Source organism: Thalassophryne amazonica, chromosome 15, assembly GCF_902500255.1.
Source record: "Thalassophryne amazonica chromosome 15, fThaAma1.1, whole genome shotgun sequence".
In the NCBI taxonomy this organism is placed as follows: Eukaryota; Metazoa; Chordata; class Actinopteri; order Batrachoidiformes; family Batrachoididae; genus Thalassophryne; species Thalassophryne amazonica.
In genome coordinates, this window is record NC_047117.1 from 31,813,218 (window position 1) to 31,885,306 (window position 72,089).

The 72,089-nt window shown below is 39.4% G+C and overlaps 3 protein-coding genes and 1 long non-coding RNA gene across 4 annotated transcripts; 3 read left to right on the plus strand and 1 right to left on the minus strand.

Moving 5' to 3' along the window:
* Positions 1–2,249: 2,249 nt before the first annotated feature.
* On the plus strand, positions 2,250–19,127 carry sparcl1 (SPARC-like 1). The gene is made up of 11 exons (XM_034188133.1): positions 2,250–2,350; positions 7,236–7,291; positions 7,398–7,463; positions 7,552–8,523; positions 8,614–8,722; positions 12,749–12,870; positions 12,943–13,063; positions 13,160–13,296; positions 15,680–15,828; positions 15,951–16,099; positions 18,588–19,127. Exons 2-11 carry the CDS (start codon positions 7,238–7,240, stop codon positions 18,614–18,616), a joined length of 1,908 nt encoding a protein of 635 aa, XP_034044024.1. The 5' UTR covers positions 2,250–2,350; positions 7,236–7,237; the 3' UTR covers positions 18,617–19,127.
* Positions 19,128–20,753: 1,626 nt separating this feature from the next.
* On the minus strand, positions 20,754–33,345 carry LOC117526136. The gene is made up of 3 exons (XR_004565217.1): positions 33,334–33,345; positions 32,213–32,216; positions 20,754–20,954 (listed from the first exon to the last, which is right to left on the minus strand). It is a non-coding gene; the product is annotated as an uncharacterized LOC117526136 (long non-coding RNA).
* Positions 33,346–39,057: 5,712 nt separating this feature from the next.
* Positions 39,058–47,283, plus strand: odam (odontogenic, ameloblast associated). The gene is made up of 6 exons (XM_034188633.1): positions 39,058–39,167; positions 39,259–39,294; positions 39,844–39,891; positions 40,375–40,623; positions 41,168–41,299; positions 47,230–47,283. The coding sequence occupies exons 1-6, from the start codon at positions 39,108–39,110 to the stop codon at positions 47,281–47,283; spliced, it is 579 nt and encodes a 192-aa protein (XP_034044524.1). The 5' UTR covers positions 39,058–39,107.
* A 13,125-nt stretch (positions 47,284–60,408) lies between these two features.
* LOC117526131 (putative uncharacterized protein DDB_G0268590) lies at positions 60,409–61,620 on the plus strand. The gene is made up of 4 exons (XM_034188160.1): positions 60,409–60,528; positions 60,676–60,749; positions 60,849–60,905; positions 61,197–61,620. The coding sequence occupies exons 2-4, from the start codon at positions 60,693–60,695 to the stop codon at positions 61,389–61,391; spliced, it is 309 nt and encodes a 102-aa protein (XP_034044051.1). The 5' UTR covers positions 60,409–60,528; positions 60,676–60,692; the 3' UTR covers positions 61,392–61,620.
* The last annotated feature ends 10,469 nt before the right edge of the window (positions 61,621–72,089 follow it).

A 72,089-nucleotide genomic window follows, 5' to 3' on the forward strand; every position in this document is an offset into this window, starting at 1 on the left:
TGATTTTTAAAATAATTTATTTGTATGTTACTGCTGCAAATAAGTATTTGATCACCTACCAACCAGCACAAATTCTGGCTCACACAGACCTGTTAATTTTTCTTTAAGAAGCCCTCTTATTCTGCACTCTACCTGTATTAATTGCACCTGTTTGAACTTGTTACTTGTATAAAAGACACCTGTTCACACACTCAATCAATCACACTCCAATCTGTCCACCATAGCCAAGCCCAAAGAGCTGTCTAAGGACACCAGGGACAAAACTGTAGACCTGCACAAGGCTGGGATGGACTACAGGACAACAGGCAAGCAGCTTGGTAGAAGACAACAACTGTTATGATTATTTATTATAAAGTGGAAGAAACACAAGATTACTGTCAGTCTCCCTTAGTCTGGGATTCCATGCAAGATCTCACTTTGTGGCGTAAGGATGATTCTGAGAAAGCTCAGAACTACACAGGAGGACCTGGTCAATGACCTGAAGAGAGCTGGGACCACAGTCACAAACATTACATTAGTAACACATGATGCTTTCGTGGTTTAAAATCCTGCAGGGCAGCAAGGTCCCCCTGCTCAAGCCAGCACATGTCCAGGCCCATTTGAACTTCACCAGTGACCATCTGGATGATCCAGAGGAGGCATGGGAGACGGTCATGTGGTCGGATGAGACCAGAATAGAGCTTTTTGGAATCAACTCCACTTACCATGTTTAGAGGATGAGAACAACCCCAAGAAAATCATTCGCAGGTGTTGAAATACTTATTTGCAGCAGTAACATACAAATAAATTATTTTAAAAAATCATACATTGTGATTTCTGGGGTTTTTTTTAGATCATGTCTCTCACAGTGGACATGCAGCTATGATGAAAATTTCAGACCCCTCCATGATTTCTAAGTGGGAGAACTTGCAAAATCGCAGGGTGTTCAAATACTTATTTTCCTCACTGTACATACCATCTCTGGTTCTCAAGACCAGGCACCTAGGTGGCTCTACTCTGCTCTTCTTTTTTTTTTTTTTTTTTAGATATTTAGATATACTTTAGTATACACTAGTAGAGTTCTACCTTAGAATTACTGAATTTTCATGTAAAAATATTGTACGGTGTAATCTAAGATGTAAAAAAAGGACCACATTTAACAAGTTGTTATTATCCGATGTCTGAAACGAAAAGAGCTGCTTTCCAATACATTTTTGAAAAGACTGAAACATTAATTGTAGAGGGGGTGTAGAAGTGACAGAGCGACATCTGGTGGAGAAAGTGTGTATTTTCGGTACTGCAGCCACACTTGATGATATGACCAAACCAAAATCAGCTGCTACTGGTCACACAAGAAAATGACAAATTCACACAAAAACAATCAAATGTACAGAAGTCGCAATGAACTTATTCACAGCAGCACGGTGGCTTAGTGGTTAGCACTGTTGCCTCACAGCAACGAGGTCATGGGATTGATTCCCACCTGTGGCTTTTCTGTGTGACCTTTGCATGTTTGTGTGGGTTTTCTCCCATGTTGCAAAAGAGATCTCAATGGGACTAACCTGGTTACATTAAATAAAAAAAATATGTGATTCTCATCAAAGACTCATCACAACTCACTCACACATTTTGTTTAAACACTGCCAGCCACATGATAGAGTGTGTGTGTGTGTGTGAGAGACAGAGAGAGAGAGAGAGAGAGCACAACAGAAAGACTTTAGATCTGATTTAGCACCAAATTTGGTGAAATAGTACAACTGAACATCAGCCAAGGACAAAATAATTTACTTTTGAGAAAAATCAAAGTTTCATATATGTGGTATCCATATTTAGAATGATTATTTTGAGGAACTGGTTAACGACACACCTCTGATTACCATTAAACACTAATATGAAGTCATATATCACTTTTATATTGGTCACCTTACCTTTGACTATTGGTGACCTTGAAAAGTCAATGCCATAACTGTTTCAGACAGTGGATTAAACATGGTGTGAGGAGTGTGTGTCAGTCAAGGATAAAGTGGTTCATCTTTGGACACAGATGATCAAATGTAAAGGCCATACAGAACACTGACTCACAAAGAATGAATTGTCATGAATCTGTGTCAAACATGTAAGTGCTGCATTCTGAGAGCAACTTCTGCTTTTTGAACTGTCTCTTAACAGTCTCTCCCTGTTACTTTAGAAGAGAAGTGTTGGCATCACAGACAGAAAAAAGTGTGTGTGTGCATGTGTATGCCGCGTGCATATGTATGTGTGGAGAGCGCGGACGCTGTCTTGAATCCAAAAGGACATTGTCACTGGTTCAGCACAGGCGTATTCTGGCATTTTGTGAGATTCATCTTTGTGTTGCAACTTCTAGCCTCAGGTAATACTTCATACTGCAATATTTCCACAATTTTTTAAAGATAATCATTAATAATCATTTAAAGATAATCAAACCGATGTACACCTGTGTGTGACATTTTGCAATCAAACCTAAAATACAGTGCTTATGTCAAATACTAACCCCATCATTGTGACAGTTATTATGTGGTGAACAAAACTTTCCTTTAATGCTCTTTACTGTCATTGTTTTTTTTTTTTTTTTTTTTTGCACTAATTGAGAGATTATTCACTTATTATCTAAAACTTTAACGTACATAGTACAGATAAATTGAAATGTCTGTTTACGCATGTCTGTGCACTATGAATGAGAGTATATTGCAGAACTGCAAAAATACCTTCACAGAATCAATTCATGAAATAGAAATATTCAACCCTGTCAGGTAATATCTGATTATAAATTATTTACAAATCAGAATATTCTAACAGGATATTTGTAATAATTTCAATTTTGTTATGAACAAGAATTGGTTAAAATGATCATTTATGGCTTTTATGGAATTCCATCTGGTTACCACCATTCATTTGGTTTTACTGGGTTTATCCGCAGAGCTATTGTTCTATTGGACAGCTCCAGTAATGTCTCTTTTGTTTCTGTGAACACAGACAAAAAAAACGTTGTGGACTTAGTCAACGTTTTCCAGTCTAGTAGCTTCTGATGTTTACTTTGGTCTTTCAATGTGACTTTGGAGAGAAAGGAACATCTCAGAGGCCTGTTGTCAAGGTTACAACCTTGACAACGGCAATGGTGAATCCTGCAGCTCAGTCAGTGCCAAATGTGTTGGTGACACACTCAGATCCACTTTTTAAAGTCTGGAATATCTGCCAAAATAAGATCATTTCGAAGTGAAGATTTTTAGGCACATTTTAAAGATGTTTCTCAACTTCTGATGAGTGTGAATTTGTATAAAATGTGGTGATTCACAATAATACAATACACAATAATAAGTAGAGGCTTAACAATACATGATGCTGAAATTGAAATTGTAAATGAAATAAAATCATCACACATCATTTATGATAAAACCAAAATGTCAAAATCCATTGCAATTCTGTACAATGCTCAAGATTTCCGCTCTCATTATTAATTAATTACTTTATATTTTGCATTAATAGCTTCATATATGACATATTGTATTGAGGTTTGGGGAAACACATATAAAACAAATATTAATTCGATGTTTCTATTGCAAAATAAAGCCATAAGAATTATCAGTAAAAAAGCTTACCGTGAGCCAACCAACCCATTATTTATTTGCTTAAATATTCTGAAATTCATGGACTTAGACATTACTTGTTACATAACAATACAAACTATTTACAAAGCAAAATAAATAAATAAATAAATAAATAAAAACAACTTTTTCCTCAACATGTCCTACCTGTTTAAAATGAACTCCAGTTATAATTTACACCACGTCACCACAACGCAAAGCTGGGGAACACATATTGTCACACGCGCTCCAATCACCCATGTGCAAGGCATGGTGGTGCACGTGTGTCTGCAAATGATGACAACATGGGGAAAAATAAAAAAACAAACTACATCACCTTTGGATTGCCCCCAACCATGTCTCAGCATGCACAGCGATGACCATGCAGTCAGAGCTGCACCTGACTGCTGTGTCATCGTTTCTCACAGCTGGAGAACACATAATGTGCCATGAAGAACATCATCTCTCAACATGCCACCGCAATGCACATGTGTGGGCGGGCTGTCATGACATGGCAAAAAAATAAAAACACATAAAATGTCATGTCCACCCTGTGAGTTATAGTCCACATGATGCAGTGTCCTTCGGGGCGCTGAGCACCGATTGGGGAGTGACAGCAGGATGCGCAGAGCCGGCCGATGTGTTCATGAAATGAACACATCAATTCATTCATGTCAGTTCATTAATTTCTTGTTTACGTCCATGGCCATGGTTCATGAACATAAAGGAACAGAAACACAATAATTCTTGTATTGTATGTTCTTTATAACAGGAATTCAATATTCTAACAGACAAAACGAAATCCATTTGTTTCCTCCATTCCACCACAGACCATCAAGTCATCAGGCATCATTACCAGTAACATGATTGTCTTACATTTCAACAGTATATTCATAACTATTAGAGAAAAAATTACTCATAACCATCCCAAAGACGTATCGTTATCTTTGGCTGCTTTCAGTGATGCCGGTATTTGGTTAGACTCTTTCTCTCCGATTGTTCTGTCTGAGTTATTTTCATTAGTTACTTCATCCAAACCATCAACATGTTTATTAGACCCCATTCCTACCAGGCTGCTCAAGGAAGCCCTACCATTATTTAATGCTTCGATCTTAAATATGATCAATCTATCTTTGTTAGTTGGCTATGTACCACAGGCTTTTAAGGTGGCAGTAATTAAACCATTACTTAAAAAGCCATCACTTGACCCAGCTATCTTAGCTAATTATAGGCCAATCTCCAACCTTCCTTTTCTCTCAAAAATTCTTGAAAGGGTAGTTGTAAAACAGCTAACTGATCATCTGCAGAGGAATGGTCTATTTGAAGAGTTTCAGTCAGGTTTTAGAATTCATCATAGTACAGAAACAGCATTAGTGAAGGTTACAAATGATCTTCTTATGGCCTCGGACAGTGGACTCATCTCTGTGCTTGTTCTGTTAGACCTCAGTGCTGCTTTTGATACTGTTGACCATAAAATTTTATTACAGAGATTAGAGCATGCCATAGGTATTAAAGGCACTGCGCTGCGGTGGTTTGAATCATATTTGTCTAATAGATTACAATTTGTTCATGTAAATGGGGAATCTTCTTCACAGACTAAAGTTAATTATGGAGTTCCACAAGGTTCTGTGCTAGGACCAATTTTATTCACTTTATACATGCTTCCCTTAGGCAGTATTATTAGATGGTATTGCTTAAATTTTCATTGTTACGCAGATGATACCCAGCTTTATCTATCCATGAAGCCAGAGGACACACACCAATTAGCTAAACTGCAGGATTGTCTTACAGACATAAAGACATGGATGACCTCTAATTTCCTGCTTTTAAACTCAGATAAAACTGAAGTTATTGTACTTGGCCCCACAAATCTTAGAAACATGGTGTCTAACCACATCCTTACTCTGGATGGCATTACCCTGACCTCTAGTAATACTGTGAGAAATCTTGGAGTCATTTTTGATCAGGATATGTCATTCAAAGCGCATATTAAACAAATATGTAGGACTGCTTTTTTGCATTTACGCAATATCTCTAAAATCAGAAAGGTCTTGTCTCAGAGTGATGCTGAAAAACTAATTCATGCATTTATTTCCTCTAGGCTGGACTATTGTAATTCATTATTATCAGGTTGTCCTAAAAGTTCCCTAAAAAGCCTTCAGTTAATTCAAAATGCTGCAGCTAGAGTACTGACGGGGACTAGAAGGAGAGAGCATATCTCACCCATATTGGCCTCTCTTCATTGGCTTCCTGTTAATTCTAGAATAGAATTTAAAATTCTTCTTCTTACTTATAAGGTTTTGAATAATCAGGTCCCATCTTATCTTAGGGACCTCGTAGTACCATATCACCCCAATAGAGCGCTTCGCTTTCAGACTGCAGGCTTACTTGTAGTTCCTAGGGTTTGTAAGAGTAGAATGGGAGGCAGAGCCTTCAGCTTTCAGGCTCCTCTCCTGTGGAACCAGCTCCCAATTCAGATCAGGGAGACAGACACCCTCTCTACTTTTAAGATTAGGCTTAAAACTTTCCTTTTTGCTAAAGCTTATAGTTAGGGCTGGATCAGGTGACCCTGAACCATCCCTTAGTTATGCTGCTATAGACGTAGACTGCTGGGGGGTTCCCATGATGCACTGTTTCTTTCTCTTTTTGCTCTGTATGCGCCACTCTGCATTTAATCATTAGTGATCGATCTCTGCTCCCCTCCACAGCATGTCTTTTTCCTGGTTCTCTCCCTCAGCCCCAACCAGTCCCAGCAGAAGACTGCCCCTCCCTGAGCCTGGTTCTGCTGGAGGTTTCTTCCTGTTAAAAGGGAGTTTTTCCTTCCCACTGTAGCCAAGTGCTTGCTCACAGGGGGTCGTTTTGACCGTTGGGGTTTTACATAATTATTGTATGGCCTTGCCTTACAATATAAAGCGCCTTGGGGCAACTGTTTGTTGTGATTTGGCGCTATATAAAAAAATTGATTGATTGATTGATTGATTGTTGTTATAATGTTCTGTGCTCTCTCATATTTGGTCCTTACACATTTCCTTTGATTTACACAACATTTAATTGCACCCACTGCTGTGTGAGTGCGATGTGGTATCACACCTCCCGCGTGGTTGGACTGTGTTCGTGCATGTGCACACGACCGTGCATGAAACCATTGCTGCGGGATCTTATGACATCTGTACACAGCTGTCTGACTGTCTGTCCCTCCTGACAGCGGCTGGAACTTTTTGAGGTTCACCAATTCGGCCCTTTATGGGGAGGTGATTGTCTAGTGGTTAAGGCATTGGGCTTGAGACTAGAAGATCCTCGGTTCAAATGCAGGCCTGACTGGTAAATCACTAAGGGTCCTTGGGCAAGGTCTTTAATGCCCTATTGCTCCCGGTGTGTAGTGAGCGCCTTGTATGGGAGCACCCTCACATTGAGGTGAATGTGAGGCATTATTTGTAAAGCGCTTTGAGCGTCTGATGCAGATAGAAAACCACTGTATAAATACAATCCATTTACCATTTACAATTTTTTGGCTTTTTTCGTCCGGTTTTGGTCTCATTCCCCCAACTTCATGTTATTTGTGAGGGGGCAATACATATGTCCCTCAAGCTAATGCTTAGCATGTGTGACTTTGACATTTGCCAAATATTGAAACTTCTCATTTCCTTTTCCCAGGCATGAAGATCTGCTTGGTGTTTATTTGTTTGTTTGCTGTCACATTTTCTCTCTCTGTGAGTAACACAACTATGACTGCTTTCCCATGCATTACACATTGCTGACTTCTTTTTTAAATTCTCTGAATGGATAATCATTAATAATTATTTTTGTTGTGCTCAGGTAAAAAGTAAACATGGTGGAAAACATCATGCATCACCGAAGAATTTACACCCAGTCAAAGAGAAGGTAAAGCAGGTTCCATCCATTCCTTTTCTAAACCATCTTATTGCAGTAGTCACTCACTGTCTGGTCCTTTTTGTATTTCCTGGTGAAGGACATCATCACAGAGGAGGCTGATGATGCCCAGGTCATACCATCTATATTCCCATTTGAAGCCAGCAGCCTGGAAAACAAAGATGAGGAAATGCAGCAAGAGGACAATGCCAACGCCAACAAGGAGGACAGAAAGGTGATGGTGGTGGAAAAGAGTGACACAAACACTGCAATCTTGCTGAGTGAGGAGGAGCTGATGGACCTCCTGAAGAAAGAGCAAGAGGACGAGGTCAAGCTGGATAAAGGCAAGGATGAGGAAGATGAGATGGACAATGTGTTTGAAACGGCGGAAAATATCGAAGAGACGACAGACAAGGATCAAGAGAGCAAGGAAGATGCTCAAGTGATGAAGAAAGAGGATGAGGAAAAGGCAAGAAAATCTGTCGGTACTGTGATGGAGGAGCTGGAGGGCAGCACAGGGACCGAGAACCTGGTTGATCTTGACTACGCTGCCGATAGCGGCGTTTTACAATATCTTCAGATCAGAACCACCACCACAAAGCCAAAAACTGACACAAACCTGCTTCTGTCAAAAGTCTCACATGAGGAAATCCAGGAGAAAGAAAATCTGGATGACAATAAAGGAGAAAAACAAAACACAAAGACAGAGGAGAGTGATGAGGACATGGATAAGAAGGAGCTTCAAGAAGATGACAAAGACTCTGAAGATTCCCATGATAGCGAAATAAGTGCCAGCAGAGAAGAACCAAAGGACTCCCAAGATCCTGATATAAGTGTAGAGACTGAGATGTGGTCAAGGCTAAAGGTAAATAGAGGAGAAGAGGAGAAAAACAAGAATGACAGTGGAAGGGTCACAAAGGGGAAGACAAAGAAACACAAGAAGAAGCAGAGATTGAGGAAACACTCTCCTCAAAGGGACGAGACACTTCTGGAACTGAGTCCTCAGGAATCAGATGACAGCAGCACTGACAGCACAGGCAACAAAATTAAGAGAAGAAGAGCTGGAAAATGGGTACTGCACACAACCTACACATTAACTACACCTTCTATCATAATGATTTTATTACCTTGTAACTTGTATTTACATTTTTCACATTTCTAGGGTCCTTTAGTTGGTATGAACCCAGTGCAGATAAGAGCCGCGGTGGATCTTTACCTCAGCTCCTGGCCCTCTCGTTTTGGCAATGTGCCTCACCCAGAATCCTCTGCTGGTTGGTGTCCTATTCAACATTTTCATCACCATAGCGATTAACTCCCTATCTCAACAGTCTCGGGGTGAATTTGCTGACTGTCTAAATCTATTGAAACCTGCGCCTAACGAGGAGCACTCCAACCAAAACACGACTTCACAGGCTTAAGGAGTCAATGTGCGCGATCATGTTGAATTAAAGTGCTATGTAATCTCAGAGGGTGTTGGAATGCAGGTGGTGATGTGTGCTGGCTTCCATTTTCACCGTCTACCACATGAAAACGAATTATTGAAATCACCACAAAAATGTAGCATGTTGTAGGTACGGTGTAGCCAGAAAATCCTGTTCCTCAAATTTCCTCAAAATTCTACACACAATACCCCATAACGACAATGTGAAAAAAGTTTTTTTTTATTTTTGCAAATTTATTAAAAAAAAAGAAGAAATCACGCATACATACAGCAGTGTTCAGAATAATAGAAGTGCTATGTGACTAAAAAGATTAATCCAGGTTTTGAGTATATTTCTCATTGTTACATGGGAAACAAGGTACCAGTAGATTCAGCAGATTCTCACACATCCAACAAGACCAAGCATTCATGATATGCACACTCTTAAGGCTATGAAATTGGGCTATTAGTAAAAAAAAGTAGAAAAGGGGGTGTTAATAATAATAGTAGCATCTGCTGTTGACGCTACAAACTCAAAACTATTATGTTCAAACTACTTTTTTAGCAATCCTGTGAATCACTAAACTAGTATTTAGTTGTATAACCACAGTTTTTCATGATTTCTTCACATCTGCGAGGCATTAATTTTGTTGGTTTGGAACCAAGATTTTGCTCGTTTACTAGTGTGCTTGGGGTCACTGTCTTGTTGAAACACCCATTTCAAGGGCATGTCCTCTTCAGCATAAGGCAACATGACCTCTTTAAGTATTTTGACATATCCACAATGATCCATGATACCTGGTATGCGATATATAGGCCCAACACCATAGTAGGAGAAACATGCCCATATCATGATGCTTGCACCACCATGCTTCACTGTCTTCACTGTGAACTGTGGCTTGAATTCATAGTTTGGGGGTCGTCTCACAAACTGTCTGCGGCCCTTAGACCCAAAAAGAACAATTATACTCTCCTTAGTCCACAAAATATTCCTCCATTTCTCTTTAGGCCAGTTGATGTTTTCTTTGGCATATTGTAACCTCTTCTGCACATGTCTTAATAGGGGGACTTTGTGGGGGATTCTTGCAAATAAATTAGCTTCACCCAGGCGTCTTCTAACTGTCACAGCACTTACAGATAACTCCAGACTGTCTTTGATCATCCTGGAGCTTCATCCTTAAACAATCAATCAATCAATTTTATTTATATAGCGCCAAATCACAACAAACAGTTGCCCCAAGGCACTTTATATTGTAAGGCAAGGCCATACAATAATTACGTAAAAACCCCAACGGTCAAAACGACCCCCTGTGAGCCAGCACTTGGCGACAGTGGGAAGGAAAACCCCCCTTTTAACAGGAAAAAACCTCCAGCAGAACCAGGCTCAGGGAGGGGCAGTCTTCTGCTAGGACTGGTTGGGGCTGAGGGAGAGAACCAGGAAAAAGACATGCTGTGGAGGGGAGCAGAGATCAATCACTAATGATTAAATGCAGAGTGGTGCATACAGAGCAAAAAGAGAAAGAAACACTCAGTGCATCATGGGAACCCCCCAGCAGTCTAAGTCTATAGCAACATAACTAAGGGATGGTTCAGGATCACCTGATCCAGCCCTAACTATAAGCTTTAGCAAAAAGGAAAGTTTTAAGCCTAATCTTAAAAGTAGAGAGGGTGTCTGTCTCCCTGATCTGAATTGGGAGCTGGTTCCACAGGAGAGGAGCCTGAAAGCTGAAGGCTCTGCCTCCCATTCTACTCTTACAAACCCTAGGAACTACAAGTAAGCCTGCAGTCTGAGAGCGAAGCGCTCTATTGGGGTGACATGTTACTATGAGGTCCCTAAGATAAGATGGGACCTGATTATTCAAAACCTTATAAGTAAGAAGAAGAATTTTAAATTATATTCTACAATTAACAGGAAGCCAATGAAGAGAGGCCAATATGGGTGAGATATGCTCTCTCCTTCTAGTCCCTGTTAGTACTCTAGCTGCAGCATTTTGAATTAACTGAAGGCTTTTCAGGGAACTTTTAGGACAACCTGATAATAATGAATTACAATAGTCCAGCCTAGAGGAAATAAATGCATGAATTAGTTTTTCAGCATCACTCTGAGACAAGACCTTTCTAATTTTAGAGATATTGCATAAATGCAAAAAAGCAGTCCTACATATTTGTTTAATATGCGCATTGAATGACATATCCTGATCAAAAATGACTCCAAGATTTCTCACAGTATTACTAGAGGTCAGGGTAATGCCATCCAGAGTAAGGATCTGGTTAGACACCATGTTTCTAAGATTTGTGGGGCCAAGTACAATAACTTCAGTTTTATTTGAGTTTAAAAGCAGGAAATTAGAGGTCATCCATGTCTTTATGTCTGTAAGACAATCCTGCAGTTTAGCTAACTGGTGTGTGTCCTCTGGCTTCATGGATAGATAAAGCTGGGTATCATCTGTGTAACAATGAAAATTTAAGCAATGCTGTCTAATAATACTGCCTAAAGTGAATAAAATTGGTCCTAGCACAGAACCTTGTGGAACTCCATAATTAACCTTAGTCTGTGAAGACGATTCCCCATTTACATGAACAAATTGTAATCTATTAGATAAATATGATTCAAACCACCACAGCGCAGTGCCTTTAATACCTATGGCATGCTCTAATCTCTGTAATCAAATTTTATGGTCAACAGTATCAAAAGCAGCACTGAGGTCTAACAGAACAAGCACAGAGATGAGTCCACTGTCTGAGGCCATAAGAAGATCATTTGTAACCTTCACTAATGCTGTTTCTGTACTATGATGAATTCTAAAACCTGACTGAAACTCTTCAAATAGACCATTCCTCTGCAGATGATCAGTTAGCTGTTTTACAACTACCCTTTCAAGAATTTTTGAGAGAAAAGGAAGGTTGGAGATTGGCCTATAATTAGCTAAGATAGCTGGGTCAAGTGATGGCTTTTTAAGTAATGGTTTAATTACTAACACGGGACACCTGATTCACACCTGTTTGTTCCACAAAATTGAAGAACTCACTGACTGAATGCCACACTACTATTATTGTGAACACCCCTTTTCTACTTTTTTTTTTTTTTTTTTACTAATAACCCAATTTCATAGCCTTAAGAGTGTGCATATCATGAATGCGTAGTCTTGTTGGATTTGTGAGAATCTACTGAATCTACTGGTACCTTGTTTCCCATGTAACAATAAGAAATATACTCAAAACCTGGATTAATCTTTTTAGTCACATAGCACTACTATTATTCTGAATTATACTGTAAGTATTCACAGCCTTTGCCATGAAGCTCAAAACTGAGCTCAGGTGCATCTTGTTTTCAGTGATCATCCTTGAGATGTTTCAACAGCTTAATTGGAGTCCACCTGGGGTAAATTCAGTTGATTGGACATGATCTGGAAAGGAACACACCTGTCTACATATAAGGTCCCACAGTTGACAGTGCATGTCAGAGCACAAACCAAGCAAGTTAAAGGAATTGTCTGTAGACCTCCGAGACAGGATTGTCTCAAGGTCCAAATCTGGGGAAGGGTACAGAAACATTTCTGGTGTACAGGTGTACTGTCTCAGTCAAATTCCCCACCTGACACTGTCCCCGGAGTGGGTCGGGCACTTGACACCAGAAGCGAGAGCTGCTCGGGGCTCACCTCACCAGCTGTAGTGAACATCCCCACCCCCAAAAAAGTAATAATATTATAATTTTGTGGTGATAGGGTTTGTGATCAAGATTTCCTGAAGTAACTGATCCGTAAACTGAAATCTGTAAACTACTTAAACTGATGTATTGTGAGACCTGCCTTCACATTTAGATATTTTTTCCATATTCATGATTTGGAGGTTAAGAAGACTTTATCTTTTCTCTCAGACTCTTGTGACAGCTTCCACTGTAAACGTGGAAAGACGTGCAAACTTGATACAGACAATAAACCACGCTGTGTGTGCCAAGAACCGTCAGAATGTCCTCACAGCGTGAATGGCTTCGATCACGTAAGCATGGATTTAAGTGGATTTAAATGTTTGTGTGTTGCATTTAATTGCCTGATTGTTCTGTTCATTTAGGTTTGTGGGACCGACAATCATACGTACGACACTTCCTGTGAATTGTTTGCCACTAAATGTAAACTTGAGGGCACAAAGCAAGGACACAGACTTCACCTGGACTACACCGGCTCGTGCAAATGTACGAGTTGCAGTTTGGCTTTTTTACAGACCATGGCTAACACAAACATGTTGTTAGAAAATGTATTTGTCAGTGATCTGTGCCTTTCTGTTACAGTGATTCCTGCATGTGTGGACAATGAGCTGGTCCAGTTCCCTCTGAGAATGAGAGACTGGCTGAAAAATGTACTGCTGCAACTCTATGACCACGACTCCACGTCGACCGCCTTCCTCACTCCTAAACAACGTTTTAGAGTAAGACTACTCCCTATTATTCATATATAGCTCTATGCAACAATTTTTGACACCGTATAATTTTAATAAAAATCTAGGATGGTGTTTGTCTCTATGAAAGAGTAGTGATGTTCTTACCAACAGAAAAAAATTGAATCAGTCCCACATTGAGTCTGGTCTGCTTGAGATTTCTTCCTCAAATCATCAGAGGGAGTTTATCCTTACCACTCTCGCCTGTGTGCTTGCTCTGGGGGTTGGTAAGGTTCGACCTTACTCATGTGAAGCACCCTGAAGCAACTTTGTTGTGATTTGGCACTATATAAATGAAAATGAATTAAATTAAGTATAACATAGTAATTTGATACTGATTATCGTGTTATAACTTGTAAATCTTTATGTTAAATTGAGATCTTATGTTATTACAAAATACAGACTTATCACATGGTAATGTGATACTGATTATCATGTTATAACTTGAAAAATGTTACATTATATTGAGATCTTATGTTATTACAAGATACAGACTTATCACATGATAATGTGATGCTGATTATTATGTAATAACCTGAAACATTTTATGATATATTGAGACCTTATCATGTATTTATGTGACACAGACTCATCAAATGGTAAAGTGATACTGATTATCGTGTTATAACTTGAAAATCTTTATGTTAAATTGAGATCTTATGTTATTACAAAGTACAGATGTATCACATGGTAATGTGATACTGATTATCATGTTATAACTTGAAAAATGTTACATTATATTGAGATCTTATGTTATTACAAGATACAGACTTATCACATGATAATGTGATGCTGATTATTATGTAATAACTTGAAACATTTTATGATATAATGAGACCTTATCATGTATTTATGTGACACAGACACATCACATGGTAATGTGATATTGATTATCATGCTATAAATTGAAAAACTTTATGTTAAATTGCGATCTTATGCTATTACGAAATACAGATTGATCACATGGTAATGTGATACTGATTTTCATGTAACACATTACTTGAATTTTTTTGTGTTAATGAAATAAGTTGCTGCCATGTGGTGTCAAGGATTTTTAATGATGGAAGCAGCTGATCTCAATTGGATCATTTAGCTTGAACACCTTGAGCAATGTGTTCATATTAATAAAGACAGAGTCAGTTAGTTGTCTGTAGGCACATTTCCGTTACCCCCAAATTGTCCAAACTGAAGTAGAGAATTGAGAAAAGGCTTAATAGAAACACATTTATTTTGAAAAAGCCTTATTTTGAAAAAGTGGAATGGAAACAATTTTTACACTATTACAGTTCAGATGACGTACAGATGTGAATGAAGTAAGAGACATGGAAATATTGGATAAAAAAAACCACTGAAATGCTAATATTTAGCAGAACTGTCACCAGAGAGTCTCACTAAAATTACAGTTCCTTCAAGAGGATAAAACCAAGTAGTCATATTACATAACTCAATGGAAACAGTCATTTAGTTATTATTTTTTTTCTTAAAGAAAACAATTATTTTATGAAAATATCACTAAAACTTTGCACAAATCTGTAATGGACACCCAGCTAGTATTCAGTGATTTCTTTTCGTTGCCTGTAATGCCATGAATGCATGACCAATTTATTTTATTTTTTCTGCAAATGTCACCAGGGGTCATGTATAATAAACAATGAGCCATTAGCTATAGTGAGGCAAATAAGTATTTGATCCACTGTCGATTTTGGAAGTTTCCCCCACTTACAAAGAATGGAGAGCTCGGTAATTTTTATCATAGGTACACTTCAACTGTGAGAGCCAGAACCGAAAAAAAAAATAATCAGAAAATCAATTTGTATGATTTTTAAATAATTAATTTGCGCAAAAATAAAGTTTAACAAGCTCTAAATCTCTTACTCTGTCCACACATACAGTGCAATGTATTTTAGGATGCCATATGACTCTTTCTGTACATCACATGATCTATAATTGTGGAAAAAGTGTTTCCGTTGCAGTTTTGCAAAAATATGGCCTTTTAAAACTACCTGAAAAACCAACTTGAACCAACATAAAAAATATTTTTAGGATATTTGGAAAATGCCTGTGTTTTTCAATTTGGACATAAATTCCCTCTAATTAAAGCTGAACATATCCAGCTAACCCTGATGATTGTGTTTCACATCCATTGTGCTGATAAACAAAATGATGCAACTGGAGTCATTGTCCAGTTATTTACAGACCCAGCTGTATGCTGGGAAACTAATGTGGATAATGCAGGACAGGTGTGAAGGATGCAGAATGGCCAGTTTGAAATGACCAGATGTTCACGCATGACCCTGAAGAATCGACTCTGATAAATGAACCAGTGAGGATGTTGTAGCCATGGCAACCTCTAAACAAATTGCTGTAATTCCAGGTGAAGAAAATCTATGAGAGTGAGCGGCGGCTTCATGCCGGTGATCACGCTGTCAAGCTGCTCGTTCAGGATTTTGAGAAGAACTACAACATGTACATCTACCCTGTCCACTGGCAGTTCGCTCAGCTGGACCAGCACCCTTCTGATAGGTATGCACTCGTATTTCTACCTGATGCAGACACAAACACAAGAACCTATTCGGCAGCTTAATCGTAATGTGTCCATGCTGTATTTACCTTGGTGTTGTTCCTCATATTGTTCCGTTGTGTAGATTCCTGTCGCACTCAGAGCTGGCCCCGCTGAGGGTTCCTCTCGTGCCGATGGAGCACTGCACCTCTCGCTTCTTCCAGGAGTGTGATGCAGACAAGGACAAACAAGTGTCCTTTAAAGAGTGGACATCCTGTTTTGGTATCAAAGATGGTAAGTCAATCAATCAATCAGTTTTATTTATATAGCGCCAAATCACAACAAACAGTTGCCCCAAGGCGCTTTATATTGTAAGGCAAGGCCATACAATAATTACCTAAAAACCCCAACGGTCAAAACGACCCCCTGTGAGCAAACACTTGGCGACAGTGGGAAGGAAAAACTCCCTTTTAACAGGAAGAAACCTCCAGCAGAACCAGGCTCAGGGAGGGGCAGTCTTCTGCTGGGACTGGTTGGGGCTGAGGGAGAGAACCAGGAAAAAGACATGCTGTGGAGGGGAGCAGAGATCGATCACTAATGATTAAATGCAGAGTGGTGCATACAGAGCAAAAAGAGAAAGAAACACTCAGTGCATCATGGGAACCCCCCAGCAGTCTAAGTCTATAGCAGCATAACTAAGGGATGGTTCAGGGTCACCTGATCCAGCCCTAACTATAAGCTTTAGCAAAAAGAAAACTTTTAAGCCTAATCTTAAAAGTAGTGAGGGTGTCTGTCTCCCTGATCCGAATTGGGAGCTGGTTCCACAGGAGAGGAGCCTGAAAGCTGAAGGCTCTGCCTCCCATTCTACTCTTACAAACCCTAGGAACTACAAGTAAGCCTGCAGTCTGAGAGCGAAGCGCTCTACTGGGGTGATATGGTACTATGAGGTCCCTAAGATAAGATGGGACCTGATTATTCAAAACCTTATAAGTAAGAAGAAGAATTTTAAATTCTATTCTAGAATTAACAGGAAGCCAATGAAGAGAGGCCAATATGGGTGAGATATGCTCACCCATAAGTCCGGTGTGAACTTGCAGCAGACATGTCAAATTAAATAATTGCATGTACTGTAGGTTATATTTGTTTGCGTTCTCTGTGTTTTCAAGCATTTTCTCAATTTGTAATGTTTTATTGATGCACCTACCAGCTGTAGAATTGATGCAGGTGTTTTTGTGTGCATAAGCATTTTCTGCATTTTGCAAATCTTTTAATTTGGAAGTGTTGTTTCCTCTATTGCCAAAGAAAAATGCTCTCTACTGCCCCGTTGTGGCTACTTAGTATATAAAATTGCCTGGCTGGCTGTAGAAAATTCAACAATTTTGGAATTCTGAATTTGAATTTTTTGCAAAAATGTTCAATAACCCAATATTACAAAAGAAGGAAAAATTGAATCAAAGTTGAAAAAAAAAAATCAATATTTCCTAACAAAATATCAAATATCAACACAGCTAAACCCATCAACAAAGAAGCTAGAAAACACTCATACTTGAGCAAGGGTACAGCTGTTTGTGTTTATCTGTCTTTATCAATGGAGTTATAGTGCAGTAGGGGGCGCTGTTTCATAGTAATAAAAAGTACATCAATGAGGGGCGTTTTAAAATATCAGTTGAAGTTGATCCCAGATCCACATCTGCCTCAAAGTATTGTGAGTTGTTCACTTTCACCAAAGTACTACCTTGTCAGCAAATGTTAATGTTTTTGAGATACACTGCAATTTTTTTTAAAGAAATAAAGAAAGACAAAATAAATGGGACTTGAACTATTGCATCCTGTTTGACAGTGTCTATAATTTTTACTTAATTTTTTCTTGAAAATGACTAAACAGTTTAAGTGGTTTATATTTGTCTTACACATTAGTGGGGCGGCATAGCAAAACAATTGTTCATTTTGTGATAAAAGCATGGAATTTGACACACATATTCTAAATTAACTAATGTTTATTTTCAGATATGGAACCATCCTGGAGCAGTCAGTAAAGAATTACACAGCAGTCAAAATTTAAAAATGCTCCAATCATATTGAAAAATATTCCACATTATTTCGCTGATCATAACTTTTCCAAAAAGGTATAGTTTTGACTATCTATGACTGAATATTCTGGAGTTATGAGGTAAAAACAGCAAAAATGGTGGCAAAGTTCAGTTTCAGTTTGTACTGAGGTCAGAAGTTAAAGTTGCTACAATTTTGGTAAAAGGTGATGCGAATTACTGGTTGAAATAAAAGGATTAATAAATCGAATAGTTTTGACTGTGTTGAATGCTTGGTCTCCAAAGTAAAGGTCAAACAAGGTCGATGTCCAGTGGATTCTATGATGTATGACATATGTTACCCCGTAACATGATAACTAAGCATGACACATGGTGCAAACTATTCCTTTTTAAAATGCTATTAACTCAACCAATAATTTGCATAATTTCTTACCAAACCAATGATGTGGTATATTTTTTAAACATGATTGGAGCATTTTTAAATTTTGACCCCTGTGTAATTCCTTATTGACCCCTGTAGCTCATTAGAAGTCAGCTCCAGGATGATCTGGATCTGGAAATAAACATTAGTTAATTTAGAATATGTGTGCCAAATTCCATGCTTTTATCACAAAATGAACAATTTTAATGTAAATTTTAGCTAAGCTTCACCACTACATGTGAATTTACATACTTTGTACATGCAAAACGCCGGCAAAAATAAAATTAATTTATTGCATGTATTTTCTTCACAGAGGACACGGATGTCAAGCTGCTATTCTGAGCTTCATTTTGAGCTTCATCTGTTCCACCACTTTGGGAAGTGTGCTCCCTCTGTGCAATCTGAGAGAAGTTACAAGGCTCAAGGACAAAAATTAAAAAACTGTGATGGGGAACACTGTGCAGTCACTGTACTTTAGGCACAACAAGTAGAACAGCTGCATTAGATAAGGAAGACTTGTGTTCATACAATGTTTAAAGGAAATGCATTCTGAGTTTACAAAATGTCAGTGTGTAGGTATAGTAGCGATATGTACCGTATGCTACAATTTTTTGTTTTAAAGGATGAGGCCACTTATTTCTTTAAAAACAGCAATGTAGTCGCTAAAATGCACAGCTTCGATGCAAATAACCTTTTAGCAGGATGGCACCTGTCATATTTAAACATTCACAATTGAGCCTCTGAGTGCTGTACGTACTCTCTACTGTATCCCTTTTATGAAAAATTCATTTAGGAAGGAATGAATGAGTGTTAATGCGGCATGTGTTCCGTAACTAATAAAAAGGCACTAGAGCTTTTAAATTGCAATGAATAACACAAGCAATGTCCTTTTTAAGATGTAGTATGTTCACAGAAGAAATAACAACACTTTGAAATAAGGGTAATTTCATTGACATTAGTAATACGCAGAAAATAACAGTCAATAAATATTTAACAGTTCAACAATAACTACTGTGTTAAGTAATCATTTATTAATGGAATTAATGTCAGTAATAAGAATAAACCAATAATTAAGTTAAAGTTAAATAATTTATTTCACAACCATTTACTAGTCACATTCTGGATCTTTATAAGCTGTTAAATAATCTGGAAATTATGTAATTCCTTAGTCAGGGGCAGATCCTTGGGGGTAGGATGGTGGTGGTGGTGGGGTTCATGCCCTCTCCTTCATGGACCAAAATAAATAAATAAGTAAGTAATTAAATAAATAAATAAATAAACATTTTCTTGTATGTGCACAAAGACATTCAATGTGACTACAGTGCCATTATTGACAAGTACAGCACAAAACATCCACGCTGAATGCTGTTTCTGAACCCTCTAATCAGCAACAAGTGACTCAGTGAGACACATTTGTACTAGATCATGATTCAGCAAGGTGTAGCAAGGGTGTTCACTGTTTTAACCACAGACATTTCAGATGTTTGCTGTTACTTGTCATAGCATCACACTGGAGATTGTACAATACAAGTTCATATGAATAAAAAACAGGTTATAAGGTATCTTTTCTCTGCGTTGTATTTTGTGGTGAAATTTGCATGAAAATGCAGGAAATGACTCCTACAAATTCCAAAATTTCTGCGGGCATCAACCCCAGATGCTCTCTAGGGAAGTGTTCACCAATATACCCCCCCTTTACAAAGTCCTGGATCTGCCCCTGTTAGCAAACATAAATACCCTGAATAAATTATTATTAAACACAATATAGTCTTAATTTACTTAGTTAATGCCTATTACAGCATTAGTTAATGTACCATTTTTGAAAAACATGTCTTGGTGTGCTTTTTTCTTATAAATATACACTTCATATCAACTCTGCACCAATTTTACTTTTTTTTTATTTTAATAGTTCTTGTTAATTTTTTTTTTAATCCATTGTTATTGCACATGGTTCTTGCATTGCAAGTAGTTAAAAATATCAATAACATATTGAGCACACTGTACACCATATAATAGAATAAAACCAAAATCAGACAATATAAGCAACACAGGTCCAAGATAAAATATGCCTCTCTGGTAAGATTGCAGAGGAAAAAGTGACATTTGTTTACTATTAGCCAAATAGTGGCGCAACTAAAATTTCCATAATATTTGTTCACTGTGTGACTAAAGTATGAAATTTGGCACACATATTCTAAATTAACTAATACTGATTTCAGATGTTGAGGTGTCTTGGAGCAGCTGACCTCTCATGACCTTACAGGGGTCAATGAAGAATTACACAGGGGTCAAAATTTAAAAATGTTCCAATCATATTGAAAGGTGTATCATCTTATTTCTGTGATCATAACGATTCCAAAAAGGTAAAGTTTAGACTATCCTTGATGAAATGTTGTGGAATTACAGGGTAAAAACAGCAAAAAAGATGACAAAGGTCAATTTCAGTTTGTATAAGAGTCAAAAGATAAAATTGTTCCAATTTTGGTAAAAAGTGATGCAAATTATTGGTTGAGTTAATAGGGTTTCAAACAGGAATACTTTGCACCACCTGTCATGCTTAGTTACCATATTACAGGGTAACGTGTCACATGTCATAAACTCCAAAGGACATCAACTTTGTTTGACCTTTACTTTGGAGACCAAGCATTCAACACAGACAAAACTATTCCATTTATTAATCCTGTTTGCATCACCTTATTGCCAAAATTGGTGCAACTTTAACTTTTGACCCCTGTACAAACTGAAATTGACCTTTGTCATCGTTTTTGCTGTTTATGCCCCATAACTCCAGAACATTTAGTCAAAGATAGTCTAAACTATACCTTTTTGGAATCATTATGATCAGACAAATAATATGATACACCTTTCAATATGATTGGAACATTTTAAAATTTTGACCCCTGTAGGTCATGAGAGGTCAACTCCAGGATACTTCCACATCTGAAAATAAGTCTTAGTTAATTTAGAATATGTGTGCCAAATTTCATGCTTTAGTCACAAAAAGGACAATCATTATGCCTATCTGCTGCACTAAAACCAGTTAAAATACTGTTCTAATACTTTATATATTTGAATAGATCATAAAAAAAGGTTGACAAGCTTGTGGAAGTGAATCTGCTGCAACAGTTTACAATGCAAATACCCCCAGTGGCTAAATAGCCCTTATAGAAATGTAATATGTTTGTAATATCACAGTTAAGACATAATAAAGAAAAAGAAAGTAATCCTAAAATAGAACACCCTGTGGGTTTAGTTCATTCAAATGTCCTGTTGATACCCATGTATTTCCTTTTCAGCAACTTTATAAAAAGTGATTTCTCTCATCCGGCACCATTGTCAAACATGCACAGTACTCAGAGTTTTGATTGCGAACATTTTAATGTGACTAATGTTGTCAAAACAGTGAACTTGTTCTTGATCGTAGGACAGTAACTGTGTAGCTGAAAGTAGTTGATTCTTCTTTTTGAACATTTTCATTGGCAGCCAATTTCACAAATGTCATGACAACTGAATTCTGTCACTGGTGATTCTAAATGGGTATGACTTTGTTGTTATGTCATGTTGGTGGACACGGATCTGCACCAAACCACATGTCTTTATTCGCTAACACCATGTTTGGCTTACTGGTCCACCTCACCGTTGCTGCGGTGACATCACAATGTGACATCTGTAACGACGGGTCTAAGAATCTAAACCACTGATACCTGGTTCAGGTTTGACACGTAAGTTTGAATAATGGGCCTCGGTTAAGTGACAAAGCGTAAATAGTCCACCAGCATGGTCATGATGATCACAAAGGACTTTTTGTTTTGAGCCTGGACTCTGATTGGCCCTTTCTCAGTCACCATGGTAGGAGATGCTCTTTATATAACCGAAGAAACACACTGTGCCTTGGTGTTCGACTGAGCTCAGACATGTTCAGAATACTGTGGATGATCATTCACGCCGTGGCTCTGGTGGTGGTGGAGGGTAGCGTGCCATCAGGGAGCACCGAGGCTCTTGCTGCTGGGGTTGGGAACAATAATGGAGGACCGGGCAACAGTGCTAACCCCGGGGTTCAAAATGGGCTCCCACAGAATGGAGAAACCCTCTTGGCTCACTTAGTCCAAGTAAGCGGGTCGTTCTTCATCCAGCCAGCTGGAAACTCCATCAGCCAGCAGCTAATTCCTGTTATACCTCTCCAGCAAAGTGGAGCGTTTGTGGTTGCACAACCAGGTGGTGCCAGTGTGAGCCCGCAGCAGCTAGGAGGAGTGGCTCAATCACCTAGGGCTGGACCAGTCACGCTGATTGCATTACTTCCACAAAGAAATGTTGGAGGAAGCCCACAGAGAACCCCACTGACTCCTGGTCAACTCCAGCTGATCTCGATGACCGGGACAACCAACCAGCAACAAGTTGCTGCCGACGGATCGACAGCAGGAAGAGCAAGGTTCCTGCGCTCAGCGGCAACTCGCCTCAGGAAAGCAGAGCCTGTGAGAATGAAGACTTCTACTGAAGACGAGGAATCTTCTGGGATAGAAAACTAAATGAGGCCAAACAGCTTTTAAACATCACAAATACATCAGGATTCCCTCTTATATCCTCATGTTGCACCGCTGCCTCTACATGCTGTCTCTGTGAATCACTGTTGTCTCACTGAACAATTAATAAAAGTTTCTGCTAATCTTGCATATTTGTTGAGTTTTTATTTGAAGCTGCTATGTGTAGGATTGAGTGCCATCTAGTGGTGAGGTTGCAGATTGCATTATGACATCGGCGGTCCAGATTTAGTTTCCCTTCCCTTTTTTTTTCAAAAACTTTTTTTAGATTCATACTCTGTTGTCTTGTGATAAGTAATATGTATGACCCTCTGTTTCTCAAAATGAGGGTTCGAGTTCTTGTAGATACTGTATAGAGAAGCAGTGGTGGGCACAGCTAGTTAGCTTTGATAACCATTAAACCGCTAACTGAAAGTTTACTTTCGTAACGTTAAACTGATAAACCCCTAAAAAGCTCATGAAAACATGTAGATTCATTGTTACAGGTAATTATACACTAATGAACACATGGTAATGAATGCCTTATTCAATTTTTGCTACTAAACACACATAAATCATACACACTGTAGCTTTAAAACAGGTATGATTCCACTGAGTCTGCAGTATGAAAATGAGCTTCTGCAAAATACACAAACACAATCTTGTCTTTGTTGTGTCAGCATGAACTCTGAATGATGTTAGTTATTTGTTGAGCTAAAAATATGAACCCGTTTCTATTTGAGCACACCGCTTGAAAAATGTCAGTTGGCCTCTCCATAAATCAATAATATCCAAACCCATTACCATCAGAACTGCTTCATTTACAAATGGAGAAACATTTTTTTAATCATATATCATCTTAAAAAAGGCACAACAAAAATAACCGTACTTATAAGGTGTCATGACAAAACATCATTGCATAACAGGGTATAATTAATGCAAAGTTCCAGACCAGACTTCCACAGAGGTTGTTTATGTGGGGCGTTGTGGCTGATTCATCAGCACGACAGACCGTCTCCAGACGGCCACAGTGTGACATCACACCCAGTGACTTGCTCCCCTGCTGTCAGAAACCAAATATCCTGATGAAACCTGCAGGTAAAAACCCGTCCATGTCTAAAAGTAGAGAAAAGCAAAGAGATAAAGACTTGTTGATTTTGTACTCGTTATAGATGAGTAAGGTGCGTAGTTATTTTAGCAATGGCTTGATGCCAGTATAAAGTCTGCCTCGTCTATTATCTGAAGAGCTGCAGCCATCACAAATAACAGGCCTCGTGAGTATGTTAAATGAAGCCTGTTTTCACTTCAGCAACAAATATGAAGCCTTCCCAGGAAGCTGCAGTCTGCACAACTGTGCATGTCTTCTTTAAATATATCACACCACAGACTGATCTTCAAAGTCACAAATGTTTCTACGCTTTTAATGACTGACTGCTATTGATAATAAGTAGAACTGAAATGATTAATCAATTAATCTATGAGTAATCAACTATTAATCAGCTGTTATTTTGATAATCATTAAAAAAATCAAGTCATTAACATAAATCCAAATTCTTTGATTTCCGCTTCTAAAATGTAAATTTATTTACCAGCTGCTTTATTTGTATCTGACAGTAAAGTGAATTGCTGGAAATTTTTCACCACATTTTCACATTTTATGGATCGAACATATAATTGACTAATCAAAAACATATTTGATTGATCAATCAATTATGAAAATAATCATTACATCCAGCACTAATAATAACTACACAAAACACACCGTATGAAAATATCTTAAGTCATTCTCACGTAGCTTTTATTGATTAAAATGTCTCTGTGGCTTGCATATTACTGGTGTTGGAAATCCATTCATCCAATCCAATGATTCAAGGATATCTTCTTATCTGTGTTTTAAATTATTTATTTATTTTTTGTAGTCAACAACATGAACATCAGACAACACTAATAAATGGACATCAAATACAAAATAAGTATCATACTGTGCCCTATGTTGCACCTGGCACAAAGCGCAGCACAACTATCATCGCTGGAACTGACACAGTTGTCATTTTCACATCCAGGAAACACTTTCATTACATAGCAACTTGCTCTCATCTGTGCGCCCATTCACGAGCGTCCCAAACTCCTCCAGTGCTTTAATTCAACCTGGCTGTGTCTTGAACCACGAAGAATAAAGAAGACAAAATGATGTCTGACCTGCAAAATGGCATCACAATAAGTGCACAGATCATAACCAGCACTAATGTCATCTTCAAGAAGAATTTCCCCAAATATTTCCCACACACTACTTTTCTTTGGGGTGCACTTAAAAAAAACAAAACAAACAAAAAAAAAAAACCTTGACATCAAACTCTACTGCAGTCTTCATGTCCACTCTCAAATCACACACACACACACACACACACACACACACACACACACACACACACACACACACACACACACACACACACACACACACACACACACACACACACACACACACACACACACACACACACACACACACACACACACACAGAGAAGAAAACAAACAAATAAACAAATAAACAAACTAGAAGCACTAAGAGAGTGCAAACCTCTGCCAAGGCCATGGGGTCACTGACGCCATAACAACTACACGCCGTGGAATCATTGAACCTAAAAAAGTCTAACAATGATGTTTGCTCAGTAGTAAAAAAGTTTCATCTGCTGTGACTGGATAGCATGTATCCTTAGCGCTTGGCATCACAGTTTATTGCAACATGCACCTTTCCCAGAAGCTACTGTCATCTGAGCACTGATATTGATATTGCATGTGCTTATAGACAAAAACAAATAAGAGACAAAATTCAATTTATTATTCAACTAAACTGCAAATATGTGAATTTTTTAACATTTATGAAACACTTCTCTAAACAAGGCCATAGGGTCACTGAGCCTAAAGAGATTACCACCTTGGCACAGTGATCTATTTCTTTTTGTCTCTTTCTCTAAAATTGTATATAATAATCATTAGATTATTAATATATAAACAAAAACAAATTTAAGAAATATTACAATTTGAAAACAAATGCACCCGAACGTGATGACAGCTGCAACTGCTTAATCAATCAATCAATCAACTTTTTTCTTATATAGCGCCAAATCACAACAAACAGTTGCCCCAAGGCGCTCCATATTGCAAGGCAAGGCCATACAATAATTATGAAAAACCCCAACGGTCAAAACGACCCCCTATGAGCAAGCACTTGGCAACAGTGGGAAGGAAAAACTCCCTTTTAACAGGAAGAAACCTCCAGCAGAACCAGGCTCAGGGAGGGGCAGTCTTCTGCTGAGACTGGTTGGGGCTGAGGGAAAAAACCAGGAAAAAGACATGCCGTGAAGGGGGGCAGAGATCGATCACTAATGATTAAATGCAGAGTGATGCATACGGAGCAAAAAGAGAAAGAAACAGTGCATCATGGGAACCCCCCACAATCTACGTCTAAAGCAGCATAACCAAGGGATGGTCCAGGGTCACCCGATCCAGCCCTAACTATAAGCCTTAGCGAAAAGGAAAGTTTTAAGCCTAATCTTAAAAGTAGAGAGGGTATCTGTCTCCCTGATCTGAATTGGGAGCTGGTTCCACAGGAGAGGAGCCTGAAAGCTGAAGGCTCTGCCTCCCATTCTACTCTTACAAACCCTAGGAACTACAAGTAAGCCCGCAGTCTGAGAACGAAGCGCTCTAATGGGGTAATATGGTACTACGAGGTCCCTAAGATAAGATGGGACCTGATTATTCAAAACCTTATAAGTAAGAAGAAGAATTTTAAATTCTATTCTAGAATTAACAGGAAGCCAATGAAGAGAGGCCAACATGGGTGAGATATGCTCTCTCCTGCTAGTCCCCGTCAGTACTCTAGCTGCAGCATTCTGAACCAACTGAAGGCTTTTTAGGGAACTTTTAGGACAACCTGATAATAATGAATTACAATAGTCCAGCCTAGAGGAAATAAATGCATGAATTAGTTTTTCAGCATCACTCTGAGACAAGACCTTTCTGATTTTAGAGATATTGCGTAAATGCAAAAAGGCAGTCCTACATATTTGTTTAATATGCACTTTGAATGACATATCCTGATCAAAAATGACTCCAAGATTTCTCACAGTATTACTAGAGATCAGGGAAATGCCATCCAGAGTAACGATCTGGTTAGACACCATGCTTCTAAGATTTGTGGGGCCAAGTACAATAACTTCAGTTTTATCTGAGTTTAAAAGCAGGAAATTAGAGGTCATCCATGTCTTTATGTCTGTAAGACAATCCTGCAGTTTAGCTAATTGGTGTGTATCCTCTGGCTTCATGGATAGATAAAGCTGGGTATCATCTGCGTAACAATGAAAATTTAAGCAATACCGTCTAATAATACTGCCTAAGGGAAGCATGTATAAAGTGAATAAAATTGGTCCTAGCACAGAACCTTGTGGAACTCCATAATTAACTTTAGTCTGTGAAGAAGATTCCCCATTTACATGAACAAACTGTAATCTATTAGACAAATATGATTCAAACCACCGCAGCGCAGTGCCTTTAATACCTATGACATGCTCTAACCTCTGTAATAAAATTTTATGGTCAACAGTATCAAAAGCAGCACTGAGGTCCAACAGAACAAGCACAGAGATAAGTCCACTGTCCGAAGCCATAAGAAGATCATTTGTAACCTTCACTAATGCTGTTTCTGTACTATGATGAATTCTAAAACCTGACTGAAACTCTTCAAATAGACCATTCCTCTGCAGGTGATCAGTTAGCTGTTTTACAACTACCCTCTCAAGAATCTTTGAGAGAAAAGGAAGGTTGGAAATTGGCCTATAATTAGCTAAGATAGCTGGGTCAAGTGATGGCTTTTTAAGTAATGGTTTAATTACTGCCACCTTAAAGGCCTGTGGTACATAACCAACTAACAAAGATAGATTGATCATATTTAAGATTGAAGCATTAAATAATGGTAGGACTTCCTTGAGCAGCCTGGCAGGAATGGGGTCCAATAAACATGCCGATGGTTTGGACGAAGCAACCAATGAAAATAACTCAGACAGAACAACCGGAGAGAAAGAGTCTAACCAAATACCGGCATCACTGAAAGCAGCCAAAGATAACGATACATCTTTGGGATGGTTATGAGTAATTTTTTCTCTAATAGTCAAAATTTGTTAGCAAAGAAAGTCATGAAGTCATTACTAGTTAAAGTTAATGGAATACTCAGCTCAATAGAGCTCTGACTCTTTGTCAGCCTAGCTACAGTGCTGAAAAGAAACCTGAGGTTATACTTATTTTCTTCAATTAGTGATGAGTAGAAAGATGTCCTAGCTTTACGGAGGGCTTTTTTATAGAGCAACAAACTCTTTTTCCAGGCTAAGTGAAGATCTTCTAAATTAGTGAGACGCCATTTCCTCTCCAACTTACGGGTTATCTGCTTTAAGCTACGAGTTTGTGAGTTATACCACGGAGTCAGACACTTCTGATTTAAAGCTCTCTTTTTCAGAGGAGCTACAGCATCCAAAGTTGTCTTCAAAGAGGATGTAAAACTATTGACTATTAATGCTAACTTTTAACATTGAAAATGCCATAGACATGCTAACACATCAGCATCGTGATCAATTTAATCACTTGTTCCTCTTGTCATTTCCAACCACTCCACAAAATTTCAACAAAAATAAATTTAAGGAATATTACAATTTGAAAACAAATGCACCCAAACGTGATGACAGCTGCAACTGCTTAATGCTAACTTTTAACATTGAAAATGCCATAGACATGCTAACACGTTAGCATCGGTGGTGCGTTTAGCACCACTAAACTTTAATCACTTGTTCCTCTTGTCATTTCCAATCACTCCACAAAATTTCATCAAAATCTGTTAAAAATGTTTTGAGTTATCCTGCTGACAAACAGACAAACAAACATGACCGAAAACATAACCTCCTTGGCGGAGGTAACAAACAAATGCATGCATACACAAACATTGATATTGATATTTGTAATGCACAATTATATTTGTGTGGTAGAATTCATTTGATTTGTTAATACACATCCATATCTGCATTTCAGGCCTACAACCCATTACAAAAAGTTAGGATGTGGCAATTTAGGAGTAGAATTTAGGTAAATAAGAAATAAATAATGATGTTATTTTGTAGTGGCAATCTGTGGAAATCTTAAAGCCCGGTGACACGTAGCATGACGACATGACGACACGTTGTTGTGATTATCCCACCTGCTGTGATCCCAGATGGATGCTGTTCTTTGTTCCACTGCCTGCCATGTGGTCTGCGCTGGACACTGTGTATATAAAATAATAATTTTGTGGCAAATCAATTATTTTTTCTGCAAATTGGGCCCTGAAAATGTCTGGAATTGCTTCCTGAATCACAGAGGAGCCTTCAGCTGCAGCTGTTCGGCTGCAGAAAGCATTTGAGCTGTCTAAAAAGGTAATTATTTGTCATGTTTACATTGTCACGGCTTGTGTGTTCTTTCCTTCTTGTGTGCAGGTGTTAAAGTATGTTTATAACAGATTAAACATCTTGTTATAATCCTTCAGACGAGCTGCACTCTGATGCGATCAGCTGATGTCACCACTCGCTCTGTTCACTTCTTTACTTGACTTGACCAGTTGCATGTCGTGTTGGTGATTAGATTGCGCCATGTAGCACGACATTTATGCGTGAAGGATTTTTTGAACATTGGAAAATTCTTTGTGCGCAATAGCATGCACCGGCGCCCCTCTCATGTTCAGTCTGCGCCCATTAAAGATGAGTTTACTCTCCAGCATGACACAGGTCATGACTGTGCCTGAATCAAGTCACACTACGTGTCACTGGGCCTTTACAGATGTTTAGGAAATCTTACAAATGCCGATCTTTCGCAATGCTTTTATAAATGCTTATGCTTCATTTTCATACCCTCGTATAAAAATGACAGCAAAATGGTGCTTTGTCTGCGTGGAACAACCTTGCATACTCAGCCAAGACTTATGTTCCAGTCACAGAATATTCCGTTCTGATAATTTTCAGACAGTACTTATCTCTCAGACGCAGCTGTGAACCAGTGTTGTTATTTTGCTTTCAACAGTTTACCATTTTGTGAAACTGCTAACATTATGCTTCTCAGAGCTCAGTGTCTGTAACCACACCCACCGGGGTGCAGTAATTCTCAATGCCAAAGTGTCTTTAAAGTGTTATGAGATGGAGTGCCAACATTACAAGGTAGCAGAGTTGGTAGTAAGTCACCATCAAGTCACTCTCAAGTCATGAATCAGCAAGTCCCAAGTCAAGTCTCAAGTCATAATGACCACCAAGTGTTTGACAGCTGATTATGCTGTTTGGTCTGCACCCCGCCACCCCAAAAAAAAAAAAAAAATTGGTCCGCCCTGCCTTTTTAGGGGTTGATGACACCGGCACCTCTCAAACTTTGCAGCAGGTGGCAGTACAGCTATGAGACTATTGCAATGCCCATAGGAAGTTTCTATTCCTATGGAAAATTGGTTGCTAAGAAATTTAATAAAAAAACAAAACAAAACACCATCACCAGATCAATATCACATATTAATGTCAAATACAACCACCAGTCCAACTGAATTGTAAATAAAGTGTTGTGAATTGCCACCAGTTGTACTATAAGTTGTAAACCAGATTTATTGTACAGGGATGATTACAAGGACAAATGCTGCATAAATGGTGTGTACTGATTGGGAGGTTTGCAGAGTGGAGACCCGGCCTGCGTTGCGGTGGAAACAGGAAGTCACAGCCTAAGTACTAGTCCCGGTGTGCAGGTGGAGATCCAAGGTGAGGAGTTGTGAGTGGTCCATGGTCCAGGTGGCCCCCTGTGGAGCTGACGGAGAGTGTTGTCACTGCGGAGGAGGAGAGACGGTATGAGGCGGCTGCTCACAATCACTCAGACCCAAACTTGAACAGGTGACTAGAAACATGCAGTTTGCCAAACAGTGAATCAAGAAATACTGTGACAGCACGCAGACAGAAAAGCTCTATACAGAAATAGAGAGGCCAGAAACCAGGTCATGAACACTGAGTTTCTGGTACCTATGAGCTGTTGAACCAGAGTTTATATGGAGGCAGGTTGATTGCAGACAGGTGTGCTCATCAGCTCCACAAGGAATGCCACCTGGAAAGAGAGAGTAGGTACCAGGATGACACACAACAGTTATTTTACAAACTGTTGTCATTTTTGAATGGTTTACCTATTAAAGAGTAAAAACAGAAGGAAATCAATTGTAAGGCCTGAAAGCTATTTTAGCCATAAGGCCAAGTGAGAGGGGGAAGTATTGGCTTTTGAAATACATCAAAGACACTGGACTCGAGAGGATTTAGTACTGCTATAACAGACTGATACAGCAGGTGGCAGTAATGCAACAATAATGATGCCAGGTGCCATTAAACACCATAGAAGAAGAAAGGGTGCGCTTGTTTTTAACCACAGCATCAGCTTTTCAGAGGAGCGCATTCCATGTCAAAACTAAGCCATAAAATATATGTTTACATTTTTTTTTTAAGTTAGCGGTTTTATATGATGAAATAAACGGAACATGGAAACAAATTTTGATGAAAATCTGTGTTTTGCAGGACAGAGGCCATCTTGGAAGTACTAATGCTACAATGTCAAAAATAAAGGTTTAATATCAAAATAAAGGTTTTGAAAATTAAACCCCCAAATTTTCATAATAAAGGATGCACATCATCGTGCCATGCGTAAGCCATATCCGAAAGTTGAGGTCGATCTGACAGAGAGATATGCGAGCCACATGCACACACACACACACACACACACACACACACACACACACACACACACACACACACACACACACACACACACACACACACACACACACACACACACACACACACACACACACACACACACACACACAGACACACAGACATTTCTTACTTTATAGATAAGATATTGCATAAACAAAACAAAGTTGGACCCTTGAATGATCGAGTGCCTCTAAGTTCAACAAATTGGATTATCCCCTTTATATATCTTTAGTTTGTTGAATTACAAGATGAATATATATATATATATATATATTCTTTTGGAGTATCTGGTCTGCACAGGGTAGCTGGGACGGACTAACTGACTCACTGCCTGTGCAGGGAATTAAAGGTGTTACAGTTGGGTTTTGGGTCTCTAAATACCTGATGCATGCATTTCTCCTTTCTTTCTGTTTTTTGGGAGTGGACGACCTGAAGATACGATCATATGTTTACTCAAACCACAACCCGCAACGTTAATGCCTCACAATGCTTTTTTTTGTTTGTTTTTTTAAGTCAGCACCATTCAGATGGCTGAATCATTGTTACTGATTGTGACCACACAAAAATATTGAGAACAATGTAAAGCGTCTTTGAAACAGGCAAGTCACTTTGTCACCTTTCTTTGAATGTCCCATAATACATACGCAGGTGACAGAAATAGTTTGTGAGCAAACTGCTGCTCTCTTCTATAATTGGTTCTTAATAATCCTTACAAACGATAAAAGACGCAAACACCTCAGCATCTTGGACATACAGCATTTGAAGCATTTGAAGAACACAAAATATAAGGTATGTGGCGCACAATAATAATAATATCTTTACATATATAGAACTTCCACAATAATTAATTTGAAAGTGCTTTACATTTTTTTTCAGTGTACAGTGGATTTCTGTGTGAGTATTTAATGTGTTTTTATGAGCCATTTGAAGAAGAATTTCTGACCTTTTTGAGACAAAGTTTATTCTATTCTATTCTATTACACCATTGAAAAATCTCAGAATTTAAAGCTGCCAAATTAATATTGAACTTGTGTATTAAGTGTGTCAACATGTTAAAATAAAATATTTTTAATCTTCTGACAGGTCTGAGGTTTCAAAAATGAAGCTTCTTCTTATTTTCATATTTGTAACCACTTCATATTATGTAAGTAAATAAATCAATGAGATTATCAGAGGCAAAAGTATAAAATCAGTGCTTCTCACATGCTGTGTTGATCTGTTTGTGGACTGCAGGTCAGTGCAGGTAAGGTAAGTAAAACCTTTTTTCATTATTGTGATTCTTCACTGTGTTTTTGAGTTAAAAGCGTAACATCTAACTAACATTTTTAAGGTAAGTGAACTCAGGAAGTCTCTGCTGCCAGGTGCCTTGAGTTTTTCAAATGAGTTTTGAGTTCTTCCATTCTAACCACATGGTAACGTGTCTTTCTTGTCTTCACAGACACTGAGGATGCTGGCAGCTCTGAACGGAGGGATGGGTCTAGGGGTCAATCCCGCATTGATGAATGGAGGCCTTAACCCGCCCATTTTAAATGGAGGTGGTGGGGGTTTCTTTGGGCAGCCCCAGTTTGCTCAGGTTGGTCCATCTGGTTGCTAATTCACTCATGTCAAATGAGAAACGTTTTTCACAGGATGCACTGATCAGAAAGCAGGAAAGAAGATTCGAGTTTCATGTTTAATTTCAATTTTAGGTCGTATGGATTTCACTACATGAACAGAGTACAAATGTTTCAAAGAAACTGTTTAAATTAGCCATTTGTATTTATGTTCCAGTGTATATATATATAGTTGCATGACTCAGTGTTAAACGTAAGGTTGCAGGGGTTAAAAAAAAATAAAAATAAAATCAAAAAGTTGAATGCTAACTAGCATATACCACAAGATGGTGCTGTTCTGTTGAGTCATGTTAAGTGGTCTTCATGGAAAATGCTTCAGTGTATTTGGAAAGGTTTTCTTTTCATGAGTGTGATATTTAACTGTTAGCATTTAAATTACTGAGTCACGTAAAAACACTTGTTGTTGTTGATGTGAGCTTTGATTACAGTGTTGTTGGAGACTCACACTGTCCTCTCTCCCTGTCAAAGCTCGTTCCTGGATTTCCTGCTTTTGCAGTACCGGGTCCCGTCCCAAATCTATACTCAGCTCCTGCTGTCAGTGGGGTTAGTAACACCAAGAACCTTTTTAGAACACATATTTAAACACCCGTGATCCTGTCTGAAGTGTGATAAAAATTCATGATTTCCTGTCTCCTGGTAGCTCCCCTACATGGGGGCCCCTGCTGTGGCAGCGATGAATCCTCTGCAGCAGCCTGTGATGGTAATTTTATTTCAACTTCTATTCATGTTCAGTCATTAAACATAAAGTGATGATATGTAACATTTAACAACAAATCAAACACAAATATTACCGGAGGTAACGTCATGTTGTTGCACACTTCGTTTAGGGCTTCCCAGGTGGCGCTGTGCTTCAGCAGCCTCCTGCTCAGCCTGATGTACTCAGACGATTCAGGGTGAGAAACAATGAACTGTGCAAATGTGACTGAAAACGCCACTCACTAATTCTGTTCTTTCAACCTGCAGCGCCAGATTATGAAACAGATAAAGGCCTCAACAACCCCAGTGGACACTCAGGTAACATTAACAGATTTATTTTCACCCAGGATGTGAGACAGATATGTAAGAGACAACTAAATTCTTACTGTCTTTATTTAATCAGATTCCACTTCCTACTGACATGTCAACAACAACAAATGTCTGCATCGGAGATGATCACAAAGATGACTAAAATGTCACCTGACAAGACACATGACAATAAACCTGATGTGATTAAATGTTGTTGATGTTGTTTTGTTGCAGTTTTTTGAAAAGGGTAGTTTATAAACAACCTGTACGAATTACTGGCCACTTTATTATGTACACCCATTCAATTGCGTGGCAGCAACTCAACACATTCAGGTAGCTAGATGTGGTGAAGACGACTTGCTGAAGTTCAAACTGAGCATCAGAATGGGGAGGAAAGGGGATTTAAGCGACTTTGAATGTGGCATGGTTGTTCAATCAATCAATCAATCAATCAATCAATTTTTTTATATAGCGCCAAATCACAACAAACAGTTGCCCCAAGGCGCTTTATATTGTAAGGCAAGGCCATACAATAATTATGTAAAACCCCAACGGTCAAACGACCCCCTGTGAGCAAGCACTTGGCTACAGTGGGAAGGAAAAACTCCCTTTTAACAGGAAGAAACCTCCAGCAGAACCAGGCTCAGGGAGGGGCAGTCTTCTGCTGGGACTGGTTGGGCTGAGGGAGAGAACCAGGAAAAAGACATGCTGTGGAGGGGAGCAGAGATCGATCACTAATGATTAAATGCAGAGTGGTGCATACAGAGCAAAAAGAGAAAGAAACAGTGCATCATGGGAACCCCCCAGCAGTCTACGTCTATAGCAGCATAACTAAGGGATGGTTCAGGGTCACCTGATCCAGCCCTAACTATAAGCTTTAGCAAAAAGGAAAGTTTTAAGACTAATCTTAAAAGTAGAGAGGGTGTCTGTCTCCCTGATCTGAATTGGGAGCTGGTTCCACAGGAGAGGAGCCTGAAAGCTGAAGGCTCTGCCTCCCATTCTACTCTTACAAACCCTAGGAACTACAAGTAAGCCTGCAGTCTGAGAGCGAAGCGCTCTATTGGGGTGATATGGTACTACGAGGTCCCTAAGATAAGATGGGACCTGATTATTCAAAACCTTATAAGTAAGAAGAAGAATTTTAAATTCTATTCTAGAATTAACAGGAAGCCAATGAAGAGAGGCCAATATGGGTGAGATATGCTCTCTCCTTCTATCAATCAATCAATCAATCAACTTTTTTCTTATATAGCGCCAAATCACAACAAACAGTTGCCCCAAGGCGCTCCATATTGTAAGGCAAGGCCATACAATAATTATGAAAAACCCCAACGGTCAAAACGACCCCCTATGAGCAAGCACTTGGCAACAGTGGGAAGGAAAAACTCCCTTTTAACAGGAAGAAACCTCCAGCAGAACCAGGCTCAGGGAGGGGCAGTCTTCTGCTGAGACGTGGTTGGGGCTGAGGGAAAAAAACAGGCAAAAGACATGCCGTGAAGGGGGGCAGAGATCGATCACTAATGATTAAATGCAGAGTGATGCATACGGAGCAAAAAGAGAAAGAAACAGTGCATCATGGGAACCCCCCCACAATCTACGTCTAAAGCAGCATAACCAAGGGATGGTCCAGGGTCACCCGATCCAGCCCTAACTATAAGCCTTAGCGAAAAGGAAAGTTTTAAGCCTAATCTTAAAAGTAGAGAGGGTATCTGTCTCCCTGATCTGAATTGGGAGCTGGTTCCACAGGAGAGGAGCCTGAAAGCTGAAGGCTCTGCCTCCCATTCTACTCTTACAAACCCTAGTCCCCGTCAGTACTCTAGCTGCAGCATTTTGAATTAACTGAAGGCTTTTTAGGGAACTTTTAGGACAACCTGATAATAATGAATTACAATAGTCCAGCCTAGAGGAAATAAATGCATGAATTAGTTTTTCAGCATCACTCTGAGACAAGACCTTTCTGATTTTAGAGATATTGCGTAAATGCAAAAAAGCAGTCCTACATATTTGTTTAATATGCGCTTTGAATGACATATCCTGATCAAAAATGACTCCAAGATTTCTCACAGTATTACTAGAGATCAGGGTAATGCCATCCAGAGTAAGGATCTGGTTAGACACCATGTTTCTAAGATTTGTGGGGCCAAGTAAAATAACTTCAGTTTTATCTGAGTTTAAAAGCAGGAAATTAGAGGTCATCCATGTCTTTATGTCTGTAAGACAATCCTGCAGTTTAGCTAATTGGTGTGTGTCCTCTGGCTTCATGGATAGATAAAGCTGGGTATCATCTGCGTAACAATGAAAATTTAAGCAATACCGTCTAATAATACTGCCTAAGGGAAGCATGTATAAAGTGAATAAAATTGGTCCTAGCACAGAACCTTGTGGAACTCCATAATTAACTTTAGTCTGTGAAGAAGATTCCCCATTTACATGAACAAATTGTAATCTATTAGACAAATATGATTCAAACCACCGCAGCGCAGTGCCTTTAATACCTATGGCATGCTCTAATCTCTGTAATAAAATTTTATGGTCAACAGTATCAAAAGCAGCACTGAGGTCTAACAGAACAAGCACAGAGATGAGTCCACTGTCCGAGGCCATAAGAAGATCATTTGTAACCTTCACTAATGCTGTTTCTGTACTATGATGAATTCTAAAACCTGACTGAAACTCTTCAAATAGACCATTCCTCTGCAGATGATCAGTTAGCTGTTTTACAACTACCCTTTCAAGAATTTTGGTTGGAGATTGGCCTATAATTAGCTAAGATAGCTGGGTCAAGTGATGGCTTTTTAAGTAATAGTAGTGCTATGTGACCAAAAAGACCAATCCAGGTCCTGAGTACACCTCCCACTGCCACACGGGAAACAAGGCACCACCAGACCCAGCAGACCCCCACAAATCCAACAAGACCAAGCACCCACGACACGCACAGTCCTAAGGCCACGAAACTGGGCTACCAGCCTGTCTGGTGCCAGACAGGCTGGTCTGAGTATTTCAGAAACTGCTGATATACTGGGATTTTTGCATACAATCATCACAAGGGTTCACAGAAAATGGTCCAAAAAAGAAAAAGGTATCTGTTGAGTGGCAATTGAAATTACAGTGCATCTGGAAAGTATTCACAGCACTTTTTCCATATTTATTTTACAGTCTTCTTCCAAAATGGATGAAATTATTTATTTCCCTCAAATTTTTTACACAAAGTAAGTACCCCATAATGACAATATGAAAAATGTTTTTTTTTTATTTTTGCCTATATATATATATATATATATATATATATATATATATATATATATATATATATATATATATATATATATATATATATATATATATATATATAAACTAAGAAATCATATATACATAAATATTTGCCATGAAGCTCAAAATTGAGCTCAGGTGCATTCTGTTTCCACTGATCATCATTTGGGAGGCGAGTCCTGGAGGAAACACGAGACATCCTGGATGAAAACCTGCTCCAGAGTGCTCTTGACCTCAGACTGGGGCTACGGTTCATCTTTCAGCAGGACAATGACCCTAAGCACACAGCCAAGATATCAAAGGAGTGGCTTCAAGACAACTCTGTGAATATCCTTGAGTGGCCCAGCCAGAGCCCAGACCTGAATCCGATTGAACATCTCTGGAAAGATCTGAAAATGGCTGTGCTCCAACTCTCCCCATCCAACCTAATGGATCTTGAGAGGTGCTACAAAGAGGAATGGGCAAAACTGCTCAACAATAGGTGCACCAAGCTTATGGCATCATATTGAAGAAATATCAGTGTGTTTGTCTGCTATATGATATATTTAACTGAAACTGCTGATCCAAACAACCAATGATTTATAAAGGAAAATCATGGAAATCATCAGGCGTACCCAAACTTATTTGTGCATCTTAATTTGTTTATGGCATTTCAAATAATTTCAAATACAAAAAGTAAATCAGGTTTCTCAATAGGAACATTTCTAAAATGATCTTCCTTAGACTCAAACTGAAAGTAAATCTCTACAATTTGATCTCTACGCTTGTGGCCTAGATTGCTGTGTCCTTTTCTTTCTTTAAGTTTTTTTTATATTTTATTTATTTATTTTTTACACTTTCTATCACAATAATGGTCTATTTATTTGGCTCCCTGAAGCTAATACCAGGATATTTCCCTTTGACCATTTTTCTAGACAAGGTGAATTTTGAGCAAATTATTGACAGTGTGAATCCTTTATTTGAATACTCAGAAATATAATTATAGTGATGCTTAATGCAATTTTATTACTTTATTTGTAAAGAAATCCAAAGGGATTACAGATGTAAAGATGAGAATTTACAACCTGAATCCCAACAGATTTAACTACAATTTACCAGTAAAAGTCAAATATCAGTGCTTTTTCTTGTTGTCTTTTTCTTATTTTAATCTTCCCGGTGTTCTGACATCTGTCACTACATGCTGCAGACCCACAAAACCTGTGCAAGACAAAACATACCTGCACAGACAAAACCATCTTGACAGAAAGCATGTTTCTAATTGTAAACAGCTGAGGGTCGTGTCAGTGATTTGTTGCAGAGCACGTCACAGTGTTTGGAGACATGACTTACACCTAATAACATACTAAAGTGACCCATGTTGCAACAGTCTGTCTGATGCCATGAGAAACGTCTGTCACACTGACCACACGGTGTCTGGCTCACTCACCGGTGGACTATAACAGCTCACACTGGACCATTTACAAGGAACATCAGCGAGACACTAAAGAAGACATACAGACAGAGAAACAACTGCCAGATAAAAGGTAACTTACAGTTTTAACTTGATCTCAGTAAAAACTGGGACTTTGAGGTACTAACTGGACCCAACAGATTTTTTTTTCCACTGCGCTTTAGAAGGACACCATGAAGCTGCAGACGGCTCTGCTGTTGATCTGTCTGATCAGGACCACCTGTTCTCTTCCGGTATGTTCACTCCATATGATGCTTGATTCTGATAACAGGCCAGTTTCTTTCAAATCATGTAATATATCTTATTTTTATGCATAATTTGTAGGTGCAGATTGGCATTATTGCAAGCAATAGCAATGAGGTAAATATAACTACTATATATTACATGATCTATCTATCTATCTATCTATCTATCTATCTATCTATCTATCTATCTATCTATCTATCTATCTATCTATCTATCTATCTATCTATCTATCTATCTATCTATCTATCTATCTATCTATCTATCTATCTATCTATCTATCTATCTATCTATCTATCTATCTATCTATCTATCTATCTATCTATCTATCTATCTATCTATCTATCTATCTATCTAGCTATTTATCTATCTATCTATCTATATAAACAATAATAATATGTTTTCCAGAGTATAAGTCACACCTTTTTTTTCTGTATCATCAGCTCTTTAATATTTTATTAATAGAGTTTATTTGTTTAGTGATTTGATTCCTGGAAAAATCCTATATAAATAGTCATTGTAATTATTATTGTGAAAAATGTGTGATTTACATATATATATATATATATGTATATTATCATTAACAATTATTTAATTAACTATCTTTTAACTTTCTACTCTATTTATATTATAGTATTCATTTATAAAATTCTTTTGTGTGTATAGATTTTACGGCTGAATGGTCTCACACTTGCAGCTCTTGGGCAAACACAGGTACATTTAATCACACACCTTTATGACCATGACACCATGATCATTTCTTGACCTTTCCAGAGCCTACGTATATGACCTGTAAAATGCAGTGACTGAATGAATGAGTCCTTCCCTTTCAATTTGGTAACATGATAACTCAAAAGCAATAAATGCTATTTTCTTGCAAGTCACCAAAACAAAAAGGACTTCTAATGAGTTAAACCAATCACGCATTGATTAACTATTTTGCATCAGATCAATACAAAAAAACAAGTGGGGTTTGCTTATGTCAGATAGCTACTTTCGAGAGGTGGGGATGGAATGCTTATCTGTCTAGGTGGTTGCCATCCAGGACCCAAGCGGTTCCATAGTGTGGTGGATGTGATGACACATGGCGCCAGTACATGCTTCCAGATCTGACCTGAGATATATGCATGATGAAATTTAAAAACAAATGTATGAAATAAGACAGAAACATAACTAAACTGCTTCCTCCTCCTCCAGGCTTCTTCCTTATTGCCACAGTTTGTGCTGCAGCAGCAGCAGCCAGAGGTGCTGCTCACTCCACAGGTGGTGAACCTCAACCCTCAAGTGACTGGTCCATTTGGCCCCCAGGGGCCTCAGCTGCTGCTCCCCACACAGGGCAACCAACTTCCACCGCTACTTTTACCAAATGGGCAACAGGAGCAGTCTGGACCTCCACAGGACCCCAGTGCACGGATTAAGGCCCAGCAGGCCCAGAATCCTGCTCAGGTGCAAACAGCTTAAATACTCACAGTAGTTGGTGTTACAAGCTGGCGCAAGGCTTCTTTCTGTCACACAGAAGACTGAATCATTGTTCTATCTCATTTCAAGATGTTTCCACAGATCCAGTACCCGGTTTATGGACTTCCTCAGGTATTGGAATGTTACTTATGTTTTACCAGACATGGATATTCTCATGCAGTACCTTGCATCCAGTCTCATTTACTTTTTCATTGTATTATCTTGTACTAAACATCTCAGTGCAGCACAGATCAATTCACTGATTCTTGTTAAAATATGAAGGAAAATTAAGATAAATTAATTTTATTCCTATAAATAATAAAATGCACATATTATTACTAATACATGTTTAAGTCAGTTTTATTTCAGATTATAGTCTTGTAGTGTTTACATGTGTGTGTATATATATATATATATATATATATATATATATATATATATGTATATATGCGTGTGTGTGTGTGTGTCATTAAAAGCTCTTTTTGATGCAGATGCATTGCTGCTGATTGACACTTGATTCTTTGATCCACAGGGATTTCCTTACTTTATGCCACCTTACAGCTTCTCCCAGCAGAGGAACAATGCAGTTCTGCAGCCCAACAACGGCTTTGTGTCTTCACAGGTCATAGGCAAAACCACTGAGAGGTCACAGCTCCCTCTGCAGGTTAGACACGCAACATTGCATGAAAGAAAAGCATGCTTATTTTTGTTCATTTAAAAAAAACAAACCAAAACATAAACCGGGCAGTCGTGGTGGCCAACCATGTACATGTACTTGTTTCCGGTGAGGAGGGTTCCTGGTTCAAACCCCACCCCTGTTTGTTCTCCAATATGGAGTTCATCAGGAAGGGCATCTGGCATAAATCAGTGTGGCGATCTGCTGTTTTGGGGAAATTGGGGGGAAAAAAAACAAGGGAGAAGCTTACTCTACTATACAAGATAAAAACATTATTCTATTGCCAAATATGCGTATCATAAAAAAAAGTGTTTCCACACTGGAAAATTATAGAAGCCACTAGAGAAATTGGCAGCAGTCGATCTGCTCTGTGTAAGCCTGATCCCGTCAGATCTGCAAAGCTAAGCAGTGCGGGGCCTGGTTAGTACTTGGATGGGAGACCTCTTTGGAACACCAGCGGCTGTGTGTTTCTCCAGGTGAAACTGGAGTTGTGTCAGGAAGGGCATCCGGCATAAAACCAAATACCTGTGCAGATCTGGCTGTATCCGCTGTGGTGACCCCGAACACAAAAGGGGAGCAGCTGAATGGACAACAAAAGTGACAAAGTGACAAAGTTTTTATTCGGCACACAAATATTCAAATAGAAAAAAAATGAACAATTCCACAAACAAACACAGACAAAACTAGTGAGTCCGAAAGGGTGTGGGCTGAAGCAAAGCTTATTAGCGCCCACCCCTGCTCGTACAAGTCCAACAATTCTTATCAGTCGTATTTACATAAATACAAATTCACTACTACATGTCGACACACAGACATACACATCAATATACTATTCACTTATAATTATATTTATATAGTACCAGATCACAAGAAAGTCGAATCAAGGCACTTTATGCCAGTAAGGACTAACCTTACCAACCCCCAGAGCGAGCACTAGGCAACCGTGGTGAGGAAAAACTCCCTATAAGGAAGAAACCTCAAGCAGACCAGGCTCTTGGGGGTGACCCTCTGCTTGGGCTGTGCCATATATACCTATATACATACTTATATACTTTACAAACATAAATATATACATACATACATATACACAGTCACTTATATACATATACACCTACCCATATCTATATATCTACATACGCATATACACACCCACACATTCAAATATACAATGAGTCCCACTTATAAATTGAACATTCCATATAAATCAAATTATATTTGCTTCTTTATGATACTTAGACATGATGTTCTTTTTGAGTAGTTTCTTAAATCTTACTAAGTTACTACTCATTCTAACCTCTGTTGAACATTTGTTCCATTTCCTCACCCCAACCACAGACACACAAAACCCTTTACATTTGTTCTTACTGCTGGTTTCATAAAAATTGCACAACCTCTTAAACTATATCTGGATTCCCTCAATCGGAACAGACTCTGGACATGTCTCGGTAAGGCTTGGTTTTTCGCTCGAAATAAAGTTTGAATTGTAATGTAATCGACCAAATCTATGAATTTTAATAAATTTAAAGACACAAATAAAGAATGAGTTGGTTCACGATATTGTTTATTGCAGATGATTCGTATGGCTCGTTTTTGCAAAAGGAATATTGGATTGGTATTTGATTTGTAAGTGTTTCTCCATGACTCAACACAATATGTCATATATGGTACCATCAGAGAATGATATAAAGTAAGTAACCCTTCTTGCGGCAGTAGGTCTTTGGCTTTATACAGAATGGCTATAGTTTTTGACAATTTTGATTTCACATAATTTATATGTGGTTTCCAGCTAAGTTTATTATCAATTATAACACCTAAAAATTTATTCTCTGTTACTAAGTCAATTTCCTTATTGTTTATAGTTAAATTTTTACATTTGGGTGCCTGTTTATTTCCAAATATAATACATTTAGTTTTCCCAAGGTTGAGTGACAACTTATTAGCGTCAAACCAAACCTTAAATTTTTCCAGTTCTTTCTCCACTATGTCCAGAAGCTGTTCAAGATTTTCACCGCTACAGAACACAGTTGTATCATCCGCAAAAAGGACACATCTCAGTGAACTCGACACCCAACTTATATCATTTATATAGATTATAAACAACAAAGGACCCAGCACTGAGCCCTGCGGCACCCCACATGTGACATCCCTGAGTTCAGAATTTGTATTATTGAACTGAACATACTGAAATCTGCCTTGTAAATAACTAGCTATCCATTCATATGCCAGACCTCTGATTCCATATTTCTGCAGTTTAATTAATAGTATTCCATGGTTAATTGTGTCAAACACTTTCTGTAAATAAAAAAAAGAACACCTATTGTGTATTGTTTATTGTCAATTGCAGTTGCTATACTTTCCACAAAGTCCATCAAAGCATGTGATGTAGTTCGAGACCATATTGTTCTTCACAAATGATGTTATGCTTCAGTAAATAATCATTTAATCTTTTAGCAAATATTTTTTCCAAAATTTTGGAAAATTGTGGCAGGAGTGATATAGGTCTATAATTAGAAAATGTGTGTTTGTCACCAGTTTTAAACAGAGGAATTACTTTGGCTATTTTCATTTGAGAAGGAAATTTACCAGTACTTAGTGACATATTGCAAATATAATTGAACGGTTTTACTATACAATCAATAACTTTTTTTAATAAAGCCATATCCAAATTATTAAAATCAGTCGATTTCTTACTTTTTAAACCATGAACCAGATCAAGTATTTCCCTTTCATGAGTACCACCAATGAACATTGAAACAGATTTGTTAAACGTTGAATTATTTACCCAGAAGTTATTAGTTGATGAGTCAATTTTACTGGCAAGATTTTTACCCACATTAACGAAGTATTCATTAAAGTGTTCAGCAATAGACTCGTCGTTATCCATCGTGATGTAGTTGTTACTCTGAAAAATGAAGGATAATCTCTAGTTATTCTATTCTTTTTTACTATTTCATTTAATATGTTCCATGATAAAATATTCTTTTCTGATTTAATGCAGGTGTGGTGGCCAAGTGGTTCATGCACTTGGTTTCAGTGCGGAAGGTTCCCGGTTCAAATCTCACCCCTGCCACATTTCCCCATGTAATGTAGGCTGCGTCAGGAAGGGCATTTGGCGTAAAACCTGTGCTAATTTAACATGCAGCTCCACGTTGGATTTGCTGTGGCGACACCGAGTGCAAACAAGGGAGCAGCCGAAGGGATTTACTATTCTTTTCTGACTTAATGCAAACTACAAATACATATATTTAAAACACTGAACTACATTCTTTCTTGAAAATTTGAATAATTATTTATTGAAAAATAATAATACTAATATTACTGCTACTACTACTACTTCTACTAATAATAATCTATCGCACATGAAACATCTTGTTGGTGTCAACAATAAATTAACTACATAAAAAAACAAAAAACACAGAAAGAGTTGCAAACATTTGAGCTTATCTGGCTCATTCATTTACTGAAAGTCACATGATTTTAATTCATTTAACTTGAATACTTTTGTTTTATGATAATCTGTGTTCGTGCAGATAATGCCGAAAAGATATATTTTTTTCCATCCATCCATCCATCCATTTTCTTCCGCTTTATCCGGAGTCGGGTTGCGGGGACAGCAGCTCAAGCAAAGCCGCCCAGACCTCCCGATCCACACACACCTCCCCCAGCAACTCTGGGGGAACCCCAAGGCGTTCCCAAGCCACCCGAGAGATGTAGTCCCTCCAGCGTGTCCTGGGTCTTCCCCGGGACCTCCTCCCAATGGGACGCGCCCGGAACACCTCTCCAGTGAGGTGTCCAGGGGGCATCCGGAAAAGATGCCTGAGCCACCTCAACTGACTCCTTTCGATGTGGAGGAGCAGCGGCTCGACTCCAAGCTCCTCCCGAGTGACCAAGCTCCTCACCCTATCTCTAAGGGTGCGCCCAGCCACCCTGTGGAGGAAAGTCATCTCGGCTGCTTGTACTTGCGATCTCGTTCTTTCGGTCATGAGCCAAATCTCATGACCATAGGTGAGGATCGGAACGTAGATCGATCGGTAAATCAAGAGCTTTGCCCCCCTACTCAGCTCTCTGTTCACCTTTTCTTTTTTTTTTTAAATAAGTGTTTATAGCACGGTGAATGGGCAGCACAGTGTCTTAGTGGTTAGCACTGTTGCCTCACAGCAAGAAGGTCATGGGATCGATTCCCATCTGGGCCCTCTCTGTGTGGAGTTTGCATGTTCTCCCCATTTGTGTGGGTTCTGTCCGGGTCCTCTGCCTTTTCCCCATATCCAGAGACATGCAAATTAGGTGAATTGGAAAGTTTAAATTGTCTGTAGGTGTGCGTGCGGGTGTGAATGTGTTTGTCTATATGTGTCCCTGCGACAGACTGGTGTCCTGTCCAGGGTGTACCCCACCTCAAGCTCTATGACTGCTGGGATAGGCTCCTGCACCTGTGACCCTTAACTGGAGTAAGCGGCTGAAGATCAGTCAGTAAAGTGTTTATAGCTCATGAAATGTGCACAATAACAAGTGGCTAATTGAATTTCAGTTTCTGTTTACAGCCATTAACAAGCACAAAATCCTCATTTACATACTCTTGTCAACATCAGGTTATTGCCCAGTGTCAATTGCTCATTTGCTCTTAGTAAATCACCTACACAATGCGTAAAAGTTTGGATTGCCCATGTAATTTAACACTTGCTGTCTGGGATCTTAGTATACTCAACAAAAATATAAACGCAACACTTTTGGTTTTGCTCCCATTTTGTATGAGATTAACTCAACGATCTAAAACTTTTTCCACATACACAATATCACCATTTCCCTCAAATACTGTGCACAAACCAGTCTAAATCTGTGATAGTGAGCACTTCTCCTTTGCTGAGATAATCCATCCCACCTCACAGGTGTGCCATATCAAGATGCTGATTAGACACCATGATTAGTGCACAGGTGTGCCTTAGGCTGCCCACAATAAAAGGCCACTCTGAAAGGTGCAGTTTTGTTTTATTGGGGGGGATACCAGTCAGTATCTGGTGTGACCACCATTTGCCTCATGCAGTGCAACACATCTCCTTCGCATCATCCGTGAAGAGAACACCTCTCCAAAGTGCCAAACAGCAGCGAATGTGAGCATTTGCCCACTCAAATTGGTTACGACGACGAACTGGAGTCAGGTCGAGACCCCGATGAGGACGACGAGCATGCAGATGAGCTTCCCTGAGACAGTTTCTGACAGTTTGTGCAGAAATTCTTTGGTTATGCAAACCGATTGTTCCAGCAGCTGTCCGAGTGGCTGGTCTCAGACGATCTTGGAGGTGAACATGCTGGATGTGGAGGTCCTGGGCTGGTGTGGTTACACGTGGTCTGCGGTTGTGAGGCTGGTTGGATGTACTGCCAAATTCTCTGAAACGCCTTTGGAGATGGCTTATGGTAGAGAAATGAACATTCAATACACGAGCAACAGTTCTGGTTGACATTCCTGCTGTCAGCATGCCAATTGCACGCTCCCTCAAATCTTGCAACATCTGTGGCATTGTGCTGTGTGATAAAACTGCACCTTTCAGAGTGGCCTTTTATTGTGGGCAGTCTAAGGCACACCTGTGCACTAATCATGGTGTCTAATCAGCATCTTGATATGGCACACCTGTGAGGTGGGATGGATTATCTCAGCAAAGGAGAAGTGCTCACTATCACAGATTTAGACTGGTTTGTGCACAGTATTTGAGGGAAATGGTGATATTGTATATGTGGAAAAAGTTTTAGATCTTTGAGTTCATCTCATACAAAATGGGAGCAAAACCAAAAGTGTTGCGTTTATATTACATTAAGGGTTTCACACTAGAATGACGTGTATTCAAAAAGCAACTTCAGTACAACGCATGAATTCAACTCTCTATTGTATGCGCATATTTGGTTTAAAAATGGCTTACTTTTTGCAGCATAAATACTGCATCTACATGTTTGTCAAGCTGCCCTATTTGAATTATCTATGATATATAAATCAGTGCAACCACATATGGTGCGTGCCTTTACTTTGCTATTTATATGACACATAACCTGAACACAAAGCAAGGTGTAGGGTGCAAAAGGGTTGCATTTATTTATTTAACTAGATATAGGTGTGTTTTGGTCATAACATGATTTAAACCAGTCAGAGTGTCATCTGCTGTTGCTTTGAGCCAGGTACATTGCTATCCAGTAAGTTACAGATGTGAGATATTTTCTGGTGAGGAAATGGCTATGTTCCTGAAATCATCCACCAAAGCTCCCTGAGATGAAGCAGGCAACAAAAATAAATAAATAAATAAATAAAATAACAGCAGCTATAAACAAAATTACTCACATGTAACACAAAAGGTTATCATTGTTGTTTTATTTGTAATACTGTCTTTCCATTACAGCAGGCCTTCCAGCCTAAGACCCAAACTGAAAAAGTGAGCATGCTACATAAATATCACTTTTTCACATTTAAACCAATAAAATAAGAAAAGGTTGATTATCATTTTAGACTGATTTGTCTAAATGATGTATTTCTGTGCTCTGCCACAGACATGGTCCACTACGATTCGCCCTGTTCCTCGAGGTGATGCAACTGGCCCTGGGGTTGATGAGGTATTGAGATCATGAATATTTAATGTCTTTATACAGTCGCAGATTGCATATAGACATGACACAAAGCCTGGTATTATTGATGGGCTTGGTATTATTTATTGTGCAACATTTTATTCTGAAATGTTTCAATGAATGTTCATGTTTTTGCAGGGCAGCCCCAACTTCCCCTTCTTGTTTGAGCCGTAGAGTTTATCTGAACATAAGATCAACGACTCACATGGTCACATCATTTCCACTGAAATTTCCCTTGTCCTGCTGCCAAACATCTTTGCTGAGCACATTAAAAAAATAGCTGAATCTCTATAGTTTTTCTTACATCAGCCTGAGAATGTCTTGGATTTTTTTTTTTATTTGTCCATTTGTTTTAGGAACCTACTTCTTGATTTTCTAACATATCCAATAAACAATTTATCCAGTTATATGGTTGAAGATTTTTTTTTAATGTTCATTGACAGCAAATCAAAGAATCATGTGAACAATATTCAAGAATGTAAAACAAAAACACAAATGATGTTTTGTTGTACAATAGTTACTGCAGGCTTCATCCTGAGATGAAAAGACATCATTAGCACTTTAAACTCATATTGAATATTCATTTCATATTCATATTCAAATTGATTTTAGATATTTGGTAAAATATGGTACGTATCACTGTGGATGGCCACACCTTGAATACTTGCAATATGACCATTTGTCTCTTATTTTGGTATCTCAGTCGGGGTGACTTGCTGGACTGAATATTGAAATGATATTGTATGAACAGCTACTAATGTTGGGTTTCAGGTCCACAGCTGGCAACGTATATGATGGTGAATACTGACAAATATTTGTGTTATAAATTAGTGCTGGCATACTTACAGGTTTCAAAATGCCATATTCAAAAGAGGATGTGTTCTGCAAAAGAGAAAATTGCAAAAAGTGTTATCTTTTGCAAAGATATAGTCAATATGCTGCAAATGTAAATCATACAGTCCCGTGGAAAGGTTTTTAAACACATTTACTGTGCTAAAAACATTTGATAAATAGTAATATATTGCTAACTATCTAATATTTATATATTAAAAATAATAACACAAATATGCAAAATATGTGACCAGTTTTCAACACATAATTATTTTAGGTGATAAATTTGCTGAGTTCATTTTGGTCTCTGTAATTCAGCAAAACTGAAAAAGTTCTTTTGATTTGAATTGGAATAAGATTCAAACTTAAATTTATGCTGACAGCCGATAAAGCACAAATATATGCATTGTTATTGATTTGTTATTGATCAGCCAATATTACACACACTATATATATATATATATATATATATATGCACATATAAAATCTGATCAGAAGAAAGTCTGGTCTCAAACAACAGGATCTCTATACACAATTACCATGGCTGAGGTCTTGTTGATTTTAAAATATTGCTGAAAGTAAAATAAAGAAAATAACAATTAAAATGAAGCCACCAAGCCAAGAGACATTATATCCAAAATACTATACAAATACCATCAACAAAAAGAAAAGTTAAAATTCAGCTGCAAATATTCAAATTTGTTTTAAAACAACAACAACTTGAAGATCGGCCAGTATACCTGGTTTGTCCAAGGTTTCCTGTGTCGATTCTGTGCAAGTCAAAGCAGTGTTATATAGAAACTTTGATAATGATAAGGGTAATGAAATGAAAAGGGTAATTACTGTTACAAGTAAAGAAGATTATTGTGTTTATTACCTGACGGTGATGTCCTCTCCCCCTCTGGAATAAATGGAGTATTACATATTATTCTTTGCTAGTAAATGTGGTGCCATCTCCCATCTTCTACTGTAATAAATTACCTCCAATGTATCATCAGTTTGTATTGACAGTCACTTACCTTCAGCAGCAGAAATACATTCTCCCCCTAAACAAAACAGCCACAACTCGAATCAGTAAATTTATCCAATAACCTTGAAGATAACTGAAATACTGCAAAATTATAAAACATATTGTTGGAAAAATAATCAGTAAATTTATCCTATAACATTGAAGATAATTGAAATACTGCACAAATATAAAACATATTGTTGGAAAAATAAAGTTGATGGCAAGTTTTATCCTTATGTAATTTTGCTATATGCCGTGTGTATAACCTTTCTTCATTTTGTAAGATTCCATTAAGCATGTTTGTGCAAAATGCCTTGCAAATAGGTAAAATAAGACGAAGAGTGGCTACACCCACATCTAGCTGCAAGATAACGAAGAAGGAACACAGTGTGCTTTATGTGTTCACCGTTTGTGTGTCCCAGATACAACATTGTATAAAAACCCATGTGAGAACACAACTCTTTTGAGCAACAGTGTTTTGCAGCCTTGTGAGCCAGTTTGCTCCTTCTTGCGAAAATAAAATAACCTGACTTTGGTACTGAATTTGGTCTTGAGTGAAACATTTTTCAAACACATATGAAATGAGAAAACAAAAACTGATAGAAAAGATTTGTTTACCTGCTTCAGTGATACACCTGGGATATTCTAGGATCAAAACACAATTTTTTGGGGAAACATTAATATTTTTTATGTAACTGAGCTGTCATATCAAACATAGATCCAAAACATTTTCCCCTCTTGATCTTACCTGAATGGACACATTGTCCACCTGAAAAGAAGAAAACAAACAGTTTTACTGAAGACATTTCTCATTTCCTGATATATCAAATTGAATCATTCAGGACACCTACCTTGAAAATTGGGGTAAATTCCATCTTGGCCTGAAACAACAAAAGACAATTCAAGCTGTGTCCAACTCCATTTTGCTTTTTACACCATGTGTAAAAACATTAGGTCTCTCTCTTCTAAGTCCCTGTTAGTAAATGATATAATAATTGATCAACATATTGATTTATTCTGCCTTACAGAAACCTGGTTACAACAGGATGAATATGTTAGTTTAAATGAGTCAACACCCCCGAGTCACACTAACTGCCAGAATGCTCGTAGCACGGGCCGAGGTGGAGGATTAGCAGCAATCTTCCACTCCAGCTTATTAATTAATCAAAAACCCAGACAGAGCTTTAATTCATTTGAAAGCTTGACTCTTAGTCTTGTCCATCCAAATTGGAAGTCCCAAAAACCAGTTTTATTTGTTATTATCTATCGTCCACCTGGTCGTTACTGTGAGTTTCTCTGTGAATTTTCAGACCTTTTGTCTGACTTATTGCTTAGCTCAGATAAGATAATTATAGTGGGCGATTTTAACATCCACACAGATGCTGAGAATGACAGCCTCAACACTGCATTTAATCTATTATTAGACTCAATTGGCTTTGCTCAAAATGTAAATGAGTCCACCCACCACTTTAATCATATCTTAGATCTTGTTCTGACTTATGGTATGGAAATTGAAGACTTAACAGTATTCCCTGAAAACTCCCTTCTGTCTGATCATTTGTTAATAACATTTACATTTACTCTGATGGACTACCCAGCAATGGGGAATAAGTTTCATTACACTAGAAGTCTTTCAGAAAGCGCTGTAACTAGGTTTAAGGATATGATTCCTTCTTTATGTTCTCTAATGCCATATACCAACACAGTGCAGAGTAGCTACCTAAACTCTGTAAGTGAGATAGAGTATCTCGTCAATAGTTTTACATCCTCATTGAAGACAACTTTGGATGCTGTAGCTCCTCTGAAAAAGAGAGCTTTAAATCAGAAGTGCCTGACTCCGTGGTATAACTCACAAACTCGCAGCTTAAAGCAGATAACCCGTACATTGGAAAGGAAATGGCGTCTCACTAATTTAGAAGATCTTCATTTAGCCTGGAAAAAGAGTCTGTTGCTCTATAAAAAAAGCCCTCCGTAAAGCTAGGACATCTTTCTACTCATCACTAATTGAAGAAAATAAGAACAACCCCAGGTTTCTTTTCAGCACTGTAGCCAGGCTGACAAAGAGTCAGAGCTCTATTGAGCCGAGTATTCCTTTAACTTTAACTAGTAATGACTTCATGACTTTCTTTGCTAATAAAATTTTAACTATTAGAGAAAAAATTACTCATAACCATCCCAAAGACGTATCGTTATCTTTGGCTGCTTTCAGTGATGCCGGTATTTGGTTAGACTCTTTCTCTCAAATTGTTCTGTCTGAGTTATTTTCATTAATTACTTCCTCCAAACCATCAACATGTCTATTAGACCCCATTCCTACCAGGCTGCTCAAGGAAGCCCTACCATTAATTAGTGCTTCGATCTTAAATATGATCAATCTATCTTTATTAGTTGGCTATGTACTGCAGGCTTTTAAGGTGGCAGTAATTAAACCATTACTTAAAAAGCCATCACTTGACCCAGCTATCTTAGCTAATTATAGGCCAATCTCCAACCTTCCTTTTCTCTCAAAAATTCTTGAAAGGGTAGTTGTAAAACAGCTAACTGATCATCTGCAGAGGAATGGTCTATTTGAAGAGTTTCAGTCAGGTTTTAGAATTCATCATAGTACAGAAACAGCATTAGTGAAGGTTACAAATGATCTTCTTATGGCCTCAGACAGTGGACTCATCTCTGTGCTTTTCTATTAGACCTCAGTGCTGCTTTTGATACTGTTGACCATAAAATTTTATTACAGAGATTAGAGCATGCCATAGGTATTAAAGGCACTGCGCTGCAGTGGTTTGAATCATATTTATCTAATAGATTACAATTTGTTCATGTAAATGGGGAATCTTCTTCACAGACTAAGGTTAATTATGGAGTTCCACAAGGTTCTGTGCTAGGACCAATTTTATTTACTTTATACATGTTTCCCTTAGGCAGTATTATTAGACGGCATTGCTTAAATTTTCATTGTTATGCAGATGATACCCAGCTTTATCTATCCATGAAGCCAGAGGACACACACCAATTAGCTAAACTGCAGGATTGTCTTACAGACATAAAGACATGGATGACCTCTAATTTCCTGCTTTTAAACTCAGATAAACTGAAGTTATTGTACTTGGCCCCACAAATCTTAGAAACATGGTGTCTAACCAGATCCTTACTCTGGATGGCATTTCCCTGACCTCTAGTAATACTGTGAGAAATCTTGGAGTCATTTTTGATCAGGATATGTCATTCAATGCGCATATTAAACAAATATGTAGGACTGCTTTTTTGCATTTGCGCAATATCTCTAAAATTAGAAAGGTCTTGTCTCAGAGTGATGCTGAAAAACTAATTCATGCATTTATTTCCTCTAGGCTGGACTATTGTAATTCATTATTATTAGGTTGTCCTAAAAATTCCCTGAAAAGCCTTCAGTTAATTCAAAATGCTACAGCTAGAGTACTAACAGGGACTAGAAGGAGAGAGCATATCTCACCCATATTGGCCTCTCTTCATTGGCTTCCTGTTAATTCTAGAATAGAATTTAAAATTCTTCTTCTTACTTATAAGGTTTTGAATAATCAGGTCCCATCTTATCTTAGGGACCTCATAGTACCATATCACCCCAATAGAGCGCTTCGCTCTCAGACTGCAGGCTTACTTGTAGTTCCTAGGGTTTGTAAGAGTAGAATGGGAGGCAGAGCCTTCAGCTTTCAGGCTCCTCTCCTGTGGAACCAGCTCCCAATTCAGATCAGGGAGACAGACACCCTCTCTACTTTTAAGATTAGGCTTAAAACTTTCCTTTTTGCTAAAGCTTATAGTTAGGGCTGGATCAGGTGACCCTGAACCATCCCTTAGTTATGCTGCTATAGACTTAGACTGCTGGGGGGTTCCCATGATGCACTGTTTCTTTCTCTTTTGCTCTGTATGCACCACTCTGCTTTTAATCATTAGTGATTGATCTCTGCTCCCCTCCACAGCATGTCTTTTTCCTGGTTCTCTCCCCCAGCCCCAACCAGTCCCAGCAGAAGACTGCCCCTCCCTGAGCCTGGTTCTGCTGGAGGTTTATTCCTGTTAAAAGGGAGTTTTTCCTTCCCACTGTTGCCAAGTGCTTGCTCACAGGGGGTCGTTTTGACCGTTGGGGTTTTTCCGTAATTATTGTATGGCCTTGCCTTACAATATAAAGCTCCTTGGGGCAACTGTTTGTTGTGATTTGGCGCTATATAAATTGATTGACTATTGACTAAAACATTTCTATCTTTCATAACAAATTACTACCATTTATACCTTCAGATAGGGTGGGTAATTATAGCCTACCAGAAAGCCAGAGTTCAGCCGGCTCTCTCTAAAGATGCCATCAAAGATAGGTTTTGTCCTTTCTCCAAAGGACTTACGGCGGAACTGAAATATTTGAGAAGGAAAGAACCAGTTACTGAAGCTTCCTTAATCAAATTTCCTTAAGTACTGTATATCATTTACTGTGAGAATCTCAGAGGAATTTGGAGAAGATCAGAGTGCAGGACATGAGGCTTGTTAGTGTAATTCTGACAGTCTTCTCAAATGCCTTTCCATCCCAGCAGAAAATACCTCGAGTTTTTCAGCTGGACCCATTATTTGAGAAGGTCTATCTGGCTGGTGGGAACCATCATCAGTCACTCTGGGATGTTTGTGTTGATCTCCATATCCTGGTCCTCCAGAGAACATATAAGCAGGCCAAAATGTCTCATAAGTCTGCCCCAAACACAAAAGACAATTTTATGTGATCATAAAACAGTGATCATGTTCAACAATTACTCACCAACAAATACAATCACTACATACCACCAGTGGCTGACTCGAGTCCTCTCTTGACCAGTCTGAACCAGATCCTCCCTCAGCATCCATTATAGGCTGAGCCCTGTGATTCTCATCATCTGTGGGCTACGCAAGAACATGCGTGAAAACTTAAAATAGTTTGACACCAATTCTCAACCTATTTGTTTGTTTAGCTCCATATCCTGATTATTTTAAAGTTGATCTTCTTGCCTTTGGTTGGTGGCCATAGGTAGGTGAGATGTTTCCCTGATTCCATTGCCATCCAAAATCCGGATGAAAACATACAGATAAAAATACTCACACTTAACCACATTTTTTCATGCATTTTCAAAACCATGCTCAAGTCATGACTACTTACATGAGCAGTTACCACTGACAGAAGGAAGGCTGCGACACACACGAACTTCATGGCTTCTAAAGAAGAATATGCCATGTGACATCAGGATGATGTTTACAGACCAAAATGTGGCTCTGACACTTACCTGTGTTGCTGTAGCATATGTGCTGTCCCACTTTTCATATGCTGTTACTTATATCTGACATTTGACTCTGACACATACCATTTTGTCAAAACAACACATGACTCATGTTTAATGACGTGAAAACTAAGTCACAATTACTTCACATATTGTTTTCTAATATCTTCTTAAACCACTTTAATCCCAGTTCTTAGCATTAGGAACTTATTATTTCAACAACAGTGTGACTAATTCGCATCACCCGATTAGGTGTCTCATACTTAAAATGCTTTATGGGATTGTAGAATAGTGAACCCCACCTCACGCCCTATGACTGCTGGGATAGGCTCCAGCCCCCTGTGACCTTTAATTGGAGCAAGTGGTTGAAGATGAGTGAGTGAGTGTACGTACATATAGCCATAGCATCATTAGGAGTGCACTCTGTGAGGCACATGGGCAGACAGCAGGTGAAATGAAACAATGTTTTTTGACAAATGAATACAGTTTGTGTACAAAAGTTGAATAACCATGAAAATAACCACATACGGTATTAAAATAAAGTTTATGTATGAGTAAACAATGATGTATGAAGACTTTTTATGCCTGTAGTAAAAGGCAGAGCTGTCAAGATGAACTACCCGTCAAGATGAGCTCCCCCTTATAACTGCGCATGTGGATCTCTCTCTAGCTCACCTGTCGAGTTGAGCTACCCCACCGAAGAAAACCCACATAAGTTTTGTCTTTACATAAAAATACAGCAATGCGTGTCTTTTCAATTTAAAAATAAAATGTGAAATGATTGCAATTCCCATCATGAGTGAGGTTCATCGGGTTACTGATCCGATCAGTGTGGTATGCGCACAGCCCCGGACATCTAAGGCCATCACAGACCTGTTACTGCGCAATGTTATGTGGCTAAACGCCATTTGTCTCTCTAAGAAGTTGCAGAAGTTGACGCCTACCGTACGTGGCCTCGTAACTAGTCACCTCAAGGTTATTAGGTAACGTGAAGAAAGTATTATCTACATCTATCTCCATTTATCTCATCCTTAACAATAAAAGCCCATTCCATTACACCATCTCCACCTTGCTGGCACCTGAGCAACTAGGGGATTAAGGACCTTGCCCAAGGGCCCTTAGTGATTTTCTGGTCAGGCTGGGATTTGAACCAAGTATCCTCTGGTTTCAAGCCCAACAGCTTAACCGCTAGAGCATTACCTACTCTCAAAATATGAAGCAAATCTGTTTCAGATGGACAGCACATGTTACAGGTCAATTTCCCCCCCCAAAAAAAGTTTCTATTGTCAGCTATTGTGTGCCCATTTTCTCCGATTTAGACAGTACACGTGCAGAGCTTGAGAGGAGTCAGGCCACTCCCACAGTTGGTTGTGTAAAGGTTCATTTTTGAAATCATTTTAATCCCTCACCCCTTTTTTACATGAAGTAATAATAACAATAATAATAATCATAACAATAATAATAATAATGTAAAAAATAAGTCCATTCGGCTGCTCCCTTGTTTGCGCTTGTTTTGTTTGCAAATTGGAGGTGGATCTGCATGGTGAATTGGCACAAGTCCCACACCGGTATGCCCCCCGACACAATTTCACACTGCATGGAGGAATGCGGCAGGAGTGCAGCCCAAACCAGGAACTCCTTCACCAAAACCAAGTGCACCAACCACCCGGCCACCACCCATCTCCACCCCCTGAGGAAAAGCCTTCCCTTCCCAGTCCTTCTTGGGGAATCGTTGAATGATCTTCCCACAGCCTTCTCCCGAACCAGAAGATGTTTGCTTCATTAATGCATGCGCACCGGGTGATAGCAGCACCCAACAGGGTCCCAAAGGAAAAAAAAAACAAAACAAAAGTGTTTGCAGTCGCTCCAGTTAGTGAGCCAATCCTCAAGAATCACTCTCATGTGTCCATAAAATGTATGAAAAATCTGTCTTCACATACTTCTTGGCCCAGTCTTGACATTTTAAATTATGAGTCTTGTTCAGTGGTGGTTGTGTATCAGCCTTAGTGCTGTTCCTTCCCATTTCATCCCGATTAGCAAATTGGGGCACATTTTGAAGCATCACAGTAACTCCTTGATCCATCTTTTGTCAATCATGAACAAACTTGGTATATGCAGTAGTTACGGCCATGATCTGTACCAGTTTTGAAATCGGAGTGAAATCTTTGAGCTGTTCAAAAATTTCATGCTGTTTCGACAAATTGGCATCATTACACGGTCAATTCTGGGTGTTCATAGTCTTAGCGGCTTAACTGATTATCTCAGTCCACAACGACTATGTTTACATGCAGCCAATAACGCTTTCTTAACCCTTTCATAACCGGAATATTAGCAATAACCCGGTTGCGCACGATCATGTAAACACCCGCAAAAACCCGAATATGCTCATATTCCGGTTTTTAAAAACCCGAATATGACCCCTGGGTGGGTTACTCCTTTTCTAACCCGAATATCAGGTCATATAAATGCGCATCGGAATATCCCCATAGAAAGGAACATTATTTTGTGTTCTGCGCATGTCCTATCCGCAAGGAATCTTGGTCTTTTGAGTACGGCAACTGCTTGTATGCAGTGCGCAACCCACCGGACACCACAGAAGCAGAGGTAAACAAGCATGGGGAAATCCAGATGCGGCAGCACAGCACCACACTTTTGGTGCAAGGAAGAAACCGAGTACTTCATTAGTATCGTGAAATACATAAATATAATGTCTTTTATTGACGGTAGATGATTCAGAAACCGGAATATTAATGACATGTTAAACGTAGCCAATGATGATTCACCAAAAACAGCATGAGAACCACACCTGTACTGCACATCATGACGCTCAGCCATCCCAGTCTGAACCTGAACTACCTGACATTTCTATGCCCCAGGACAGGGGAACCTGAGAACCACAAAAAGGTGTGAAGGGAAATCTACGAACCCGTCCTGATCCCAACTAAATCCAGCAGAATATCTTTTCCCTAAAAGACAAGTCACACTTGTAGGTTCTTTCAGCTTCAATGACACATCTTGAAATTTTCCATAATTTTAAAACAGACTGCTCACATTAAATACAGACAGTCGAAACAACACCTTTGACTTGCAGCAATGCGAAGAGGTTTTAGATGCCCCATAATTTTAATAACAATGTTGTTTTTTGTTTTCAGTGAGTACAAAAACATGCAAATACAATATAAATATTTTCTGTGGTATATTTCCACTTATTTCACCAATTTCTAATAACTCAGTAAAAAAAAGAAAAAACCTTAATGCCCAGGTTCTTGGTTTGATGCAGTCATACTGGTACTTAGAATGAGCCATATACGTAATGATCATACACAAAAATGAAAGTGACATAGGGTTACTTATCTTTGTGTCAGATGGTATTTTAGTCAGTATTTTTACTTTGCAACAGCAAGCTGAAAAGCTTGGACTCACTGGCTGCTGCCTTCAAAACCCCGTTTTCTACATATTCGCCCAGTGGTACACAGTACCATCAAGTGCACCATAAATCTAAACCCAATACATGCAATAAATAAATACATCAAACTTTACTGTGTCAAAGGCAACTGGTGTCCAGCCACTGCCCCACCCAACATAGTCACCAGAGCATCATAGCCTACGCTAGTATTACCCAGATATGGCTCTGCTGCCTTTGCTATGATCTTTATCCTTTCAGTCTATCAGTCTGTGCAGAGGACTACCACTACTAAACAGCCAATCAACAGGCTGTGGGGCAGAACCTCAGCATCAAATGCCAACAGAACAGATGTATTGTCAAGGCACTTTCCATTCACCTTCAACTTCAACTATTTAGCAGATGCCACTTTTGCACCATACACCTCATCAAAAAGCCCATCCACTGACACATCACATAGACATCTGAAATCACTCCCCTGAGCCAAGGCCTCCTACACTCACACCTTTACAGAGCTTCCCAAAATCTTTGACACCTCTAAAAACTATATTTACTGAATTCTATGTCAGCCAGGATCTGGTTCACCTCCAGTGCTTGATCGTCCTACCAAGTCATGAATCATGTCATCCAGCTTCTGTTTGTGTTTGTTTCAGGTTTTCAGTGACTTCCTGGCCATCAGACCTGTATGTGTGCAGTTGAACATGTAGAGACATTCATTTATCTCAGCAGAGACATTAATGTCTCTGGGTCCTTGGCCTTTGAGACCAACAGATGCCCAGCTAGCAATCAAACATTCCCTGATGGCTGCATTAAAGTGGCAGAGACTCATAGTAATGTTCATTTGTAGTCTCTCCAGAATGTTGCTGGGATGCTACTTAGAGCGTCACCAACCATTGGACCCAAAAATCTGCTGTAACATTTTGACATAATGTTGCTGTAATCTTACTATAATTAGGCACACACATAACTGGTGCTCATGGTGCTTGTGCATGCTAAAAATAAATGATATGCAGCAGAAAATACAAGGCAAGTGCGCTTAAAAAGAAAGCGATGAGGGATTGTGGGAAAAGCACACCTGTTTTCTGCTGTGCTTCAATAACTTCTAGCACATACAAGTACCAAGAGCACCAGTTACGTGAGCGCCGGTTTACAGCCCTATTTGCATGACCCTACTAAAAAAATAAAAAATAGTGACTGAACATGACAAATAAGTGAATGCTATTGAAGCCTGGAAGTGCGATGATCAAGGATTAGGATTAGGATTAAACTAACATACACTATACATAAACTAAACAGTCTTGGTGATCTTGATTATTGCTAGATTGGCACACGTAATTTTTTAATATATTCATATTGTGAACGCTGTAATAGAAAGCTGACAAAACATGGATACAACATTTTTTTTCCGGAACCAACTAAACTGTGAAGTACAAACAACATTGCAAGTACATCCTGTGGTAGACAACTAATGACGACCCCAAGTGCAGGAAGAACTTATGGAATCATAAAGGCATTGGATAGTGATGTATGGTGATGGCAATGGCTTTGCAGCAAACCAAAAGGCCAACTGACTGATTATTTGGTCTTTGTGTATGGTTACGAGAATTTGATACTAACCAGCAGAGACCTAAGATGATGACTAGATGCCTTTGGTACAAGGTCTCTAGGTAATTAGAAATTTTTACAAATGAATTATTGAATTCATGTAGTCATATGCATGTTACATTTGCTTCATTTATCCATTATTTTGGAAATGTCTGTGAACAAAACTTCATTCCAAGCTTGCATTGCATGGGTGAAAGCTAGTGTGTTATTCCTTGGGTGTAGCCTTTTGTCTCCTTAACCCTCCGAATCACCTTATTTGTAAATGTTATGAAATGTTTTTGGTAAAAAAAAATAATTACCGTCACATTTCTTACATTTAAAGCCTTGAGTCAGTTATAACTCTTTTGATGAAGGTCTAATCACTCTGAGGTGAAAGATTTCCTAACAGGTCCAGTGTTGTAAGAAAATGAGATGTCGTCACCATCTGTGAGGGTATTTAAGAAAAACTCAGTGTTCAGATCATCATTGCAACGATCTCTGTGCTCATCTGCTGAAAACTAAAGTAAGTTACTTCAGCTTCTCCCTTTTTTCACTCAGTCACAAAACAGTGTTTCCTTTGATATTTTCCCATGCGTGCTGATTGTATTTCATTCATTTGTACCACATTGCTCATTCCAGCATGTATTTATATTCTTGCTTTTTCCAACAGGTACAATTACAGAAACCATGCTGAAGACAGTAGTCCTCCTTGGATGTCTCCTCAGCCTCGCTGTGGGCCATCCTGTAAGTGTCACAATCTCATCATCATTACATTTATCTTCATACTTTGGTATTTTTTGGGTTTGGGACCACATAAAACTTAAATTACATGTTTTTTTGCAGTTTGATTTGCAGCTGAAACGAATTGCACGCTCTCGGTCCAGTTCCAGCTCTGAAGAGGTGAGTCTCCTACAATATCACACACTTATATTCAACATTCAAATGCTTGACATTCAACATTTAAATGTTTAACATTCAATGTGTTAACTGTTTAAAATTCCTTTGAGGGGCATGTGAAACATTAATTTTCAGAATGTAAGTGGATTTACTTCTTGAACTGATCATTCTAAAACACAATCAGAATATGTGCCTGTTTTAAAATAAGATTTTTATATCAAAATGTATTCATATGGATTTTAATCAGCTACATCTCTTCATGTTCTTTTTTTTTTTTTTTTTTTTTTTTGTTAGAAACAGATTCAACCTGCACCAGCGGGTTCAACCCAGTTGGATCAGCTGATTAAACTCGCGGAGCTAATTAAATTGCTTCAGCAGATCCAAAATGCTGCAACCACAACAACGGCTACAACAACTACAACTACAACAACTACTAAACCTACTGCTAAACCTGCTCCTACTCCTGCTCCTCCAACTACTAAAAAGTAATTCTGCTAATCATGTGGTACAATAAGTGAATGAAAACAGACCAAAGCAGAATTTTCACATGAATTCAGTCTGTATTTAATGTTTTACTCATATTCCCTCCAACTGTATGGCTTTTATGAATGTTATATCTTTGTTAAACTGTTATTTACTTGTAACACAAGTTTTTCCAACACTTATTAAATTTAAATTTGCATATGGATTAAAACCCCTTTAAATAAATGAACATAATGAAGCAAATGTGGAGTGATGTGTTTGTTTGTTTTCTCACAAATGCTGATTTACCAATAAATATGGTATCACATAAAAAATCCACAATAGATAGATAGATTAGTACAGTACAACCCCAATATGCATGGCAACATTGTATCATATACATATGTATTTTTGGTTATACTATGTTGCATTGTCAATCAACATAATATTGTTGTTGCTCCAACATCGATCTCCCAATGTGTTATCAATGCCAAAATATGACATTGATACAGTGTCAAAAAGTAATTAGGTTCATAATCTGCATTTTGATGTATTTTTAACTGCTGACAGAAATCTGTGGGAAGTGTATTCATTTATTTACACAAAGCAACAGCTGTGTAATGATTGAGGTTTATTATAATAAGCTTAATATTATATTGACTAACAAGGGTGAATACAAGAAAATGAAACCATCTCTATATTGTAATCAGAAAATATTCAAAGCACTGAATGTTTCTGTTTTGTTATGTTGCAGCTGTATTCCAAAATGAAGTAATTTTTTTCCCTCAAAATTCTACACACAGTACCCCATAATGACAAACATTTTTATGAGTTTTTTGCAAATTTATTAAAACAAAACAAAAATAAGAAATCACATGTACATAAGAATTCACAGTCTTTGTCATGAAGCTGAAAATTGAGCTCAGGTGCATCCTGTTTCCACTGATCATTCTTGACACATTCCTACAGCTTAATTGGAGTCCACCTGGGATAAATTCAGTTCACCTGGAGTTTATTAAAAAGCACCTGAAGGACTGTCAGACCATGAGAAACAAAATCCTCTGGTCTGATGAGACAAAGACTGAACATGAATGCCAGCTGTCATGTTTGGAAGGAACCAGGCCCCATTCAGCACCTAGTCAATACCATCCCTACAGTGAAACATGATGGTGGCAGCATCATGCCAGCATCATCAGGAACTGGGAGACTAGTCAGGATTGAGGGAAAGATGAATGCAGCAATGTACAGAGACATCCTGGTTGAAAACCTGCTTCAGAACGCTTTTATCTCAGACTGGGGTGATGGTTCATCTTTCAGCAGGACAATGACCCTAAACACACAGCCAAGATATCAAAGGAGTGGCTTCAGGACAACTCTGTTAATGTCCTTGAGTGACCCAGCCAGAACCAAGAACTGAATCTGATTGAACATCTGTGGAGAGATCTGAAAATGGCTGTACACCGACACTCCCCATCCAACCTGATGGAGCTTGAGAGGTGCTGCAAAGAGGAATGGACAAGACTGCCCAAAGATAGGTGCACCAAGCTTGTGGCATCATATTCAAGAAAACCTAAGGCTGTAATTACTGCCAAAAATGCATCAAAAAGTATTGAGCAAAGACTGTGAATACTTATGTACACGTGATTTTTTTTTTTAGTATTTAATACGTTTGCAAAAATGAAAAAAAAAAAAACAAAAAACATTTTTTCCATGTTGTCAGTTAATTAAAACACTGTTTCCTGTGTCCTCACCTTTAATCACGAAGAACTGTCACCTTTACAACATCTCCAAAAGTTTAATCTAAACAAGAAAGTTGCTGTCATGATCATGTTGGGATGTCCTCTTCCATTCTTACCAAACATGGCTATTTAGTACAAGTAAAAATAGGGTGAAAAAAAAATCAAAACCAACAATACACTGCAAATTATTTGGTTCTTACCAAGCAAACTTAGATTTAGAAGTGTTAGATAATTTATCATGTTTTCGTTATTTCTAGATTTAACAATCTTAATTCAAGAATCTTGTCAAGTGAAATGATCTTGCTGCATGAACAGATAATTTCACTTGTTTTGAGTACTTTTTCCCTCAGATTTAGGGTTTTTATCTTGTTTTTAAGCAGCCCTTTTTTGCAGTGTAACTGTGAAGATTTTGAATCGTACTGTCCTCTCCAAAAGTCTTGGAACAGCGATTCCTTTGTTTTTGTTGTTCACTGAAGACATTTGGGTTTAAGATCAAAATACGAATATGAGACGAGAGTTCAGAATTTCAGCTTTTATTTCGTGGTGTTTACATTAAGATGTGTAAACACCTTAGGACATATCACCTTTTGTATAAGACCACAACAGATTTTAAGTGAGCAAAAGTAAAGGAAAAAAAATCTTCAAGTAAATAACATTTATTATTATATGGCTGTGACACTACACGCACGCTGATTGGCTGATTACCGGTCGGATATTTTCCTATATCAGACCGGTTACCATGACACTCGATCCGCAATGCGTATTTTCGTTCCAAACCAGGAAGCCAAAAACATGATTACAAAAATGAAGTCGGACATGAACATACTCAATAAATATCTAAACAGCATCAGAAAAAACACACAGATTAAAAACTAACCAGCTAACGACCCGACCATCTGTTAGCAAGTTGAAAAGCGAACGTGCTCAACACCGTGATCGTCATCAGCGCAATACTGTAAGTTTGCATGTTTGTATATATAATAACCATATAATAAACAAATTATTAACCTCATTTGCTCGGTCTGAATTCATTGTGCTGCTACCATCATTAGTAATATTAATGAACCTGTTCCAGAAGCAGCCATGCAAGCCCAAGTCATGACATTACCTCTGCCGTACTTCACAGGTGAGCTCGGATGAGTTGGTTAACACATCTAAATGTAAACACCAGGAAATAAAAGCTGAAATTCTGAGCTCTCGTCTCATATTCATCTTTTAAACCCAAATGTCATCAGTGAACAACAAAAACAAAGGAACTGGCCTTGCTGTTCCAATAGGGGACTGTATTTTCAGTAATTTTACATCAACAGCACGATTGATCTTGATATATAAAACCTAAATAGAAAATGTTAATATATGTTGTCCTATAAAAAGAAAAAAAATACAGGATCCTTTTGTAAGGAAAACTAAATCTTACAAATTCAAAAATGGAAAAGTGTGACTAATGATTCAAAGTTCTATCTATCTATCTATCAACTTGGATGGGGCAGCATGAGCAAACACACACAAAAAAAGGAAAATTTGTTTGCTTTTATTTGCACAAACTGGTTTTCTATCATTCATTTGCACATCAAGTGAATCTATAGCACGTTACAGTGTGTGTGTGTGTGTGTGTGTGGGGGGGGGGGTGAACATTTTTTGGACAAGTTGACGTTTTTTTGGGTTGTTTTGATTATAACAGCTTGACTTTAATAAAAGTGACATGACCAGAAGTTGTCTTTGGCCTTTTTGGTCTTCAGTTGTATGCCAACTTGTCATTTAAAAAAAAAAAAAAATCGAATGACACTTAATGACAGCAGTCATAAATGTTTATGATAGTGACATAATGTTTATGACACCTTCATGCCTGTGTCATGTAACGGTTATGACAGTGTCATGTCACTATTATGATGATACCTTCAAGTAAAGTGTTACCGAATTGACCCAGAAGTCATATGATGAAGTCGTACATAGTCAAAAACACCAATACAGATATATGTCTATTAACTTGTACATTTGTTTGCAACTTTTTTTTTTGCAAGTTTTAGCCTACTCCACTTTCCCACTGCATCATCACTTTTTCTTTGCATTTTCACTTTGTTTGCGTGTAATTTGCCCAAAAACTCAAATACCGTGTTTTTTCCCCCCCCCGGAAGCAGAGAAATTACAACATATGTGTCATATTTTACCCCTTTAGTGCCTGCCCTCAAACGAGACTGCAGTCCCCAATTGTCTGATTACCGGTTGGATATTTTCTTTTCAACTTCAGTGCATTAAAACATTTGTTGTTTTTATGCATCTCCTCAGAATGTGTGATGTTCCATTGTGAAATCCCACTGATTCTGAGATAGCCCAAATTTTGGTTTTAGACTTATGCACTTTTTCTACCTTACTAAGGCTTTGATAGTCCTGGCATGAAATTTAGGAAAGGAAGTAGTCACTGTTTAAACATTGCAAGCTGAATAATATAATCCGCCACCAAGCAGTAAAACCTCACAACTGCAAATTTCAGGCAATTAGTTATGGGGTCATAAATATTATCATATGTCGGCCATAATTATAACAAACAAAACCTCTTTTGAAAGCAGCTAGTTCACCCAGTCCAATACTTAACATCTGTATCCTGAAAGATGACATAAGTCTATCCTGGCAGATATCTGTGGAACAGAAATGTGTATTCGAAAATGTCTTCAGCTTCACCACCTTCCTGCCACGTAGCATTACCTTGGCTGCGCAGGTTGTTGTAAAAAGTAATTTCTTTTTGCGTCTTTGATTGCCAGGAGATCTAAATAAGCTGCAGAGGGGCTTCCCTGACTTTAAAGTTGACATCTTCTTGCCCAGTTTTAGTGTGCTGAAAGGGTCAGAGGAGTCATGCAGATGTGGGGAAGGTGTGCCTGCAGTCAGTGTTTTCAGTCTAAGGCACTTACACTGAAGCACCGGAATTAGGTACTTCTTGTGTACTAGAATATGATAATCTGTTGTTTCCATATCAGAATCAAATTTATTGACAAGTAAGTTCTCACTTACAAGGAATTTGATCTGGTGTTACTGGTGCTTAAACAACAATAAAAAAGAAGAGGAAAAAATACCGCTGTAAGAAGTCATATAGTCAAATAGGCAAAACTATGTTCACTGTTAAATAAATATAATGTAGTGGGATGGGACTGTGCAAAAGCATACTGGTGTGCAGATGTACAATACCTTTCAGTGCAGGGATGACCAACCTGTATTTTGTGGAAGTGGGGCTGGGGGGAAGCAGGGTAAATGGGGGTCTCTGGCATTATTTATAAGGCTAGCTATGGATGGAAAGAAACTGTTTTTGTGTCTTGAAGTTTTAGTCCTGATGGACCTCAGCTGTCTACCAGAGAAGGTGAGAAAAAGTTTGTGTCCTGGGTGACAGCGATTGGCCGCTATCTTTCTTGCTTGCCTCAGGGCCCTGGAGGTGTATAGGTCCTGTAGGGATGGCAGACTGCAGTCGATCACCTTCGCTGCTGCGTGGATGATATGCTGCAGTCTACTCCTGTCCTTAGCAGTGGCAGCAGCATACCAGACGGTGATGAAGGAGGAGATGATGGACTCGATGGCAGTGTAGAAGTTCACTATCATTGATTCTGGCAGGGGGAAAGAGACTTAGACACCTTTTCTGTTTGTAAAATTTATAGGGTGGAGTCATCAATACAAATACAACATGTTTCTATGCCCAAATTGAATTGTCTATAGTTGCGTATTCATTACTTTGTGCAAGTAGGCTTTCAATTGCTTTCTGTTGCCTCACAGAAGCAATGCACCAGCACTGCACCTCTCGAAACCTCATTTTAAGACCAACAGATCTGTTAGGGTTAAACCCAAGAGAACAGTGAATAGGACTCAAAATGCAGAAAGCAAGCCAAAATACAAACCAGAATGATTTATTGATGTGTGTAGAGAGTGTCACAAGCCAAGAAGCCAAGCACTGGAGGCAGGAGAGACCGCTGGAGCTAACGGGAGGCAGGAACGTCACACCGAAACACCATTTGTCTGGAACCAGCACAGAACAGGACTAGGTGGCACAGTGAAGCAGAGGGAACCAGGAGCTCTGAGGACACAGGAAACACTGAGTTAGTATAGTACAGTTAGTATAGCACAAAAAGTAATCCAAAGACGAGGCCGAAGAAACCTGTAGGCAAACTGAGTTTCCGGCGTCTGAAAGCGTGGAGAGATGAGGTATTTGTACAGGTGGTTAATGAGTGTGAGCAGGTGAATCCAATCAGTTTCACAAGTGGCTCCAGCAGACACAGGAAGGGAGGGGGAGTGAGGCAGATACAGCAGCAAACCAAGGCAGCACAACAGGATGCCCCCTCAACGGGAGCCCCCAGGCGACCTACCAGGCCGATCAGGATGAGTCCGATAGAAGGCAGAGATGAGGGAGGGATCCAAAATAAGGCCCCGCGAGACCCAAGAATGCTCCTCCTCCGGACCATACCCCTCCCAGTCCACCAGATACTGGAAGCCCCGGCCCCGTCGACGCACGTCAAGGATGCGGCTCACTGTCCAGGCAGGATGGTCATCCACAGTCTGGGCGGTAGGCGGGGGAATGGCTGGTGGGCACAAGGTGCTGGAACAAATTGGTTTCAGATGAGACACATGAAACACTGGATGGATCCTGAGGGAGTGAGGCAATTTGAGCTTAACAGCAACAGGGTTGTCAACTTTATCCACAACAAATGGACCCAGGTACCGAGGAGCCAGCTTCTTTACTGCTGCCTTAAGAGGCACATCCTTGGCAGACAACCAAACTTCCTGCCCAGGCCGGTAGTGGGGGGCCGGGGCACGATGCAGCACAGAAGGCCTTCCAGACTTGAGATGTAAACTGGGGTCCTCGGTCTGACACAATGTCCAGGGGAATGCCATGCAGCCGGAACACATGGTGGACCAGGAGGTTCGCAGTCTCCAACGACGAAGGTAACTTGGGCAGGGCCAAAAAGTGTGCTGCCTTAGAAAACTCGTCCAGAATAGTGAGTATGACCGTGTTTCCGCTTGAGGGAGGCAATCCGGTGATGAAATCTAGGCAGATGTGGGACCATGGTCGGCCAGGTGTGGGAAGCAGATGAAGAAGACCAGATGGCTGTTGGTGGGATGATTTATTTGTAGCGCAGATGTTCCAGGCATTGACAAAGTCACGGGTGTCTGCTTGGAATGAGGGCCACCAGAAATGCTGCTGAACTAAGTGTATAGTCCTATGAATGCCGGGATGACAGGAGAATTTGGAGGAGTGAACAAACTGCAGGACATCTGATCTGGCTGAGGGAGGCACAAAAAGGCAGCCGGGAGGTCCTCCTCCAGGGTCGGGATGAGTCTTTTGAGCCTCCTGGATGACTCGCTCAGTGTCCCTAGTGAAGGCGCCTAACATCATGTGGCTGGGAAGGATGCAGTCTGGAGAAGGGGAGTAGTCCTCAGGAACAAACTGGTGAGACAGGGCAACGGGTTTAACGTTTTTGGAACCAGGTCTGTAAGTGAGAGTGAAGTTGAATCGACCAAAAAACAAAGACCACCTGGCCTGCCTGGAGTTGAGTCTCTTAGCACTTTGAATGTAGGCTAGGATTTTATGATCAGTCCACACAACAAAAGGGATTGACGTACCTTCCAACCAGTGTCTACACTCCTCCAGTGCTTCCTTCACGGCCAAGAGTTACCGGTCACCAGTGTTGTAGTTGCACTCAGCGGGAGAGAGCTGCCGGGAAAAAAAGCACAAGGGTGCAAAAGGTTGTCGCCCCCAGCCCGCTGAGAGAGAATGGCCCCGATCCTGATGTCGGAGGCATCGACCTCTACGATGAACTGGTGGTCCGGATCAGGTTGGATAAGGACAGGGGCGGTAGTAAACCTATGTTTAAGGGACTGGAAAGCTTGTTCGGCTTCTGTGGACCAGTGAAAAAAGGACTTAGAAGAAGTGAGTTGATGGAGAGGACAGCTACTTGACTAAAGTTACGGATGAAACAATGATAAAAATTAGCAAATCCTAAGAACTGTTGAAGTTGTTTACGATTGGAGGGAGGTGGCCACTTCACAACAGCAGAGACTTTGGCAGGGTCTGGTCTAATCTGGTTATGTTCAAATATGAAACCCAGAAAGGACACAGAGGTTTGATGAAAGGCACATTTCTCGGCTTTGACAAAGAGACTGTTTTCTAAGAGGCATTTTAGAACTAGACGGACATGTTGAATGTGTTCAGGCAGGTTCTTAGAAAAATGAGTATGTCATCTAAGTAGACAAAAACAAAACGATTGAGAAAGTCACGGAGGACATCGTTAACCAAAGCTTGAAAGACGGCGGGAGCGTTAGTGAGACCGAAGGGCATAACAAGATATTCAAAATGCCCCAGAGGCGTGTTAAATGTGGTCTTCCACTCATCTCCCTCTTTAATACGGACTAGGTGGTAAGCATTCCTAAGATCGACCTTGGAAAAAATGGCTGCTCCCGGCAGAGAGTCAAAGGCGGAGTCTAGTAAAGGCAAAGGATACTGGTTGCGAACTCTTATGGCATTTAACCCACGGAAATCAATGCAGGGACGGAGGGTCCCGTCCTTCTTCCCCACAAAAAAGAAGCCTGCCACTAAGGGCGAGGAGGAGGGATGAATAAGACCTGCAGCCAGGGAGTCTTGACTATACTGCTCCATCGATTCCCTCTCCGGGCGTGACAGATTGTACAGGCGGTTGAAAGGAAGCTCCGCGCCCGGAAGCAAATCGATGGAGCAGTCATACGGTCGGTGAGGAGGGAATGATAGCGCACAGCTCTTGCTGAAGATTTCTTGAAGGTCATGGTACTCTGTAGGAATAATAGAGAGGTCTACTGGGGAAATAATAGACTCCCTGGAACTCTGAGTAGGCGGAACAGACGAACGGAGACAACGGAGGTGACAGGCTTCGCTCCACCGGGAGATGGACCCAGTCTGCCAATCAACATCAGGATTATGTAAGAGTAACCATGGGTGCCCTAAAACGATAGGTGGAGTGGATGAGTAAACGAAAAATTGAATTGATTCACGATGATTACCAGAAACTAACAAAGAAACAGGAACAGTCTGATGAGTTATAGAGGGGAGAGGAGTACCATTAAGTGCCGAAACCTGGATAGGGGAGGATAGTTCAATCACAGGAATATGAGCCTGATTAATCACACAAGGATCTAAGAAACTGGCATCTGCACCAAAGTCTAAAAGGGCCTGGAGTTTGAATGATTGATTTGAAAAAAAAAGTGTAACCGGGATTTGGGTACGCGAAATGTTACCCCCTGTGAAATGAGTGCGGCTCACCAATAGCCCGGGGTCTATTGGCGAGTGTTCTCTTTTGGCCGAACTGGGCATTCGCGGATAACATGGCCCCAGGCACTGCAATACAGACACTCCCCGGCTGACAAGCGCCGTCTACACTCTTCAGGTGTCAATCAAGCCCTACCGAGCTGCATGGGTTCCTCGGTAGGGGGCGCTGTGAGCACGGGGAGTGCACTCCCAGTGGAGCACGAGGAAGAAGGAACAGGGACCGCATGCAGAGGGATCTGAGGGGAAGATACGCGCGCAGCCCTTCGGCCTCTCTCCCACCGTCTCTCCCTCAAACGATTATCAGTCTTAATGGCTAATGAAATGAGGTTATTGAGGGAAGGGGGAAGATCGCGGATCACCAGCTCATCCTTGAGCATCTCAGATAAGCCGTTAATAAAGACGCTCCGCAACGCGGCGGCATTCGAGCCCGATTCGGCCGCCAAAATGCGGAATTAAATGGAGTACGCCGCCACACTATGGTTCTCCTGCCTGAGGGTCAACAGCCGCTGGGAGGTCGCTTGCCCCCACATCGGGTGATCAAAGACTGTCCGGAACTCCTGCTCAAATTGGCTAAAGGATGCTAATACTGTTGACTGCTGTTCCCATAATGCAGTAGCCCACTCCAGGGCCTCCCCCCAAAGCAAGCTAACCAGGTAAGCTATTTTATCTTTATCAGTGGTGTACATAGATGGTCTTTGTGAGAAAACAAGCGAACACTGAAGCAGGAATGATGCCCCTTTATCCACTGAACTGGTGTACGGCTCGGGGTGACAGAGGAAAGGTTCCTGACGCGGAGGTTCTAATGCTAACGAGGGAGCGGTAGAGGCAGCTGGCTCGGCTGACGGCGCTGTTGCGGCTAAGCTAAGCTATCTGCTAAGCGCTGAGAGAGTACAGAGATGCTACTGCATAGCTGAGATACCTGTGACTCCAGGAATTTCTGTTGATCAGATAAAGCAGACAGATGTTGTTGTTGACCGAGTAACTTTCCCTGCGAGCTGAGGGCCAGGTGAAGTTGCTCTGCTTCTGCTGAGTCCATTTGGTGGCCGGAAACTCCTGTTAGGGTTAAACCCGAGAGAACAGTGAATAGGACTCAAAATGCAGAAAGCAAGCCAAAATACAACACAGAATGATTTATTTATGTGTGTAGAGAGTGTCACAAGCCATGAAGCCAAGCACTGGAAGCGGGGAGAGACCGCTGGAGCTAACGGGAGGCAGGAACATCACACCCAAACACCGTTTGTCTGGAACCAGCACAGAACAGGACTAGGTGGCACAGTGTAGCAGAGGGAACCAGGAGCTCTGAGGACACAGGAAACACTGAGTTAGTATAGTACAGTTAGTATAGCACAAAAAGTAATCCAAAGACGAGGCTGAAGAAACCTGTAGGCAAACTGAGTTTCCGGCGTCTGAGAGCGTGGAGAGATGAGGTATTTGTACAGGTGGTTAATGAGTGTGAGCAGGTGAATCCAATCAGTTCCACAAGTGGCTCCAGCAGACACAGGAAGGGAGGGAGAGTGAGGCAGATACAGCAGCAAACCAAGGCAGCACAACAAGATCCACTGACACACAGTAAGTATTCTTGCTTTTTGCTCAATGTGGGTACTTTCCATGAAAATGACAACAATGTTGGTTGGACACTACTAGGATTGAAGATGAAAAGATGACATTTTAGCATATCTTCTTTTATTTCCTGGCATTTACATAGAAATATTT

What these genes read in the sequence shown, in the direction of transcription:
- LOC117526131 (XM_034188160.1), top strand. Translation starts at nt 60,693, where the DNA reads ATGCTGAAGACAGTAGTCCTCCTTGGATGTCTCCTCAGCCTCGCTGTG. An exon ending in GCCTCGCTGTGGGCCATCCT is followed by an intron (nt 60,750 to 60,848) that starts GTAAGTGTCACA and finishes GTTTTTTTGCAG; the next exon opens with TTTGATTTGCAGCTGAAACG. An exon ending in CCAGTTCCAGCTCTGAAGAG is followed by an intron (nt 60,906 to 61,196) that starts GTGAGTCTCCTA and finishes TTTTTTTGTTAG; the next exon opens with AAACAGATTCAACCTGCACC.
- odam (XM_034188633.1), top strand. Translation starts at nt 39,108, where the DNA reads ATGAAGCTGCAGACGGCTCTGCTGTTGATCTGTCTGATCAGGACCACC. An exon ending in CAGCTCTTGGGCAAACACAG is followed by an intron (nt 39,892 to 40,374) that starts GTACATTTAATC and finishes CTCCTCCTCCAG; the next exon opens with GCTTCTTCCTTATTGCCACA. An exon ending in GGTCACAGCTCCCTCTGCAG is followed by an intron (nt 41,300 to 47,229) that starts GTTAGACACGCA and finishes TACTTTTTGCAG; the next exon opens with CATAAATACTGCATCTACAT.
- sparcl1 (XM_034188133.1), top strand. Translation starts at nt 7,238, where the DNA reads ATGAAGATCTGCTTGGTGTTTATTTGTTTGTTTGCTGTCACATTTTCT. An exon ending in TCACCCAGAATCCTCTGCTG is followed by an intron (nt 8,723 to 12,748) that starts GTTGGTGTCCTA and finishes CTTTTCTCTCAG; the next exon opens with ACTCTTGTGACAGCTTCCAC. An exon ending in CTACACCGGCTCGTGCAAAT is followed by an intron (nt 13,064 to 13,159) that starts GTACGAGTTGCA and finishes TTTCTGTTACAG; the next exon opens with TGATTCCTGCATGTGTGGAC.